Below are 72089 nucleotides of genomic sequence, written 5' to 3' on the forward strand. Positions count from 1 at the left end.
TAGAGCATTAAAAGGCGGAATGTCTGCTCGACGGTGCCTGTCCCTGTTCTAAAACCCGCTTGAAAATCAGACAATATCTGATTTTCATCCACCCACTCCAGAATCCTGCCCAACACCACTTTCCCCGCTACCTTTTGCGTTGAGTCCAGCAAACTGATGGGGCGGTAATTGGCTGGGTCTTCCCTGCTTCATTTCTTGAAAATGGGGACTACTTCAGCGCCCCTCCAAGAATCTGGGAAAGACCCCCCCAACATAACCTCATTAAGAAGTGCAGCAATTAATCGGCTCCAGAATGGGGGATTATTTTTTATCAGGTCACCCGGGATCCCGTCAGGGCCTGCCGCTTTGTTGGAAACAATACACCTGATTGCTTTCTCTACTTCCAAGGTGGTGAATGGGACTACATTTGGTGGGAGATCTGTGGAGCTGGGCCATGGGAGCGGGTCTGATTGTAGAGGCCCTGTGTGAGCCGAATACAATTTCGAAAAGTGGGCAAACCAGGCAGCGCCAGGGATATTACAAGTCAGTTGTTGATCAATGGGCTTGTCTCTTGATCTTAGCAAGTCCCAGAACCCCTTAGCATCTTTCCTTGTGCTCGCCTCCGTTAGGTCACGCCAAAAGTTGAGATCGTAAGTCCGCTTGGCCTCAATCACAGATTTCCTATAAAGTTTCCTTGCAGACTTGATGGTAGCTTGGTCTTTTCCTTTTACTGCAGCAACAAGATCGCCCTTAGCAATTCGACATTTAGCTGTGAACCACTTTTCGCTTGTTCTCGGGGCTCCCTTTGAAGCGGTTCTTGAGCTGGGTTTGGGGATGATGAACAGCCCACTTAGTGCCGTTACAGTCTCTGTAAATAACAATAGGAACATCTTGCTATCGCCATTTGTGGTATCAAGCCTGGATTCCGCTTCCGATAAGATGGTTTCAGCTTGTGTCATCCTTGCCTCATCTGCTGAGGCTCTTGCCCATTTAAGACGTCTGCCACAGTTTGAGGGAAGAATCTCATATGAAGCTTTCCATATCTGATTGACGGTTTCTTGAGACCCAGTTTGCCAGGGTACAGAAATGGTTAGAAAGAGAGGGTTGTGGTCGCTATCACATGACTCTATAACTTCCATGTCGTGGTGGTATGGCCAGAAGTTATAGTTGAGCATAACAAAGTCAATTCTGGATTAGTGGCCCGTCCTATTATATGTATGGGCACCCATGGGATCTGATTTAGAACGCCCATTCGTTGCTCTCAAGTTAAACTCCATGCAAAGGGCATTTATATCAATCGCCCTTTGTGACCATTTAGGGATCGGCTCGAGATTCAAGATAGGGATACCCCTTCTGTTATCCTCATCATTGGTATCCAGAATATCTTCTTTGGCTAAAGGCTCAAAGCAGCAATTAAAATCGCCTGCCAGCAGGACGAGAGAGTCGGCATCGCAGGCGGCCAGGTTGTTACTTAAGCCTAAAGAGTTTAGAGATCCACCGTTCCTGTTGCCCCTTAGGTAGAGATTAAAAAGTTCTAGTTTCCTTCCCCCTTTGCAATGCAGTGTTAGCCATTGAAGGTCAGATGTTTTGGTAGTCCTTTGAGAAACCCTGAGGTCTAGTGCAATGTTGATCCAGATAAGAAGACCGCCGGACGGGCGTCCTTTAGAACCTTGATGATGTACAGCCGGGACATAGAAGGTCGAAAACCCCACTCTATGTCTAGGTTCCTGGCACCATGTTTCCTGTAGCAAGCAAATGTCATAAGGTGCCAGGAAGTTGTTCCATTCCGGGTTATCAAAATTACGTTCGAGGCCAGCCACATTCCAGCTTAAGATCTTCAGTGAAGATTCACCAGATGCAGAGTTTTTAGGAGAATGAATGAGTAAGGGAGGGTTATCCACAGCCGGAACAGTTGGTCTTTTAAGAATCTCAATCTGGTGGAGTGCTAGGGTGGCAGCTCTATCAGGCACGTCGATCTCCGTTGAATTTGATTGTATAGGAGGAGGGGGGAACAGACAAAGGCTATCTGACCTCGTTTCCACTCTTTTGCAATCTAAAATAGCCATTTTAGTCGGTTCCATGATACGGGGCAGGCGAGTCAGAAGCCCGCCTTGGCTAGTTGGAGGACCATGGGTTGGGATTCCGACTATGTCTGTAACCTGTGGAGGCGATGCTTTTTCTAGTTGTGGGCGTGCGGGGAACATAAAAAGTCAATCGACCTCCTCCAGGCCTCCAAATCTATTGTACGTTGAAAGGCCATTCCAATGTAGAAGAGTATTCTTTTGCCTCGTGGGATGGGTGTTCCATGGGTGTTGCTGCACCAAGGACCAGTTATCCACTTGGGTATGCGCTTGGCGTGGAGGATAAAAATAGGATAGCGGCCTTGGTACGACTAGAGATTCTTCGGTAGTTGGCCAGGAACAGATATGGTGTGCCGTATGTGGGTCTTCAAAAGTTACAACTACACAGTCCCCTTGCATAGATTTCTTTGTTGGGCCCACCCAGGGTATTCTACGGACCATCATAACTCGGCTTCTTTTGCCATTGGGAATCGGTCTGTTGACGTTAAGCCAGTGCATAGTTTTATTCTTCAATGACCAGTGGTTTTCGTGTTGGTCAGTGCCGATCACAGGGACGCCTGTCAACACGACCACATAGTCATTGGCCTCTGGGGGAAGGTCTATATAGCCTCCTCTAAAATTTTCTTTTGGACGAGGACCCTGAGTTTCGGCAGGATGGGGTCTAGTGGGTACTACCAAGTTTGGATTTGCTTTTTGAGGCTTAGAGTTCCGTGTGGGAATCTGGGGTTTGATGGCCTGAGGTTTAGCGGTTATGGAAACTTGGTCCACAGCCACAGTCCTCGGCTTAGGAACAGGCCTTGCAGCAACAGGTACTGATGGGGGGTGCTGCTCAGCTTGCAAAACAGGAGCTGGCGAATGTGGGTCAGATAAGGACAAGCCCTGATTTTCAAGACTTCTCAGCCCAAGAGTGGCCAGGGCAATAATGCTCTTCTCCATCTCGAGTAGATTGTTTTCTATCCTAGACAATCTTAAGTCGAGTGGTGAGAGAAGTTTTTTTAAAGTTTCCCAGACTTGGTCTATGAATTCCTTATCATTCCTTCCCTGGTCCTGAGCCTGCACCCCCTCATCTTCTGGACTGTTATTAACTAGACCCTCTACCATACTTTGGCATACTGGCTGTGTGCTCGAGGAACCCTCAGGTAAAACATTACATGCCTGAGCATTAGTCATTGTAAGATGGTGGGAGACTGCCACTTTTGCCTTTTTACGAGAATAGGCTGAGCGTGATTGGCGTTTTCTTTTGGGTTGTGCACCACTAACATGGCAAGTAACTGGGACTTGGGGAAGGGGATTTAGGGTAGGGATCTGGGCATGAGTAGGTGTGGGGAGACTTAACTCTTCCGTAATGCGTGGTTGCTCTAAGGGCAGAGTGAGGGTGGAAGTAATCGGGGGCTGGTGTAAATCAGCCTGAGTGGTAATACTATTTGGCGGACGGGGCGTGCTGGAGTGACGGCAGAGGCTATATGGCCTAGGGATGACTTTTTCGAGAGAGCAATTACCTCGGACAGCCTTCGTGCAGCTACTAATTCTAAGGATACCCGGGTTTGAAGCTTAGATATTTCTTCATCGATGGCTATATTTGTGCGGGTGATGAAGTCGTCCATAGGGCCACAGATTTGTGAACCACCTTTGGAGGCTTTGCTACGTGTCATCCTAGTGCTCATGGTGCTTACGATGGAATAAGGGTAGTCACTCAGCTTACTAATTAAGGAGCTTCAGTTTGGGCTAGCCTATCCCAGCACAATAATACAACAACAAGCAGGTTAGGTGTAATAGGGGAGCAATAAGGGGGGTGGGCCAGGGCCGTCCTCTGCCGTCCTCGAACGGCCTCAAACGGCCCGCTCTTTGCCCGGTCTTCGCCCCGGTGTTTGCCCCGTGCGCGTCCCGCTTGCGCGTTCGGATGACTGCTTATCAGTGTCTTTGCAGGTGGAGGGGGCGGGAAGAGGACCAGCTGCGGCCAATCAGCGCCGCTGGGCACGCTGGTCCTCGCAGTCCCGCCTCGCTGCTGAAAGTTCCTCTGTGGTTACCCTTGGGTTTCGTTGGTACTCAAAAGCATGTCCTGGAGCCGGGGATGGATCCCCCTCAAGAGTCTCAGGCCTTCGAGCGGCGCCCGCGGAGCGGGAGCCGCGAGGCGTGGTGGCAGAGTGGCCGGAAAGGTCGCTGGCGAACAAGCAGGTAAACGGAAGCAGCGCTCCCACAGGGTCGGCTTTGGTGTCCTAAACAGCGCTCACACTGCGCTGTTTTTGCAGGTGGAGGGGGAGGGAAGAGGACCAGCTGCGGCCAATCAGCGCCGCTGGGCACGCTGGTCCTCGCAGTCCCGCCTCGCTGCTGAAAGTCCCTCTGTGGTTACCCTTGGGTTTCGTTGGTGCTCAAAAGCACGTCCTGGAGCCGGGGCTGGATCCCCCTCAAGAGTCTCAGGCCTTCGAGCGGCGCCCGCGGAGCGGGAGCCGCGAGGCGTGGTGGCAGAGTGGCCGGAAAGGTCGCTGGCGAACAAGCAGGTAAACGGAAGCAGCGCTCCCACAGGGTCGGCTTTGGTGTCCCAAACAGCGCTCACACTGCGCTGTTTTTGCAGGTGGAGGGGGCGGGAAGAGGACCAGCTGCGGCCAATCAGCGCCGCTGGGCACGCTGGTCCTCGCAGTCCCGCCTCGCTGCTGAAAGTCCCTCTGTGGTTACCCTTGGGTTTCGTTGGTGCTCAAAAGCACGTCCTGGAGCCGGGGCTGGATCCCCCTCAAGAGTCTCAGGCCTTCGAGCGGCGCCCGCGGAGCGGGAGCCGCGAGGCGTGGTGGCAGAGTGGCCGGAAAGGTCGCTGGCGAACAAGCAGGTAAACGGAAGCAGCGCTCCCACAGGGTCGGCTTTGGTGTCCCAAACAGCGCTCACACTGCGCTGTTTTTGCAGGTGGAGGGGGCGGGAAGAGGACCAGCTGCGGCCAATCAGCGCCGCTGGGCACGCTGGTCCTCGCAGTCCCGCCTCGCTGCTGAAAGTCCCTCTGTGGTTACCCTTGGGTTTCGTTGGTGCTCAAAAGCACGTCCTGGAGCCGGGGCTGGATCCCCCTCAAGAGTCTTAGGCCTTCGAGCGGCGCCCGCGGAGCGGGAGCCGCGAGGCTTGGTGGCAGAGTGGCCGGAAAGGTCGCTGGCGAACAAGCAGGTAAACGGAAGCAGCGCTCCCACAGGGTCGGCTTTGGTGTCCCAAACAGCGCTCACACTGCGCTGTTTTTGCAGGTGGAGGGGGCGGGAAGAGGACCAGCTGCGGCCAATCAGCGCCGCTGGGCACGCTGGTCCTCGCAGTCCCGCCTCGCTGCTGAAAGTCCCTCTGTGGTTACCCTTGGGTTTCGTTGGTGCTCAAAAGCCCGTCCTGGAGCCGGGGCTGGATCCCCCTCAAGAGTCTCAGGCCTTCGAGCGGCGCCCGCGGAGCGGGAGCCGCGAGGCGTGGTGGCAGAGTGGCCGGAAAGGTCGCTGGCGAACATGCAGGTAAACGGAAGCAGCGCTCCCACAGGGTCGGCTTTGGCGATTCTGTAGTATGCAAGCCTTGTTATGATTAATAGACACATAGGCAAGCGTCTCTGGGACACCCGCGTGTAGTGTGAAAGTGCAATATTAATGACAAAACAGGTTGGTTAATGCTATTACAAGATAAACGAGGTTCTTGAATGTGAGCAAGTCGCTTTACGCGCGAATCCTTGCTCCATCACATCCATCCATCTACTCATCCACTCATGAATCCATCCATTGACCCTATCACTCATCCATCCATCATTTTACTCCTTCACACATCTATTCATCCTTTTGTCCATCTACCCTCCATTTCACTCATCTCATCCATCCTTACATCCATCCTTTCACTCATACGTCCATTCATTCACCCTTGCACTTATCAATCCAGCCATAATTTCACTCATCCACCCACCCATCCATCATCCACCCACCCATCATCCACCCACTCATCCACCCACCCATCCACCGACCCACCCATCCACTCATCCATCCTTTCACCCACCCATCCACTCATCCATCCTTTCACCCACCTACCATCCACCCACCCACTCATCCATCCATCCTTTCACCCACCCACTCATCATCCATCCATCTTTCACCCACCCACTCATCATCCATCCTTTCACGCACCCACTCTCCATCCATCCATCCTTTCACCCACCCAATCATCCATCCTTCTCCTCATCACCCACCCATCCTTCCCCTCATCATCCATCCATCCTTCCCCTCATCATCCATCCATCCATCCTTACACCCACCCACCCACTCATCATCCATCCATCCCTCATCCACCCACCCATCTCTGACCCACCCATCCACTCATCCATCCTTTCACCCACCCATCCACTCATCCATCCTTTCACCCACCTACCATCCACCCACCCACTCATCCATCCATCCTTTCACCCACCCACTCATCATCCATCCTTTCACGCACCCACTCTCCATCCATCCATCCTTCCCCTCATCACCCACCCATCTTTCCCCTCATCACCCACCCATCCTTCCCCTCATCATCCATCCATCCTTCTCATCATCCATCCATCCATTCTTCCACCCACCCACCCACTCATCATCCATCCTTCCTTCCCTTCATTATCCATCCATCCTTCCCCTCATCATCCATCCATCCTTTCACCCACCCCCTCATCATCCATCCCCTCGTCATCCATCCATCCTTCCCCCATCCATCCAACCTTTCCCCCACCCCCTCATCACCCATCCATCCATCCTTCCCCTCATCATCCTTCCATCCTTTGTAAATGTAAATAAATGTAATTTGATACTTGTATAGCGCACTACTCACCCACCCACCGATCCATCCATCCTTCCCCTCCAACCATCCATCCGTCCCCTCATCCATCCTTCATTTCATCCATCATCCATCCTTCCCCTCATCCATCCATCCTTCCCCTCATCCATACATCCTTCCCCTCATCCATCCATCCTTCATTTCATCCATCAGCCATCCTTCCCCTCATCCATCCATCCTTCCCCTCATCCATCCATCCTTCCCCTCATCCATCCTTCATTTCACCCATCATCCATCCTTCCCCTCATCCATCCATCCTTCCCCTCCATCCTTTCCCTCATCCATCTTTCCCCTCATCCATCATTCAGCTACCCTTCCACCCATACATCCAGCTATTTACATTTTCTCTCATCCATCCTTCCCCTCACTCATCAATCCATCCATCCTCTCATATTATCCATGTATTCAATCGTTCATTCATCCATTCACCCTTTCACTAATTCATCCAGCCATCCACCCATCCCTTCACTTACTTACTCGCACACCTTTCCATATTAATTTTGAGCTGAGCCCTTTTGAGAAGAGGCCCATAAAGAACTTCACCCTCGCTGCAGGAGCCATTCCAGGACTTGGACAGAAGCCACCCAGGGCAGAGATATGATCCACCACAGGGGGGAGAGGAGCCATCACAGGCGGGGGTGGGTGGGGGTGAGACAGGAGTCACCACAGGGGGGCAACAGGAGCCATCACAGGCGGGGAGAGGGGGGACAGGAGCCATCACAAGAGGGGGAACAGGATCCACCAGGGTGGGCATGTAGTATTCTAGAATCATCGTGGGCTCCTCGCCCCCTCCTGCACACGACAACGAGAAGACAGGCTCTCTGTCCAAAATGGCATCCCCCACTGTGATGTACAGTACTTACAGGAGACACTCTAAGAGAACTGATTGAACTGATTGTCCTCCATACTTTGTTAGTCAGTGTGGGTACCATTTTGCCATTTCTTTATTTTATTATATTATAGACTGCATGCTTGAAGAACTGAGGTTTGCTTACAATTTAGTGACAACACGTGCTGCCTCGGTGTAATCTGGCCAAGTCTAGGATGTTTGGGGTCCTGGGTAGAAATGGAATGTGTGAGGCCCCTCTAAATTGCAGAGACATGACATTCAGGGCTGTTTGCATCTGAATGGATGCCCCTGCTCCTGAACATGCAGCCCCTCCTCTTAGACACCTTCGAGCATTTCTTAACAGCTCATCAAGGGCTGAAGGTGTGAGGGTTACCACCCCGCTGTGCCTCTCCAATGCTGCGGGTATCGGAGCTTTGGAACAGCCTCGGAGTCCAGAAGGGGAGTGGGGGCAAGCTGTGCCGGCTTTAGGGTGGAGCGACCGGTATAGGTTAAAATGACGGACAAATGGCGTCCGTTAAAGAATCCTTCACGGACAACGGACAGACGGCCGAAATCACGGACTGTCCGTGAAATTTACGGACGGTTGGTCACCCTAGACTTGGGGCCCAAAAGCGATGAAGGCCTGCAGCGGGTAGAGGGAGAGGGTGGGACCCGACTCACCAAGTTAGCAGATCGGGCAAGCGTCCACGGTTCGTCTCCCAGCAGCCCAGCCTTCGGTCTTAGTCAGCTGGATTTAGGAGGCGTCACAATAAAATTGGGCACAATAAAGTTCTTGATACTGTTCTCAACAGACTGAATGAAAGATCATGAAAGTTGCGAAAAATAAATGTAAATTCTGACAGGAAGAGGTAGAATATCTAGGTCATATCTTGAGCAGAAATGGCATAAGGCCAAAACTTGATTTAGTCAGAGCCATTTCTGATGAACCTAGGCCTAAAGACAAAGATTCCGTTAGATCCTTTTTAGGACTAAGTGAATATTACTTACGTTTATCGAGGCAGTTGTTGCATCTAACTCATTGTGGGCCCTCGCGGACACTGTAATTGTTGGGATTTTTTGTGTCCCTGTGAGGACCCCGTCCCACCTGCACTGACACCGAGCGGTCAGCTGATGCCTCACAGGTGGAGCCCTTCACTGCCCATGGCCTGTCAGAGCACGCCTTGGTGAACTAAAGAAAGAAACCTTTGTTGGAACGACTTCTGATCTCAAAGCTCTCCTCCTTCAAAGACACTTCCAAATGTAATTCACGCCCTCTCTGCTATCTGAAGGAAGACCCTCCATTATAGAGAATCCTTTTTTCCATGACTATGGAAGTGCCTTCCCAGTGTGTTCTGCCAGTTATTGCAGTATTACCCTTCTACCTGTGTCTGATACTCTTTTGTAACTTGCACACGTCACTTTTCTCTTGTAACACACTGTTTGCTACCTCTTACATTTTGTTTGCTTTCGATACCTGCACAAGTGCCACCTTTGCCTACGTAACATTTGTTCTTGTGTTTGAGTGTCTGCTATATATTGCAGTACTACACCTCTACTTGTACTTGGTACGCCTTTGTAACCTGCACGCGTGCCACTTTTTCCTCCTGTAATGCACCGTTTGCTACCTCTTGTATTTTGTTTGCCCACAATTGTCATTTTTGCCTCAATCAATCACAGTATTTACAAAGCGCACTACTCACCCGTGAGGGTCTCAAGGCGCTGAGGGAGAGGGGGCTGCTGCTATTGCTCGAAGAGCCAGGACTTGAGGAGCCTCCTGAAGGTGAGCAGGTCCTGGGTCTGCCGTAGTCGGGTTGGGAGGGTGTTCAGCTCTTGGCAGCGAGTAAGGAGAAGGATCTGCCTCCGGAAGTGGTCCGTTGGATTCGAGGGACGGCGATGAGGGCGAGATTGGCAGAGCGGACCTGGCGGGCGGGGGTGTAGAAGTTGAGTCTGCTGTTCAGGTAGGCTGGTCCAGAGTTGTGGAGTGCTTTGTGTGCGGGGGTGAGGAGCTTGAAGGTGATCCTCTTGTTGACGGGGAGCCCGTGCAGATCTCTTAGGTGGGTGGTGATTTGGCTGTGATGTGGGATGTTGAGGATCAGTCGGGCCGAGGCATTCTGGATGTGCTGTAGTCGCTGTAGGTTTTTGGTTGGAATTACAGCATAGAGTGCGTTGCCGTAGTCCAGCCGGCTGCTGACGAGGGCTTGGGTCACCGTTCTCCTGGTTTCGACCGGTATCCACGTGTAGATACTGCGAAGCATGCGGAGGGTGTTGAAGCAGGAGGAGGAGACGGCATTGACCTGCTTGTACATGGAGAGGGAGGAGTCGAGGATGAATCCCAAGTTGCGTGCGTGGTCTGTGGGTGTCAGTGCTGTTCCCAGTGATTTTGGCCACCATCAGTTGTCTCAGGCAGACGGGGTAGGGCCGAGGATGAGGACTTCCGTCTTGCCCAAATTCAGCTTCAGGTGGCTGTTCCTCATTCACTCGGCGACGGCCTTCATACCCTCGGGGAGGCTAGTAGTGGGCAGCTGCCACGTTTAGGTTTGCGCCAAGTGCGCCCTGTGACCGTCGCTGCATTGGCAGCGCACCCTGACTTTTTGGACATAGGGCATTTGAGCCCCTTATAGATGGTCAGTTGGCCCAGGGGACTCTTAGGTTTGTAGGGAGCAAGGCCCTAGTGTACTTTTTATAGGCGCTAGGAAATGTAATGTTTGTAGTGTGATTTATGCACCTTTATTTAGGCTTATAGATGTGCTTTTATGCTTACTAGGTTTTACCTACTATCTTATGTTTTCTACTGTTGTCTAGGTTCGATTTATTCCCTACTGCAGGTTATGTTACTAAGTTTAAGTTTACTTACTTATGCAAGTAATGCTTAGGAGTTGTGGTCTACTAGATTTAGGCTTATGAGGTTGGTGCAGAATAGAGTTCTCGCCTTATGTGCTACTGTGCCTGTTCTTTGATGTAATTATGTACGCGAGAAGCTTGTATGCTCGATGGGGCTGCAGAACGGGAGGGCTCCCTGATTATTGCAGAATGACTCTGGAGACGCCATGCCAGACCTGCCACTCACCCCCTCTGACGACATGCGGACACTGGCCCTGCCCTCCTGCCGTTTCACGGCATAGATTACACCCCTATGCTTTGAGAATTTTGGGGACCGACTGAACTTAACACCAAGGTCTCAACCCCTCTGGCTGACCTCAAGTTGGCAGCCTCAGTCGGTCTCTCCACGATGCTCTAATGCTCCCGGACAATAGAACAATCCCCCTCTACGCTCCCTTCTTCTCGCCCTCTTCCCCTTTAATGTTTTTCTGTTGAGACCTAGCCATTTGACCGATGCCCGGTGGAACTACCTGATAGCTGAAGAGGAGATGGACCGAGGATTCCCCCTCGGCCATCACCTACCTAGCCGGACCTTGGACAAACTTTCCCTTCGTCTCTTTGCTGTATCTATACACTACCCCATTTGCCCTCACCCCCTTTCCATTCCTCACCCCATTTTCCTTTTCTTCTATGCTCCTAAAAATTGTTTCTGGTATCTTTTGTAACTATTTTACCCTCGTCTCTACATCCTGTCTTCCTCCTACCCCTTTACCCTATCTCCTTACCCTCCCTGCTCCATTCACCTTGTTCCCCTATGTTCTTTAAATGCTTTTATTGATACTTATGTAACTTTTAACCGATGTAATTTGCAACATTATTGTCCCTCATGTAAAGCGCTCTGATTCCATCGGGTCTAGCCAGTGCTATATAATAACTTGTTAATTGAATATGTTCCCATTTAGTACTCTTTCTCCCTTTGTCTACCTCCCTAGCTCCTAGCTCCTATCCTCTCTCCCCTGAATCTCTCACCTTACCTGCTAGTCTGCCTAGCCCCCTGTCCTTTGTGGTTCCTTGACTAAGCACTCCTTCTATCCTTGTTGGGGAAAGATCCAATATTTAAACTCTGGAGTCTCAGCGTACCCGCTGAGAGAGTCCACTGCATCAAGGGAGCCACTCACAGCTGAGGTATGGTATGACACCCCTTGCCAAAGCACTCCCTCTCCCCTTTTTTTGGGAAGGATCTAGTATGTAGGCCTGGAGTCTCAGAGACCCCTCTGAGAGAGTCCACTGCGTAAAGGGAGCCTCCCGCAACAGAGATAGGGAAGTGATACCACTTCTCCTGGGATCACAGCTTACTGGACTTTGGACGTTGCTTTGACTCGTCTACCGGCTTGTGTCCCCGTCGCCCTTCCCCTCCTCTTTCCTTGAGATGTCCTTTACCCTTCCCTCCTCTTTCCCGCCTTCATTACCTATCTACTTCCCCAGCTCCTTCCCCCTCCCCTGAATCTTTCCCCTTGCTTGCTTTTCCCCTTTCGTATTTGTGCTTATTGTTTATCTTGACCTTACAAGTAACTATGTTGCCATGCTCTAATAACTGGTAACATTTGTAACGATGTAACCTGTAACTACTATCTGATGCTCATTTAAAGCGCTCTGATACCTCCGGGACTAGCCAGCGCTATATAAAACCTTTAAAATAAATGTAGTAAAATCATTGCGTGCTTTGTTACGAAAGGGTGAGAAATATGTTTGGGCTAATAAACAGGAATCCGCATTTGCTAAGTTAAACTGTCTATATCAAATGCTCCTACATTAAAACCATATGATTCTGAAGGTACAAACATCATTACAGTTGATGCAAGCTCAGTTAGACTTGAAGCAATTTTTACTCAGAAGGTGAAAGGTTCTGTACATACTGTAGCTTTCATTTAAAGGCGCCTCCACGATTTTGAGTTTCATTACAGCACAATAGAGAGAGAAACATTAGCTTGCGTATGGGCTGTGGGGCAAACCTTTTGAATTTATGCCTGATCACAAGCCTCTCACCTACATGATGGATGGTTGTGGTAGAGGTAATGGTAAGGCCTCTTCTAGGTTGGTGAGAGTACTATCGAAATTGCAGGAATACAACTTTATCATAAAGCGCATATCTGGCAAAGATAATGTTCATGCAGATTGTTTATCAAGGCTCCCTTTAGAGTCATATAAGCCCGAACCGGAAGAACCGGAAGAAGACACGGAATGTGTGGTAGCGACTGTTGATATTTTTAAAGATACAGATCAATAGTATTGTGAGACAAAATGGAAAAAAGTATCCAGTACTGATCCTATCATACTTAAAGTTAAAGAATTTGTCATGGGAAATTGAGCCCCCTGTGAGAAATCTGTCATCAGAACTTAAAACGTACTTCCAGGTTTCAAATGAACTCAGTATCGTAAATGATTTTCTTTTCCGTGTTGGTTGAAAATTGTGCAGTTTGCTTGACATCTGACAAGCACTGGAAACCCTTGGGGCATATTAGCAAGAACCTCGTAAACATTTCGCCGTTTTAGCGGCAGGAAACTGCTGCTAAAACGGCGATAATGGGCTTGCTAATATGGGTTAAAGTACTCCAATAGAAGCCCAGGCAAGATGTGCAAGACTTCTAGCCTGTGCCTCTATTGGAATTCTATAACCCATATTAGCAAGCCCATTATCGTCGTTTTAGCTGCAGTTTCCTGCCGCTAAAACGGCCATAATTGAAACGAGGTTCTTGCTAATATTCCCCAGGGTTGTTTATATGCAATTGGTATCAATACCAACTAGTTCTTGGAACAAAGTCCCAATAGATTTTGCAGGTCCATTCACTATCTTAGAAAATGACTGTAGATTTTTATATGTAGTGAGTGATTACTATAGTAAATGGATTTACTTTGAGTGTGTTGCTGCAATAGACACTAAAACTGTCAATGAATTTTTAAAGAATTGCTTTTTCATAGAAGAACTACCTCACATGTTGGTTTCTGATAATGGTAAACAACTTACCACCGAACAAATGGTTTCTTTTCTAACTCGTAATAGTATCAAACAAGAGAAAACTCCTCTGTATTCACCCAAATCCAAAGGACAAGTTGAGAGGATCAACAGATTCCTGAAGGAAGGTGTTCAGCTTGCCATTGCTTCAAAGTTACCAGTCAAATACTTTTTACAGGAGACGGTAAACAGTTACAACAACACTACCAATAGTGTAACTTCACTTACACCTTTCTTCCTCATGAGAGGCAGGAGAGGGGACACTGTACTCACCCCCAAGTTTGTACCAGAGAAGGAAGGGAAATCCAGCTTTGTTGAACTCAACGATAATCATCTTAGTACCGAAAAGAATTCAAGAGCATCAATTAAAGTCTAAGCTTTACCATGACATAATTCATAGAGCTATAGTCAAGGAGATAAGCAAAGGAGATTGGGTAGTTAAGAAACCGTCCAAGGTGAAAAAAGGAGAGTCTAAGTAGTCTGGTCCTGTCGATGTCGTTGAAGTTTCTCATGGTTCTGTTCTAGTAGATAAACTAGGATTGAAAAATAATAGTGATATTATTAAACTCATACCTGGTCAAAGGTAACTCATTGGAAATGACAAAAAGAAAGGTTCATTTTCAGAGGATGACTATTTGTGGTTTGGCCTTGAGCTTAAGGAAAATGCAGAGCTAGAGTCACTTGTTAACTCTCATAATTTGAACTTTACATCATGTAATTCTTCAAGTTACAATGATACCTGTATACATAGTCATATTGTTGCAGATTCTGAGAATGTAATGACAAGTAGCCAAAATGTTGATAGCCCAAGTTTAACAAATGTTCCCACTACAGATCAGTCTTCCGGAGTTTGTAATGAATCTACTGAAAATATGTATAATGATTCTTGCACTAGATCTGGTAGGTTTTCTCGTTTTCCTAACATGTACAGAGATTATGGGGCCCATTAGGATCTCTGGCGGATTGCCACCGCCAGCCTGGTGGGGGCAATCCGCCCGACATACTTCCCTGTATTCCTCCCGCCATATTAGAATGGTGGGGGGGACCACGGAAGAGCAAAAAACAGCCCTCAACTTTTCCGCCCCGGTCGCCTTGCGGCCGGGGCGGAAAATGTTTAATATGGTGGCGGTGTCTATTAGACACCGCCAGCCATATTACAATAGGCTTAGGGAGATGCCTTTACGTGGCGGCTATGCCGCCACAGAAAGGCATGCGTCTTCACTCTGGGGGCCCCCTGCGGGCCCCCAGAGTGAAGGAGGGGTGGGTTATGCTCATGGGGAGGTACCTGCGGTGCCCCCCTTTATTTGCATAAACAAAGCGGCAGGCACCGCGCGGTGCCTGCCGCTTTGCTCATGCAAACGCTGAAATGCATTTCTAGCATTGTGACGGGCGGTGCTGAGAGCACCGCCCGCCACAATGCTAGAAATGCAGAATGTGCCTGCCACTGTGGTGGGCACATCCTGATAGCCCCCACGGGACCCCTGCCCTTCTGGCGGGCGGTTCCAAACACCGGTAGGATGACGGGCGGACAAAGTCCGCCCGTCATCCTAATGGACCCCTACGTGTTGTACTAGCTCACTTGTTGTTTAAAAAAAGGAGATGTTGTACTCCCCCTCGGTAAAAATAACGTTATCCCATTGTATAGTTAGCTTGCACCCCTTCCATCTTAATTGCTTTTGACATTGTGACGTCGTATGGAATCCTAGTTGTGTATATAATGTACGTCATTGAATGCTGCGCAATTCCTCAGTCTTTGGATTCCCCTGTTAGCCACGCTTCTTGCTGGCTGCTTGTGGGCCTATTTATATTAAAGAACCAATACAGATTTCAACGTTCCGCCTCATGACTTAATTCCTTCGCCGTTACTTCAACCATCTTCGTCAATAAATTTATCCTGAAGATTACTATTGCGCTATTCTCTTCCCCTGACTCGCTTAAGTCTGTAGCCTTTGCACGGCAGTCAACACGCAACATAGGGTGTGACTAACAGATCTTGCAGACACCTTGCTCACAGTGTTCCTAGTGATACTCTCGGCTACAACCCTGCCAGTCATTAAGGAAAGCCGTTTTTATTTTGAGCCATACTACTGACGAGCTCCAACCAACTGAGGGCATCTGCGCCCTATCCCTTTATTTCTTGGCTGCCCGACCTGTTTGCCTGCCGTGGAGGATTTCACTTTTGTTCCTTCAATGCTCAAAAAAAACACAGCCCATAGGTCCAATTCTCTGAGGGAATCTGCAACCTACCCCTTGTTTATGATTGTCCATCATAAGATGCTTTTCATGAAAGGACTGTTCCTTCGTTCCCTTTTTGCACAGATATTATTGGTACACAGTCAAAATATCTACTCCTAATTGTCGACCTACACAAATATCGTGTTGCAAATATCGAAGGTACAGAATTTCGATGTCAAGAATATCCTTGGACAGAATATTGACCCTAAGGTAAGTAATATCGAATTTATTTATATCAATGTAAGTAATATCGAAGTTAGTAATATCGATAGCAAATATATCGATGTAACTAATTTTGATGTTACTAATATCGATATTTGTATTATTTTTATGTTTTTAATTATGTATGTGTAATATGTTTTTGTTAAGTATTTTAATTATTTTAAATTATATGTGTATTATTTTTATATATTAATAATGTTCTTTTTAAGTAAATTTTATGTTTTAGTACCGGAGCGGGTTGTGGGTTTATAGGGGAATAGGGTGGGAAGTAATTTAAATATACTAAATTATTTAATAATTTATAGGAATTATAAATTATTTTTTATTAATTTTATTTCTATTTCTGTAGTGGGTTGTGGGTTTATAGTGGAATTGGGTGGTAAGTAATTTAATTGTAATTAATTATTGATTTATATTCTTTTGTTATGGATAAATAATTTATTTTAAAATAATTATTAATTGACAATTATTTATGTTAATTGATCATTTATTTTTTAATTGGTCATTAATGTTTTTAATTTTTAACGAATTTTTTAAATTGGTAATTCATGTTTGTAATTGGGAAATATTTTTTTAAATTGGTAATTCATTTTTAATAGGTAAATAATTGTGTTCATTGGAATTAATATTTTTAATTGTTAATTATTTCTTATTAATTGGAAAATATTTGTAATTAATTGGTAATCGACGTTTTATAAAAAAGTATAATTTGGTATATTGTTTAATAGTTTTTAATTGTGAATTAATTTTAAATCACATTTGTATGTAATAAAATGTATTTAATTCTTTAATATTTATTATTTGGTGAGTAATATTTAATAATTAATCTTTATGTGTATTTGTTGATAATTTATTTTTAATTAATTATTCAAATGTAATTGCTTTTAATAATTATTAATTGTTTGTAAATGATGTAGATTTATTTAAAAATGTAATTATATATTTTTTCAAACATAAAAATTATTTATAAGTATATTAAATTTCAATTCTACGCTATCAAACGCTTTCCCTATTGTTGCACTCTCTGGAGTGGGAATAGTAATTTTTCCCCCTACGCTATCCAACACTTTCCCTACTGTTGCACCCTCTGGAGTTGGAATAGTAATTTTAACCCTACACTATCCAGCGCTTTCCCTACTGTTACACCCTCTGGAGTTGGAATAGTTATTTTTATCCCTACGCTATCCAACGCTTTCCCTACTTTTGCACCCTTTGGAGTTGGAATAGTAATTTTTACCCACCCGCTATCCAATGCTTTCCCAACTGTTGCACCCTCTGGAGCTGGAGGAGTAATTTTTACCCTTACGCTATCCAACGATTTCCCTACTTTTGCACTCTCTGGAGTAGGAATAGTAATTTTTACCGGATGCTATTTAATGCTTTCCCTACTGTTTAATTTTCTGGAGTGGGAACAGTAATTTTACATTCTACGCTATCCAATGTTTTCATTAATGTAGTTTTTTTGGGACTTTAAATTGTATTTTTATTTATTTATGTATTTAATATTTTTTGTATTATTTTAGATAATGTTGTATTTAATTAACTTTTAAAACACAGAAAGTATATTTAATTTTTTTATGTATTAAATGTAATTAAATATTTTTATTTATGTTATTATTTTATGTGTGTAGATGTATTCGTAATTTATGGTATTTGTTATTAATTTATAATTAATTAAAATAATTAATAAATATTGTTATTAACTATGTATTATATATTGTATTTTTATTTTTAATTAAAGTGTTATTATTAAATATGTATTATTTATTAATTTTAAACATTATAAAATATGTCTATATATGATTAATTTATTTATAAGTATTATTTACTTTATTAAACTTATTTTTTTTTACAGAAAAAAAACGATATTTTTAATTACGATATTTTTAACATCGATATTTTAGTTTCGATATTTTTGTACTTACCATGTTGTAGATAGGGTGTTGATATACTTGCCTTCGATATTCCAGCATCTATGTTGCTGTAGGTCGATATTCTGTCCGTCGATAATCAGTACTAACTTATTCACCGATACTTGGTATAAGTGTAAATAGGCCCATAAAAGAATCATGCATACCTTAGGTCAGTAACAACGATGATAAAAAATCAAAATGCTCTCATTCCTTTCTTCTTGTTTTTATCATCCCTTTGCAGCTCCTGTGCAGTATATTAAACTGAATGACCCTTTTCCCTTCTTTCTGTTCATAGCCCTTTTCCCTTTGTATCCCCTCTTCCCAGATCTCAGCATTTAATATGTTTGTTTGAAGAATGATGCACGATCAAAATACACCTAAAGGAAACTGTTTTAAATCTACTGAATTATTACTATATTGTGACTATAACTATACTGTGAAACTATGTAATATTTTACTTCTAATTCACATACAGTACTAAGCTCTCTGTCAGATACTAATGCCAATGGGCAATCCTATAAAGCTATGACTTATGTACAACTTTCACAACCGGTGCTTCCTAAACGCTGGGTCAGAGACACCAAGAACCTGGACCACAAGGAATTTGAGGTTCGTTGCAAATCTGACCTCCCTCCCCCCTCGCATATCACATCCGTCAGTGACCTCAACGATCACTGCTCTGCAACTATGTCGACCTTTCTGGAGGACTTAGCCCCGTCAAAACTAAAAAGAACTCAAGTCAAAGATAGAACCCATGGTTCACTGGGTCCCTCAACAATGAGAGGCAATCCCTCCGACAATACAAAAGAATCTGGAGACAGCACCCCTCTGCTGCTCATCTAAAACTTCTCCGCCAAGCCAGAAATACTTACAACAGAAATGTCCTCAACTCAAAAAAAGAATTCTTCAGATCGGAACTAGGGAACGGCCAGAACAGACCCCGCAAACTCTTTGAACTGATCAAACACCAGTCCAACAAACTGGCCAAAACATCGAAAGAAAACCCCAAGTCTCTAATTTCATCCGAAGAATTCTCCCCGTTTTTTGCGAACAAAATTAAAACCTTGGGCAACAAACTGAGTTCCACCTCACACTCTCTACCGCCCCCCTGACCTGCCTCCTCCACCCACACTGCCTCAGCAGACCTCACCAGAGAATCAAACACACTGGACAAACTTCACTCTCTACGATGAAGACTCTGTCACCAAAATCCTTCCCACCTTAAACCCGAACAACCACTTCAACAACCCGCTCCCCTCTAACTGTGTAGGTGATGCCACCCAATCCATGTATTCCTAGCTGGACTGCGATAATTAATGCCTCTCTCCGACAGACATCAATCCCTGACTCCCTGAAAGCGGGCCAAGTCCTCCCTATTCTGAAAAAGCTATCGCTGGATCCAGCCTCCCCAGACAATTTCAGACCTATTTCCAACATTCCTCTATTAGCCAAAGTGCTGGAGAAATGTGTGCAACTGCAGCTAAGTCATCACATCAACAACTTCCACCTACTCGATGACTGCCAATTTGGATTCCGACCTGTACACAGCACTGAAACCACCATGCTCCACATCATTGATGATGCCCTCCAAGCCCTTGACCAAGGCAAAACCTGTCTCCTAATCCTCCTAGATCTATCCTCGGCCTTCGACACGGTCAACCATGGGAAGCTACTCGAACGCCTCAAATTTAGAATGGGATTAGATGGCCCTGTTCTTGAATGCTTTAGATCCTTCCTCCAAAACCGATCTCAGAGATTCCACATTAACGGTAACCTGTCTGCTCCCTCTTCGGTCAAGGTTGGAGTCCCTCAAGGATCAACGCTGTCCCCCACCCTCTTCAACCTTTATTTAGAACCCCTTGCCGAAGTCCTTTGCACCGAAAATATCTCCTATCATATGTACGCCGATGACACTCAGATCTACATCAAAATCTCATCTCTCGAGGAGATTCTCTCCCTGAATGAGGCACTGAAGGTGACCGTCCAATGGCTCTCTTCCAACCAACTCAAACTAAACTCAAAGAAAACAGAATTTCTTCTAATTTCCCCTCCTAAAACCGACCCTGAGATCCAGACATGGATTAAAACATCACAGCCTTAAATTGTTTACCGACCATTGTGGACTCTGCCTAATCCCTGGGAATAACCTTGGATTACAACTTGAACATGCGAGTCCACATCAACTCAATAGCCAAATCTGCCAGATTCCACCTGAGCTACCTATGGAAACTGAAACCCTTCCTTGACGCTCCCGACCTAAAACTGTCAGTCCAAGCACTAGTCATTTCTAGACCGGAATATGGCTGTTCCACCCACTCTCGTTTACCCAAGATCTCCCTAGCACCTTTAAAAGCCTGCCTCAATATAGCCGCCAGACTACTTACCGGCACTAGGAAATTTGATCACATTTCTCCACATCTGAAAGCACTGAACTGGCTTCCTCTCGAGGCCAGAATACAACTTAAGCTAGCATGCATCACACACAAGGCCCTACACTCAAACTCCCCTGCATATCTTGCACAGAAACTTGTGGTATCCGGAGGAATCAGAAACTCACGGTCTGCCAGTGACCTCCTACTCAAGCCTGCACACTTTCGGAAGAAAAAACCTATAATCGGGCCTTTGCTGGGGCTGCACTAAGAATTTGGAACTCCTTCCCACCCGCCATCAGAATAAATCCCTCTCTTGCACGTTTCAAAAAGGAGGCCAAATCCTTCCTTGTGGGTAAATTCCTCGGCTAAACCCATTCCCCCAACCACCACAGAGACTATTGCCTTCCTCCATCGACCTTTCGGCCAACCAAGAACCCTGGGGCCGGCCCTTAGCAACTGTAATATTAACTGTACTTTGTATACTTCCATCCCTCTTGTACTCAGTACCCCCCCCCTCCCTAATTTATGGTATACTCTTGTGATCCCATGCCTCTTGTACAACTCTATGACCCTGTAAAGCGATCTGATACCCTAACGGGTCAAGTTCGCGCTCTATAAGCACATAAATAAATAATATAAATAAATCAATGGCACCAGCATGTATCAAAATGTCATCCTAGAATTTCTCAACACCTGTGACACCTTTGAGAATAAATTTCATAGGTTTCTGGAACACACTAGCCAATGAGGCTATACCAAATTGAAGCCTGATGAATCTCTATGCTCCCAAAGGGGTTATGAAAGTAGTGTACTCTTTAGAATCATCGGCCAGATTGACTCGGTGGCAGGCCGACTTGAGGTCTATTAACGAAAAATACTTCGAGCCAGAAGTAGCCGCTGAAAATTCCTGAATTTTAGGTAAGGGGTGGCACTCAATCAATATATTTTTATTTAAGGACCTCAAGTCGGCACATAGACGAATCTCGCCATTCTTTTTTTTTATAATCACCACCGCAGAAACCCATTCGGCAGAATCTGTCTGTTCTATGACTTGTTCCTCCACCAACTTATTTAGTAATATTTGTAAGTCATTTCAAACAGATAGCGGGACAGCCCCTACCTTGTGCTTGACTGGGACAGCATTCTTCTTCAATCTGATTGAATGCTCAAAGCCTTTCACACAACCGATACGGTCTTCAAATAAAGATTCATACTTAATGAGAACTAAACCTAAACTATCAAAAGAAGACATTGTAGAACAAGAAGAAACCTGAATTGAAGCAACATTAATATCACTTAGAACAATAGGATCATCAGCGCCAGGTTTTAAGATAATCCCCAAACGTGCCAAATCTTTCCATCCAAGAATGTCTCGGCCACGTTCTGCAACGTAAATTTTTGTAGAGATTGACCATCCCTTAATATTCAACACAACATGGGAATATCCTAACATGTGAATATCAATTTCACCAAAGGGTTTTGGGTTGACATCAATAGCTAACAAGTCTATATGTGACCAATTCTGGTTATATTTGACATCAGCAATGATTGCCATTATTTTCAGCTCAATTGTACCAATATATGCCATTCCTAAATGTCCTTTGATATCACATCTTTTCTCAACAGTTAAAACAATGTTGGAGCACATCTCCTCATCAAAATCATCTACATTGTTAACTTTGACTTTATGAAAGCGTTGTGGCTTAAAATTCTTGCAAACTCCCTCAAAATGCCCAATTTTTAAACATTTCGTTCATTTCTTACCAATCGCTGGGCATCCTGAGAAATCTGCTTTATGATTCTTCGAGCCACACCTGTAACAAACAATATTTTTAGGATCTACAAAATTACTTGGTTTGCTACTCAACTCACTATGTAATTTCCTTTTATCTTGTACAGAATAAACATTAGCTTTGGGAGTTCTTTCATGGGAAAGCTGGTTAGAACTTTCAAGTGAGCGTTCTATTCTTTTTGCTATATCTATAACCTCTTGCAGCGTAGGATTTCTACATGGCAGTAATCTTTCTTAAATTTTTTTTTCATAGCAATAAAAGATAAATTGGTCATGAATATACATATCAACCATATCATGGAACTCGCATTTAGTTGCGACTCTAAGGGTAGCAATATATTCCTCAATTGTCTCAGATTCCATTTGCTTTTCATAGAAAAGTGGTGTCTACCAGTCATAATGTTTGGTTCTTCCCCACACTGCTTAACCAAACGTTTAATAGCCTCCTGATACTCATCCATGGGTATGAATTGCCATGGGGGTACCTCATATTCTGGTAAACTGTCAAATGTCTCCTGTCCTGCTACACCAAGCAAACCTAACATGATGGCTTTATTTCTTTCTGGATCATATTTTTTGCCATCGATGGCTGCCAGATAATTCTCAAAAGAACGTAGCTAGTTCTTCCAGTTCATGGATGGTTTGCCAGGTTCAGATAAAAATGCATTTGGCGCAGTGATATTGGAGTTCTGCGACATTGTGTCTTCCGTTGAACAGTCTTCCTCTTTTTTAATTTGGAAAAGAATTTTGAAAATTCTCCTCTTGAAATTTAACAAATAGAACACCAGAGGAATAACTTCTAGTTATTTTGTGTTACTTATTGTTATGTGTGAAGGTACTGCATGCCAAAAGGTTAATATGAGAATTTATCGAAGTTCGAGAAAAGAGAAGGGCACAAGTCCTAAATAAAGAAGTGGGGGGACGCTCACAGACAGGAAGTGACGTCTCGACCGGAAGTGACGTCACGAAAGGCAAAAACCTACAAGTGGGGGGCGCTCAAATACGTGAAGTGACGTCACGACCGGAAGTGACGTCACGAAAAGGAAAAAAAAACTGTTAGAATAGGTATGTGTTTAATAGTTGGTGTAGCGCTTTTGCGCAGGGGGGACGGCGTCCATCCATTGGTTGAAGATCTCGGCGTCTATTGGGTACCCTGGCAACGGGAGCTGTTTGTTTTTCACGAGTACGGTTCAGTTTCAGCAAAAGCATCGTGAAAAGTGTGTACTGTACAGGCCCTTAGTAAGGAGTTTTGTTTGGTCAGTCGGCACATAATTTGCCTATTGGGCTGATTGTATACACCCCATAACACACGTTTAATTATCTAGGAACCAGCTGTTTTTCTCGTTACACGGAAGCAAATTAAGATTTCTACCGACAATACACGACACATTCTTAGTTTGAAGCGTCCTTCACCCTTCATCACTCCTCAGACGTCTGCTGCCTCCTGTGCCAATGGAGCTGCCTGGGCCCCTGCATGGCCACTGATGCCCGCTGCCGCCTGCCTATCTGGGCGTCACTGGGGCAGGGGGTGAGATGGGCAACAGCAACAACACCTCGGAGCCGGGATTCCTGAACTACACCCTCTGGGACCAGCCGGACAATGCCACTCACACCTCCGACTTCTGGAAGAACATCGACCAGGTAAGCTGCTCGCCTCGCGCCGGCTCCAGGAGGGAGGCACGTGCGCCCCGGGAGCCGTCCGGGAAGCGCTAGCTGCTTGCATGCTTGGATTTTCATGTTTTCCAGAAAGGGCGTTTCTTCTTTTTAATTACACGCCCACCGTTTGCTCACTACAGGGCATCAAACTAAATGCATCTTCTTACCAATTACACACATTGATATTTACAAATTCAAATGTTCAAGTGTCGCGAGGTGTTTTTACATTTAGAAACCTGCTGCTTGCGTTGACCGGCGTGGTGTCCTGCGGCAGTCCGAGAAACTTCCGATTTCAAAATGGTGGACGGCGTTTTGATTGAGCAGGGTGGACGGCGTCCACCCTGGAAAACCCTCGAAAATAAGTGGGGGGATGCCGTCCACCCGTGTGGTACCCCGACTCGTGCCCTGGAAAAGAGACCAAAAAAATGTTAATTGCTCTCCTTATAGTGCACTTTAGATCGTACTTCCCGTTAAATATAGAAAACTATTGAAAAGGAAGCCAAGTTGTACCTTTTAATGACGAAGCGTAACGACACACGATCACCGAGTGAAACTGACAAGCCTATTTCCTCACTTAAATTGAAACACCTGATTACAAAATGGAGTCATGCACGTCACATAGCATGCATTGAGTCCATATACTCTACTGCAGATGACGTCAGACAGTCAGTTGCAGAAGGAATGTTTATGGCTGTTAAACGAATCGTCAGCTGTCAACTGTCAACTCCCAACCACTTTTCAAAGGCGGTAAGCTAAAACACAGAAACTTAGATATAAAATCAGACGTCCTTGCAAGCCTTGAATACGATCTAGTCTTTTGACAGATGTTTATCACAGTCTGTAAGCCAAAACACAGAAACTTAACGTATGACACGTTCAAATGTTTAGATAATGCACATTTGAATTTTTCAAAAGAAAACGTAGTAACTTGCCTGGAATATAGAATTAGAAGTCCTCAAAAGTCTTGAACATTCTTCTTTAACCATCCCTTGACAGCTGTGGCCCGCAGAAATCACCGTAACCGCCAAATTGAAGTAACGGCAAAGGAATAAAGTCATGAGACGGAACGTTGAAATCTGTATTAGTTCTTTATTATAAATAGGCCCACAGGCAGCCAGCAAGAAGCGTGGCTAACAGGGGAATCTAAAGGCTGAGGAATGGTGCAGCATTCAATAACGTATGTTATATACACAACTAGGATTCCATATGACGTCACACTCAGGGTCGGATTTGGGATCACAATTTGGCCCGGGCACTGACGAAAAAAGTGGCCCACATTCAAGGGGCGTGCCCTTTCATGAAACGCCATTTGGTTACACACGTCAATGTCCTTGAATATTAGATGTAAATACATTAGGAATTTGGATAAGTATGGTAGTGTACTGTCTAGCTGAAAGAGGGCATCAAAGATCAGAAATTGGATTATAAATTCAAATCTGTTCCGAACAGGGGCCCAAAAATATGTTAGGCCCAGGGCCCCCAAAATCCTTAAGATGTTTGGCACAGAAATGAATTAAAGTGAGAGGATACTGTTCTTGCACAGGACACAGGGCAAAGGTGACAATGGCACATGCTGAGCAACTAAAAAAACAGCAAGGCCCCTTTGTCACAAAATTATTCGAGCCCTCCAGGGAAGGAGCACCTAATAAGCAGCGAAGCCCCTGCTATTACTAACCTACTCAGCCCTCCCCAGACCTTCAGCTCAGGAGCACATGAATAGCAGTAAGGCCCCTGCAATTAGTAAATTAATCAGCCCTCCCCAGCCCTCCAGGCCTCAGGGCAATGTCCTGGCAGGGGAGCACAAAACACAGCTGCTGGGTCATCCATGGTAGCCAGGGGGAGGCTGAGATAAAATTGGTGCAAGTTGCAAAGATCACATGGCCCCAACAGCGAGACCCATTCTTCCTCGCCCACTATGCCCTCGGCCGTTTTTCTCTGGACCCCGACCCGCCATCTTGTCTATTCCCTCGTCTTGTACCCTTCTCCCTCGTTTCCCTCTAGAGGATCCGCAAATGTTTCTTCCCTTTTCTGTTTTGCCTTTTCTCCATACCCTTTTATCTCTCCCACCCTCCCTTGGTGCTGTGACTGCATCCTACCTCCGACCCCACTTAATGGAACTCTGCCTGAGAAAATCTACTATGTGTGTATATATATGTATATAGAGATAACTCTAATCACTAGTATATGAAGTAGACCTTTGTACTATCTACCATTCCTATGTGACTCTTAGAGTATATCCATTTGTTTCTCTTCCTTGAGTGACTTTACTACTTGTACATTTGCAATTTTTCTTTCTGTTTGTATCTCTTCCTGTGTGACTTTACATCTTGTACATTTGCAGTTTTTTCTGCTTGTATCTTTTATGTAACGCATGTAATCCTAAATCCTTATGTTTCGCAACTGATTCTTATGTAAAGCGCTCTGACACCTTCTGGTAAAGTTCGCACTATATAAAATCGCATTAAATAAAAAAAAAAAACTAACACTGTTTATGTGCTGCGTGGGCCCCAGGGGGGCCGAGGTGAAAATGGCTCAAAGGCCTGAGCAACACCTGGCCCCCAGGGAGGACGATTTTTGCAAACAATCACCCCCTGCCCAGCCACCCTCAGCGTGATTGCTTTGCAGGGCAAGGGGTGAAGGAGAGGCCACAGCAGATAATCACTTCACAGTGAAGCTGCATTCATTTCTCTGTCTCCGTGCCCTCTGTGGGCCGTTTTTTTTCTCCCCTTTCCTAGTCCACAGAGAGCACGGAGACAGAGACAGAGAAATTAATGCAGCTTCACTGTGCGGCTGGGAAAGGGGAGAAAAAAAAAAAACGGCCCACAGAGGGCACGGAGATACCGGCCCTTCGGCCGATGCCCGAATGCCCGCATTGCCAATCCGCCCCTGGTCAAACTGTCAAAAGCAGTTAAGAGGGAAGGGGTGCAAGCTGACTATACAATGGGACAACATTATTGTTCCTTAGGGGGAGTACAACAGTGGTACTTCAGGTCTAAAGGACTGGGTCTTGTGCCATAAGTAACGGCGGTGCAAGCAACCATCAACTTTCTTATGTTAAGTGGCGGAACAGCTATCCCGGGTCAATCCCTCATTACGAACGTTACGGCGATCTAGTGATGTTTGTATTTGGTGCCATATCTAAATAGGCAAGTAAATGAGCTTGTTAAGATAAGCTTGTCCTCGGCGATAATTGCCATCTTTGAGAGATTATCTATGTATTAATTTTGTGATTGATTTTTGTGCAATTATTTCTTTTAGACCCTATTTGTGATCGTGGATGGAAAATCCATGACATCAGTTATTCATGTTATTCATGTTTGCCACCTCATTGGTGGGGTGTATTGGTAGTACTATGCATAGGAATATAAAGGGACTCCGTTAAAGATCCGTTAAAGATCAAAGACATATCACAACGGCGCGTTTTCATAAGGTCCGAATTCTCGATGGACTATTCCCTTAAAAGCATGATTTGTGTTACTCAGAGTGCCAGCACTAATAAATGAGCTTTCCGGTGGAGAATACAACATTTTCCAGCATTCGCGATAAGAACTTTATATTCTATTAAGGACACGAAGGCGAGGATTATGCATCTCAATTTCTTTACTACTCAACAGCAGCCAATTAAAACAGTAAAACAGTAAAAACACTACACATCCCATGAGGCTTTGACCCAGGCCTCCTTCATTATCCAATCAATCATAAGTAAAGCATACAAAATAACGAGGCACCATCTTGGCTTCCTCTTTCTATGCCATAAGTAGTTCAAAAAAGTAAAAAAATACAACGCAATAGTCCTGGCTCTCAACGGAGAGTAACAAACAGCAGTTTAGGCTCCCAATGAGAGCAACTTTCGACAGGTCCCAAACGAGACAACCATTCTCCAAACATGAAGAGGTCTTTGATACAAAGAAGTGTAGAATTAACTCTGTTTGGATTCTGCTCCTGAAACAGGAACAAGTTTGAAAAATACAGAACTAAAAGAGGTTTGATATCTCAGGGTGGGAAATAACATACTTATGCATCATTAAACAACATGACAGTTGTAAATCTTACCTGTCCCAGCGGTGATAAAATCCTTGCCTCTGTGTCCTTAATACAATCTAAAATTCTTATTATGAATGCTGGAATTTTTTTTATTCTACGGCAGGACCGGAGGCTCAGATTATGCTGATTCAAAGCAGACCAACAACAACAGAAGAAACATGAACAATAGGCTTATAATAAAACACTTTAAACACAGAATCAGATGACCAATCTGCAGCTTTTAAAATATCTTCAAGCCATCACCCATCTAACCCAACGTGCCAGAGCGGCTGCCGAGACAGGGAAAATGGTTTCTGGATAGCTAAGAGTAATGGTCTTAGAGGATCAGACCTATTAGACAAAGTACATTCCTCACATGCATTCAAACATTTTAAAACACATAACTTTTCATTATGAGAAAAAGCAGGATACTGAACTGAACAAGACATTGTTTTAGTCCTCCTAGAGATGAGAAAAGACACACTTAAGGGAGAAAAAACCCTTCCTGCCAAATCTGAAGCAAGAATATCAGACACTCTACGGCAGGAAATAAGACACAAAAGCATCAAAGGTTTTGCAGACAATTGCTTTAATGACAAATTCTTATTATCTGGCCAAACTTCTAAGAAATAAAGAACCTTATAAACAGCCCACACGGTGGTATATCTGGGTCTTGGAGGATGGTTACCTTTGAGTAACTTGCACACTAAAGGATGTACCCCCACTGGCTTTCCATCAATACGAGTATGGCTTGCAGACAAGGCCGATCTTAAGTTATTCACGGCGGATCTGTAACACGGACCTGAGTCAACACATTTTTCAGATAAAAAATTAAGAATCTCCTTCAAATCAGATCCCACAGGATCTACCTGCTGTTGAAGGCACCAACCCAACCATAGTTTCCAGGATGCAGAATATCACTTGCGGGTGAATGGAGCCCAAGCTTGTTGTATAAACTCGGCAGCCGCCGATGAAAGGCCCTCAATTTGTTTGTATCTCTAAGAGCGTTCACACCATGAGGCATAACTGATTCTGAAGGACCAGGGGATGAAGAGATCCCACTGGGTCCTGGAGTAACTTCGGGAATACTAGCAGAAGGAACCGCAGGTCAACAGATAATTCCAGAAGTGTCAGAAACCACGATGGAGTCTTCCATAACGGTGTGACTAATACTAAAGACGTCTTTTGCCGACAGACTTGAGCCGCCACTCTGGAAATTAAGGTGAAGGGGAAAAAGCATAGTTCTTCTGAGACCCCCAGTGTTGGAGAAACACATCAGTTCCCAAGGCCATCGGATCTGACCTCCAGCTATAAAAGCGGGAAAGCTGAGCATTGAGGAGAGAGGCAAAGAGGTCTATCATGCAAGGACGTCGAATATTCATGAGCTCTAACAAAAGGGGGGAGTGGAGTTTCCAGTCGCTGAAGTCCCTCAGAAACCTGGAATTCCAGTTTGCTACCTGAATGTAAGTGCCAGGAATGTACTCTGCTGCAATGCTGATCTTTTGGGCAAGGCAAAATTGCCAAAATTATTTTGCAACGTTGGCCAGGAGTCGAGATCTCATCCCTCCTAGGCGATTTATGTATCGCACCACTGAGACATTGTCCATTCTGAGGAGGGTGCAACAATTTCTCTTCAGAGTGGAGATTGATTTTATTGCAAATGAGCTGGCCAGCAACTCTAGATAGTTGATGTGTAACTTTAATTCGTCTGCGGACCATTGTCTGCCTGTAGAACAGTCTCCACATCTTGCTCCGCAACCCCAATGGCTGGCGTCCGACTCTATGACAATGTCAGGAGAGGATTTCGAAAATGGCCTTGCCATTCCACCCTTCCATGTGGTCTAACCACCAAGTAAGTTTGTCTCGCGTGTCCGGAGAAAGAGGAATTAAATGATCGTATAAGTACCTGTTCTGAAGATATTGAATCTTGAGATGTTGCAATGCCCTGTAGTGCAGAGGTCCTAGAAAAATCACTTGAATCAAGGAAGCCAGAAGGCCCACAATCCTCGCTAGGGACCACAAAGAGACCTGTTATTTCCACAGAGTTGTGCGCATCTCTCTCTTTATGAATTTGATCTTTGTTATTGGAAGGAGCAATTGCACGTTCACTGAATCTATTTGGAACCCTAGAAAGTCCATCTTTTGTGAAAGACCCATCATGGACTTTTTTAGGTTTATCACAAATCTCACTTCTTGCAACAGGGAGGTGATAGGGTGTAGGTGAGTTAGCAACAGCGCTTGGTCTTGAGCAAGAAGAAGCATGTCATCTAGATATATGATCACGTAAACTCACATCTCTCGCAGGCAGCAGACCACAGGTTTCAACAATTTGGTAAACACCCAAGGGGCCGATGGCAGGCCGAGAGGGAGGGAAAGATACCGGAACCATTGCCCTTTCCATTGGAACTGGAGAAATTTCTGATGGGAAGGGCAAATGGGAACCGTTAGGTAGGCATCGTTTAAATCCAATCGGACCATCCAACCCTGTTCCAATAAAAGATCTCATAGAAGATGGATACCCTCCATCTTGAAGTGTCTGTACTCTGCAAAGGGATTGAACTCGCTGAGATTTAGAACTAGTCATTGTCCGCCTCCCTTCTTTTGCACCAAGAAGATGTTGCAGCAAAACCCCTCTAGAATGAATGGTCCCACAGCAATAGTCTGCTTTGCCAAAAGCTCTTGAACTTCTGAAACGATGAAAGCTTGTTCTTGTAGGGGAAAAAGGAGAGGGAAAGGAGGGGGGGAGTTGAAGGGGGCATATATTTACTCTATCTGATAACCCTGTACAGTCTTTGTGATTCAAGCATCTGCGGTGAGCTTTATCCAATCGTTCACAAAATGCATAAGTCTGCCCCCTAGAGGGATCATCGGAATTATTGGAAGAATTACCCGATGACTGGGTTTCTGAGTTTCAGAAGCCCCTTTTGATGCCTCTGTTGTAGCAGCCACGGAAGCCCCGGGACCTGGTTGGATAGAAGCCTCCCTGCTCCGGTTCCTGTGTATATCCTCGTCGACGAGGGACGAATCCACGCTGGGGACTTGGATTGCCGTAGCGGCCGGCCGAGCGTTCCCTGCCACGACCAGCCATGACTCAGAGGGGATGGAACACCGTCTTGAGGGAGAATTGCGACTTGTCCAAAGATGCAAATGTATTGACAAACTTTGCAATGTCCTTGACAAAGCAATCACCAAAGAGCTGACCTACTGCCGGTTGGTCTGGTTTGGCAGAAGCCAGTTCCACCAATTGTGCGTTGATCCGCAAAAGAACTGACTTTCGTCTTTCTGAGGACAGGGCACAGTTGGCATTGCCGAGGAGGCTTATCGCCCTTTGAGTCCACCCAGCCAGGACCTCTAGAGGAATAGCAGCCCCAGTGTCCTGTGCCGGCGTTTAGGTCTATCTTCGAAAACCACTTCGACCCGTTTACATCAGCGACGATGTCATCCATGGTAGGGGTCAGATGCCTCTCCCTTCTTATCGCGGTGTTTGGTAGCCGCATGTCGATGCACAGGCGGATTTCGCCTGGTTGCTTGGGCTTCTCTACAATAACCATTGGTGATACCCAGGGGGTGGGCCCCGTGACCTTCTCTATGACGCCCAAGGTTTCTAGTTTTTCAAGTTCCTTCTCCACCAGTGGGCGTAGGTGAAAAGGTATCCGACGGTGGCGCAAGGCGGTGGGAGTGACCGATCTATCGATATGCAGCTTGATGGGCTCACATTTAATGCAGCCCAGGCCTCTGAATAGTTCAGGGAATCGTCCCAACAGTTCATGTACTTGATGCGCTCTGATACGATTTGCAAAAGCTATAAGTTTCAAATCTTCTGCTGTGTGACTACTTATCAGAGTGTTGGCCTCTCGGTTGATGATGTGAACCGTTGTCATTACCTGTGACTCATCGGCCTGGATTGGTATAGTAATTTTTCCTTTGAGGGATAGTGGTGTGTCCGCTCCGTAGGCAAATATCCTTGTCTTGGACGGCATTACCTCAGGGCGTAGTTTGTTGAACTGTTGCAGGCTCATCACATTGACGGTGGCGCCGGTATCGATTATGGCCTTGACCTCATTTCCCGCCATCTGCATGATGCACGTTGGCTGTGGCCGCCATCGTTGTTTAAGCTCTCGTAAGCCTCCTCATCCTCCGACTCCGAGTCGTGGTACACCGTGGGTAGGTGTTTTTCTGCCCTTGCTGGCGGTGGGTCGTTCAGCGACAGTTGAGGACGGCTTTTGTGGGCGTTCGTGACTTCCTGAATGTCTGTGACGTGTTTCTTTTGCGGCATACCGATGCGAAGTGGTTTGAGATTCCACAGTTTGCGCATGTCTTTCCTTGGGCCGAGCAGTCCTTGGCCGCGTGGGGCTCGTGCCCACAATATCCACACCGTGCTCGGGGCGGATCCCTCCGATATTCTTTTTGCGGTGGTCCACGTGGTTGAGACCGCACTGCATCTGCCCATTCCACTTTGATGGTTTCTGTCTTGACCTGTGGCTTGTGTAACCCTTGTTCCATGGCGGTTGCTCTGACGCTTGAAAGTTCAGGAGATCTGGCGAGGATTAAGATGTCTTCCAGCGATATTCCTAGTTTGCGCAGAATCGACCCGCTCAGCGCTTTATCTCGACATCCTTGAATGATCTGCCTTCTTATGGCTTTTGGTTGGTCTTCGTCGGTGGAGCTAGCTAGCTCCCTGATGCGGGCATGGAATTGGTCCATCGTCTCACCTTCCCTCTGACGCGCTTGTCCCAATTTGAAGACCTCGAAGTCTACATTCAGTTGGGGGTCAAAATGGCCGTTTAGAGCAGTGACCGCTGCGTCATAGTCATCTGCCGCCCCCGTATTGGGCAGGTGTTTGAACAGTCTGAATATTTCATCGCCAGCATAGTGCAGCAAAAGCGACCGTTTCACTGCTTTGTCTGTCTCTCTTGTGACTATAAAGTAATTTTCCAGTCTTTCAAGCCATATCTCCACCTTGGGGAGACTGTGGACGGGTCTTCCGCTTCGCTGAACGCAGTAGCATCCCTGTTGCGGCGTGTTGAAACAGGATATTGATGGTTGGCGCAGGCGCGTCTTCGTCCGTCATAGTGACGGTGCGCCTGGGTGGTGTCTTTGTGTCCCTCCTGACTGTTTTCCCCTCCTGCAATAGCTCTGTGGCGCCACGTGGCAGCTGTGCAGCTCACCTCAGTTCCGTCTCGGTATCTGCAGGCCTCGGCAACGCTGCGTGGCAGCCGCGCGGCTGGCTCTGTTCCTTCGTGTGTGTCGTCGGTCTCAGGTGGTGCGTGGACGTTGTGAGCTGGTCTGGAGGTTTCCCCACCTCGGGTCACTGTCTGTGGTCCCTCCAGGGTGTAGTGGGCCCACACCCAGCGAAATCCACGACTCACGCGCAATGCGTGAGCAATGGCAGGGTGCAGCGCCGGTCCACGACTCACGCAAGATGCGTGAGGATCGGCAAGGAGTCGCAAAGAGCGTTCGCGCACTTTGGCGCCGCGTCCCTCGCAGAGCTCCAGGGATGGTGCCACGGCCCAGGCATGGAGGCAAGGACAAACACGCAGGCCCCAGGGTGGAAGGGTGCACCACACAGTCGACACGCGGTAGGCACCGCGGAACGGAGCAGGACGCTCCGAAGAGGCACAAGGTGTGTGGGCGAGGGTTGGGCCCCCTCCGCTCGTCGCCAATGTTGTGTTCTGCTTTTCGGGGCCACCTCTGGCCTAACTGGGCTCACACTCTTGTGCGGGGGCAGGGCGCGCAGCAACAGAAGCACTCACACCGACACTGGTGTCATAGTTGGAAGTGACCTGCACGAGCGCCCGTCCTCCTTTTATTTGACGCCGCGGATGTAGGGGTGCGTGTGCGTGCGTAAGCAAGACCGCTAACATCATTCCCCTCAGCAGGATGAAACAGCATGTAAGCAGCGAGGAGCGGTGCAGTGTCCTCTTCCTCCTCTCTTGCTCTGGATGCGGCATTCAGTGGGAGCAATCGCAAAATCCTGGCTCTGGGAATCATACTCAAAACACAACTTCATTAAGAAGTTATGTTTTGAGTATGATTCCCAAAGAGGCCGTCATATGCTATAATGATTCCCATGATCAGAGTTCTGACATGCTGTTGGAAATAACACAGGTGGCGCCACCAGGAATGTTTTTGGAGCTGCCATATTGGGAAATTGCAATCAGGATTGGAGGAAAGAAAACCTAATATCTCAGATATTGCTCCGTGCTTCAACCTCAATGAAAATATCACTTGCGAATAGCCTTTTAGAACGGCATAATGAGGGCAAAACCCTGGTGTTTTTTTGTTTATTAGTACATTAAAATGTAACTAGAACAATTCTAGCTCGTTGCTGTTCTCTCTACCATCTCAGAAACACAAAATCATTAATATACTTTGAGTTCTTGAAACTAAGCAAGCATCCAACCATGGGGCGGCCTGCTTTTGTACCAAGAAAAAGAGCTGCAGAAGTTACAGCATCTAATTGTTTTTGACATTTCTGGCATTCCAAAGAAAAAACAAAGTCTGTTCATGCCATGGCAACAAGCACAAATGTGTGAATTACTGTCAGGCGATATCGGCTCACTTCACACGGTCTCCTGGTGAAGAGCCAATAACACATGCCCACATACCAGGGTAATCAGTGTTGCCCTTTTGGGCTATTTCCTGCACACATGGGTGCCATTTTTTCTCATTTGTGCAGGAAAAAGCAACACTGGAGGCTCACTAATTGGGCTTTATTTGATCCTGTCACTTACAACTAAATGCCCTGATTCACTAGTCTTTTCCGGTCTGGTTCCTCCAAACTTAGAGATAGCCTCATCACGGACACAACCCAATGTACTAGCGGGAAGACAACATGTATATTACATGCTTTTCACTCTCTTTGTGTTCCTATTTCTAAATGTATCTTCTTAGTGTTTTTGTCCTCTATTGATATTACTTACCTATGTCTTCCCTAGATCTTCTTGACTGAAGAACCATTTTCTCCCCCAAGTCTCCTCTTTCACCCGCTTCTGATCAGAATTTGTTGCTTAAGGGCTATAACGGCTATAACTGCTTCCACCCCTTTGGTAAAAAAATCTGTTACTTCTAAAGGAAATTACTGCTTCCTTTCTAATCTTACCCCATTAGGGAAACCAATCACTAATTGTGCACCCCATATGGCCCATGCATTGGCCTTTTGAAAAAATACCCTGCCTAAAATCCCTTTTTAAAATAAATACACCCATGATTAAATTCCGGGTGCTTAATACGAGTGGGATTCTATGGCAGGACCGGAGGCTCAGATTATGCTTCTCAATTTCTTTACTACTCAACAGCAGCCAATGAAAAAACAGTAAAGTAGTAAAAACACTACACATCCCTTGAGGCTTTGAACCACGCCTCCTTCACTAACCAATCAATCATGAGTAAAGCATACAAAATAACGAGGCACCTTCTTGGATTCTTCTTTCTTTGCTGCTCCGCAGTCGAGATAAGAGCCGCATTATTTTTCTCATGCATGGCCTATGTTTATTGGCTTAATGATTATTATGTGATATTTTTATTGGTTTGCCTATATTATCTATAGTCTGTATTTGCTTAAATAAATCTCTTACTGATAGCCATACCGCTCCACTCTGCGTTCTGCGCACACAACCTGGCTTGTTGTTCTTTCCCCGCGTGTTGCACAGAAATAGTGTGCCATATTCCAAGTGTTTTCCTTTCTTTATTGTCTACTCTCTTCGCAAGAACTTTGCACATCTCTGTCCCTCGCGCTGGTATTTGGCCCCCTGTCGTAATTTGACGGTGATCGGGTTAGCGTTAAGCTTTGCTACACGTACTTTTCCCTTATCTTGACTATAGTTGTCGGACGCCATTTTGTATGTATCGGCGGCCATTTTAGAGAATGCGTTGCTTCGTGGTCAGCATGCCCTTTTGTCCTTCCTCTGTACCACTGACCACTCGAGTTTGCCCAGCAACAGGCTATTTTTAGTAATGGTCAAGCTCACACATGCGCAGTTCAGATTGACCAGTCATCCCTTAGGAATGTTCCGCCAAACTGACCAGTGGTGTTATAGCTCCTCCCATGAGTTGGCTGTGTTCCAAAAATGACCATATATGTACCTAAAACTCTGTAAATGTGTACCGCCTACCTTTTTATTACTGTAAAACTGTATAAAAGAAGGATTTGCACCGATGTTCGGTGTGATACTTCTTGCATTACCGAAGGGTGCTGTAGGAATGTACCACCACCCCATGGGGTCTTAATAAACTTGTCTTTTACATTTTCTAGTTTCCGTGCCAACAGTTCTTATGGTGTAGTGGGTATTCTGCGAAGTATGTAGGCCTGGAGAACCCAATACCACAAATTGGCGACCACGAAGGGACTCATCGGCGACTCGGATGCCCGAAGGTGAGGTCGTGACGAAGGATTGGAAACTCGCCATGGACGCGTACACTGCCTCTGAGTGACCCGAGTCTTGGCACCCACGGTGTTTTCTTCCTTTCCTTCTGATCTGACCTTCCAGGTGGCGCCGGTCCTCGACTGAGATCCTACTCGTTCGACTTGTCGTACAGTGCCGATTTGGCTGATTCGATCACAGACCTTGGCAGTTGGAACCTGGATATCTGAGATTTTGGTAAGCTTGTGATTGGTAAGGTAGTCTGCGGACGCTTACTGTGGTTCTATGAATATGTTTTGAGTTAGCTAACATTTGATCCTATGATTTGAACTATATGTGCAGTGCACTTCACATAGGCAGGCATGTAGAGATATTTCTCTAATTTTGTTTGTGTTTGAGCGGCACATTTGTGTGAAGTATAGTAAGTGCCATTTTTGTGGTATCGCGTTTCCGTGATACTTTTTGAACATGCCTGTTTTAAGCACACTCCGAGGAATGTGCTGTTTTGGAAATGGTACCACTTATCGATTAAATGAATCCCAGCCGGCTCCCCCAGAGGGGACTCCCAATAGAGAGATGTATATAAAATTCGGCCTTCCCCCTATATTGTACAGTACATTATGGAATAAATACACTAAATCTGATCCTGAGTTGCAATGGCCACTACATGGGTCGTTTGATTTACGAAAGGTTCAGTTTGTGGAGCAATGTTTGTTTCAGCACAGGTCTAGACAAAATATGTTTGATTGTGTACAAATGTGGGAGAAAGCAGTGCGTGAACGAATGAAGCGTGAGATTGCCTTGGTGGAAAAAGAGCAGCGCAAGGCTGCTCGAGATAAGGCTTTACAGCTGGAGGAGAAGGAGTTACAGGAGAAGAAAGAGAGGGAGGCACGGGAACGTAATTTGCAAACGAGCAGTCAATTTCCTATTCGGCGTCCGCTTTATCCTGTCCTTACTAATGAAATTGATGATTTTTCATTACTAGATCGGTGCCCGCCTCCGTATGTTTCGCCTACGGCTCCGGACGTGGACTCGGACGACGATGATCGAGGGAGTAAGAATAAAAGGTTAACTGCTAGTGAAGCTGTGGAGTTGCGCAGTTTTGCTCGCAAGCTTAATTTGAATAAAATAACTATGTCAGAGATTAACATTGAAAGAAATAAGTGGTCAGAGCGAGAGCAGTTGTATTTTTTAAGTGCTTTCGGGGATGAAGTTGTAGAACGATTTAGGAAATATTCAGATGATCTAGAGCCTAAGGATATATCAGTTCATCATAGAATATGCGTAAAGGTTTATTTGTTATTGCAGATGCGGATGGTTTTTTCCAACGGTTGGTCCAGCTACGGGATGAGGCGTCCAGATTGCGGGAAGCACAAAAAGCAGCAGACGTGCCTGCGCCGGTGTCGACGGAGTCATCCATACAGTGTTCTGTGTTTGGAACAGATAAGAGTTCTAAAGTTCATGTTATGCCTATGCGTGAAGCCGCACCTTTGTATGTTCCCCCTAAAGGGCAAGGTACCAGTGATGATAAATTGTCCGGGGATGCAAAAGGGTATTTTATATATAATTGGGTGTACACGCCTTGGACTAGAGCAGATGTTATGGCATTGAAAAATGCTTTACCTGATCCACGTAAAAATCCAGCAGCTTTTTATGAAGGAGTGGAGGGGGCTATTTCTTCCTGTGTTATGACACTAGTTGATATCGATCTTTTCTTTGGCTTAATACTGCCCCATGATATGTGGAGAGCAATTCGTAAGTTTGATGACCAAACGATTTTAGGAGCGGATTGGAAAGCGATAGCCCAAGCTGATTTAGACAGGGAGCCTGCATGTAAGCCTTGCCAGTTAATCCTAGATCTCCCAAAAGCTATTTTGAATAAATTAAAAACGCTTGTTCCCCCTAAAAAGATTGATTGGACTATGTTAGCCTCTTGCAAACAGAAACAGGATGAGTCGGTATCTGACTTCTTTTCACGTTTCGAGGAAGCGTTTCATGATTACAGTGGGCAATTATTAACGGATGATACGGGTAGGCATTTGTTTGTCGATAAGTATGTGGCTAATCTCCTGCCGGAGATTGCAAAGCGATTGAAAACTAGTGAAAGTTCCTGGACCACGGCGACCCCTGCGTCTTTGTTAACTATGGCTCAGTATTATGAGCGGCAGGAATTAGAGGCTAAAGAAAGTATTGATAAGAAAGCGAAGGAGTTGAAGACGAAGGTGATGTTGGCTCAGGTTCGCGCTACGCAGCCAAGAGGGAATGACAGAGGCAGGCGAGGAGGGTATGGTACGTCTTATGGTCGTACTGACATTGCTGAGGACCAATGTGCATACTGTAAAGAGTTTGGGCATTGGGCTGAAGATTGTCCGGTGCTTCGTGAGCAACGTAGCCAGCGTGGTCGAGGAGGTGAAAGGACACGGAATAGTTATTCGGGAGCGAGAGGTGGAGCCAGTGATCGTGGTAGGTTTGAGGCGAGAGGTCGTGGTCAGGATGATCGTAATACTTTTGATCGACGGAATTAGTACCAGATATCGGAGGGTGAGAACGTGGAGTCTCAGGATTATGTACACGCATAGGATTGCGTAGGATGGGGTGTGGAATCGGTTGAAGTGCCAGTAGATCAAAGAGGTCCATATGTATCAGTGGGCGTTTTGGGTTCTACTGATCAGTTTTTGGTTGATACAGGAGCTACTCGCAGTGCTCTGTCTAAAAACTTGGTTCCAAGGGCTCCCCTGTCTGGCGAAACGATTACATGTATAAGGTTCGATGGCACACCCTCTCCAAGCCCACTGTCACAACCTCTTACATTTTGCATTGACAGATTCTTTGGTCTGTGCCCATTCTTATTGTCGCCTCATACCCCAGACAATATTATGGGCATAGATTTGCTTAAATATTTTCGAGCAACAATACGCTGCGCTCCTGAAGGAGTGCGGGTTATTTTGAATGACAATTATCCGGATGTAGGAAGACTATGTACCATGCAGGAAATTGAAGCATTAGCCTCTCTCCCACACAAGTTATGGGCTACATCAGACACGGATGTGGGACAGATGCACATTCCGCCTATTCGAATAACTGTTAAGGAGGGAGTGTCTTTGCCACGTGTACCCCAGTACAAGATATCTAGAGAAGGTGAAATTGCCCTGACGCACATTGTTCAGGATTTGATTATTGCAGGAGTAGTGGAGGAAGTTCCCTACAATGTCTGTAACAGCCCGATTCTTCTAAAGAAAGACACTGATGACAAAGTCTATCGATTTATTATTGATTTGAGAGAAATAAACAAAATTGTAGTGCCCCAGTACCCGGTGGTGTCTGATATCACCACCTTACTTACTTTGGTTCCCCCTAGTGCCACCACGTTTTCTGTAATTGACCTTAAAAATGCCTTCTTTTCCATTCCCATCTATCCCGATAGCAGATATCAATCAATCAATCAATCAATCAAAGATATTTGTAGAGCGCTCTACTTACCCGGAGGGTCTCAAGGCGCTAGGGGGGTGGGGGGTGCTGCTACTGCTTGAATAGCCAGGTCTTCAGCTTCTTCCTGAAGGAGAGGTGGTCTTGGGTCAGGCGCAGGTCGGGAGGGAGGGAGTTCCAGGTCTTGGCGGCCAGGTAGGAGAAGGCCTTTCCTCCTGTTGTCGTTCTTCGGATGCGGGGGACGGCGGCGAGGGCGTGACTGGCTGATCGGAGGTGGCGTTTGGAAGCGTAGAAGTTGATGCGGTTGTTGAGGTAGCTCGGGCCTTGATCGTGTAGGGCTTTGTGTGCGTGGGTGAGGAGACGGAAGGTGATTCTTTTGTTGACGGGGAGCCAATGCAGGTCTCTCAGGTGTCCGGAGATGTGGCTGTGTCGTGGGATGTCGAGGATAAGTCTGGCTGAGGTGTTCTGGATCCGCTGGAGTCTCTTCTGGAGCTTGGCGGTGGTTCCGGCGTAGAGGACATTGCCGTAGTCCAGTCAGCTGGTGACGAGGGCCTGGGTGACCGTCTTCCTGGTCTCGGTGGGGATCCACCGGAAGATCTTCCGTAGTATGCGCAGGATGTTGAAGCACGATAAGGAGACGGGGTTGACCTGTCTGGTCATGGAGAGGGAGGAGTCCAGGATGAGGCCCAGGTTGCGTGCGTGGTCTGTCGGTTTGGGTGCGGAGCCCAGGGCGGGGGGCCACCAGGAGTCGTCCCAGGTGGAGGGCGAGGAGCCCAGGATGAGGACTTCCGTCTTGTCTGAGTTCAGTTTCAGGCGGCTGGTCGACATCCACTCGGCTACGTCTTTCATCCCTTCGTGAAGGTTGGCTCTGGCGATGGCGGGGTCGTTGGTCAGGGAGAGGATCAGCTGGGTGTCGTCGGCGTAGGAGATGATGTTGAGGTTGTGTTGGCGTGCGATGGCCGCGAGGGGGCTCATGTAGACGTTAAAGAGGGTGGGGCTCAGCGAGGATCCTTGAGGGACGCTGCAGATGACTTCGGTGGCCTCTGACTTGTACGGTGGTAGGCGGACTCTCTGTGTTCTTCCGTCGAGGAAGGAGATGATCCATTCCAGTGCCTTCTCCTGGATTCCGACGTTGCTGAGGCGCTGCACTATGGTGTGGTGTCAGACAGTGTCTAATGCCGCAGAGAGGTCTAGGAGGATGAGGGCCGCTGTTTCTCCGTTGTCCATCAGGGCTCGGATGTCATCGGTGGCAGCGATGAGGGCGGTCTCGATGCTGTGGTTGGCTCGGAAGCCAGACTGTGAGGGGTCGAGGGATCCATTCGTCTCGAGGAAGGCGGCCAGTTGTTTGTTGATGGTCTTCTCGATGACTTTGGCAGGAAACGGGAGGAGCGAGATGGGGCGGTAATTATTGAGTCCGGTGGGGTCCGCTGTTGGTTTCTTTAGTAGAGCGCTGAGTTCGGCGTGCTTCCAGCTTTCCGGGAAGGTGGCGGTGTCGAAGGATGTGTTGATGATGTCCCGCAGGTGGGGTGCGATGACAGCGTCGGCCTTGTTGAAGATGTGGTGAGGGCAGGGGTCGGTCGGAAATCCGGAGTGGATGGAGTTCATCATGCGGACGGTGTCTTCGGTGCTGATCGGAGTCCAGGCGCGGAGGGTGGTGGTGGGGGGCGTAGGTGCGGTTGTGGCGTGCGTCGGTCGGGCGCTGAAGCTGTTGTGTATGTCCGCGATCTTGTTGTGGAAGTAGGAGGCGAGGGAGTTGCAGAGGTCTTGCGAAGGGGTGATGTTGTTGTTTCCGGCGTTGGGGTTGGAGAGCTCTTTCACGATGTTGAAGAGTTCCTTGCTGTTGTGTGCGTTGTCCAGCCGGTCCTTGAATGCAGTTTTCTTGGTGGCGCGGATCAGTTGGTGGTGCTTCCGGGTGGCAAGCTTGTGGGTGGTCATGTTGTCCGGTGTTGGTTCCCTTTTCCAGACTTTCTCGAGGGCTCGGCAGTTCTTCTTGGAGCTCTTGCGTTCGTCGGTGAACCATGGGGCCTTCTTGCTGCCGGGTCTGCTGGGCGGGGTCCTCAGTGGGGCGAGTTCGTCCGCGCAGTTGCTGATCCACTTCGTGAGGCTGTCGGCGGCCTGGCTGGGGTTTGCTGAGCTGGCGGGAGGGTGCTGGCTCAGGGATGTGGCGAGTTGGTCGGCTGTGATCTTGTACCAGTTTCTTCGGGCCACCTGTTGCTGGTGGTGGTGGATCGTCGTTCTTCTGAAAATGAAGTGGACGCAGCTGTGGTCCGTCCAGTGGAGTCCTGTGGCATGGCTGAAGGCGATGTCTTTGCTGGATGAGCAGACGGCGTCGAGTGTGTATCCGGCGAGGTGGGTGGGGGTGGACACCAGCTGCTTGAGTCCGAGGTTGGCGAGGTTGTCGAGCAGGGTGATGGTGTTGCGGTCGTTGTTGTTCTCCAGGTGGAAGTTGATGTCCCCCAGGAGGATGTAGTCAGCAGAGGGGAGGGCATGCGGGCTGACGAAGTCGGCGATGTCCTCGCTGAATTGTGTGCGTGGTCCCGGGGGTCGGTAGATCAGGGTGCCTCTGAGGGTGGTCTTCGGGTCGGTGTGGATCTGGAAGTGTAGGTGTTCGGCGGTAGTCAGGGTGTCGTCGGTGTTGGTAGTGATGTGGATGGTGTCCCTGTGGATGATGGCGATGCCTCCTCCCGTCTGGTTGGCGGTGCGGTCCCTCCGGGTGATCTTGTAGCCCTCTGGGATGGCGATGGCGATGTCGGGCGCTGAGGAGTCATTCATCCAGGTTTCCGTGAGGAAGGCAACGTCAGGAGCTGTGGTGTCGAGGAGGTTCCAGAGTTCGATGGCGTGTCTGTGGACGGAGCGGGTGTTGAGCAGGATGCACTTGAGGTGGTTGCTGATGGTGTTCGGCTTGGCGGGTGCTGGTGCGAGGCAGGTCCGGATGCAGGTGAACTTGCAGGCGTGGCAGCTGAAGGGTCCGTGGGTGCGTCTCGGGGTGGCTCGGTAGCATCCCGGGACTCGGCCGGTGTTGAGTGCGTTGAGGGTGGCGGCGTTGTACGTCCGGCGGGTGGGCTGGGGTCCAGGGGTCCAGGGGTCCTGGCGCTGGGCGCGGTCCAGGCACGGACGGGCGCAGACGGGCTTACCTTTGGCGCACCTTCGGCGCTCAATCGGCGCTCCCGCTGCGCGCGTCCACTGCGCGGTGGCTCTGGGGGCGTCATAAGTGAGGAGCCGGGAGGGCGGGTCAGCTGGGTGGCGGGAGCGGGGCGGCCAATGGGCAGGAGGGGGGGCGGAGCGCCAGAGGGCAGTGGCGGGAAGAAGGCGGCAAGAGCACCCCGGAGGGGGGGGGGCAGCCGAAGCGGGGGAGAGGGAAACGGAAGGAAGGGTGACCAGGCGGCGGGCGGGGGAGGCAACAGGCACACAGCATGGGTACAGAAAAATACGGGGAAGCAATAGGCGACAGGGGGACCAGGCACGCAGTGGAAGGCAGGCAGGCAGCGGTGAAGACGGAGGTAGCAGGAAGAGCGCAGCCGTCAGCAGGGCAGCCGGCAGAAGGGCAGCGTGCTGGCAGTAGCAGGCAGGAGCGTCGTAGGTGGGGCGACCTCGCCTGGGCAGGCTCGAGCGGTCACGATATCTATTTGGCTTTAGGTTAAATAATAAATCGTATAGATTTTGTCGTGTTCCTCAAGGCTATACAGAAAGTCCTAGCATCTATAGCCAGGCTTTAAAAAGACAGCTTGATTCCTTTGATTTGCAGTCCGGAGTAGCTCTTATCCAGTATGTTGATGATATCTTACTGGCTGCAGACACATATGCACAGTGTGAGGAGAGCACTCTTGCTTTGCTCTCTTTTCTTGCTCAGAACAATCATAAAGTTTCTAGGAAAAAGTTACAATATTGTAGACCAAAGGTGACCTACCTCGGTCATCTTTTGTCTAAGGAGGGACGTGCATTAACATCTGATCGAATTCAAGCAATATTAGATACACCAGTCCCCCCGCACTCAAAGAGATGTGCGTGCCTTTATAGGTTTAACGTCCTTCTGTAGACAGTGGATAATGGGGTTTTCACACATTATAAAACCTTTGTTAGCGTTATTGTCCAAAACTACACCAATGCCTCTTGAATGGACAGATGAATGTCAGACTGCTTTTGAACAATTGAGACAAGCCCTTTGTTCTGCACCAGTGTTAGGTAGACCAGATTACACAAAGTTGTTCACGTTGTATGTGCACGAGAAAGATGGGTGTGAATTGTCGGTGTTAGTGCAGACACACGGGGATAAGCAGAGGCCCTGTGCATACTTTTCGGCAATACTTGATCCTGTGGCACGAGGTTTACCCGGGTGTTTCCGAGCAGTTGCAGCAACAGCAGTAGCTATACGGCAGAGTGAGGGAATAGTTTTGTCACACAAACTGTTGGTGTTAGTTCCCCATGCGGTAGACGCTTTGCTAAATCAAACGAAAACACAATATCTCACGAGTGCACGTTTAACAGGAAATGAGCTCACACTGTTGGCGCCACACATCACACTAAAGAGATGTGGTACCCTGAACCCTGCCACTTTATTGCCGTATCCGGTTGCTGAGGGCCAGGAGGAAGAACACCATGATTGTGTTTTCCTGACTGAAGAACAAACAAAGGGTCGTGTCGACTTACAGGATACGCCACTTCCAGATGTGGATGGGGAACTGTGGGTTGATGGATCGTGTTTAAGGCTGCCAGATGGCACAACTTCTGCAGCATATGCGATCACGACACTTAAGACAGTGGTAGAAACAGCAACAATACCACAGAAATCGGCCCAAGCAGCAGAGTTAATAGCTTTGACAAGAGCCTGTGAATTGAGTGCTGGCCTATGTGTGAACATCTACACAGACAGCTGGTACGCCTTCGGAGTAGCGCATGACTTTGGCCTACTCTGGAGAGAGCGTGGATTTTTGACTTCGCATCATGCACGGAGAACTAGTGCGTGATCTTTTGAATGCGTTATTGTCCAAAGAAAGTGGCAATAATCAAATACAGTGCACATAAAAAGGTCACTGACAAAGTGGGACAAGGAAACGCTTTTGCAGACAGTATAGCAAGACAAACGGCTATGTTACGAAATGACTCGCCAATGTATGTGGTGAAATCACAGGCTGAGCGATGGCATGATGCTAGAGAGGAGATATTAGACATTCAGAAGTCAGCGTCTGAAGCCGAGCTTGCAACCTGGGCAGCTGAGGGAGTGCTGGATGACGAGGGTTGTTGGCGAAGCAAAGATATGGAAAGATGGAAATTGCCTGCAGCTTACTTGCAGGCGATGGTCCAAATGACACATGGATTGGCACATGTTGGAGCTCTTGCAATTACTCGATTGCTAACGCGAGTCTGGGAGCATCCTGAGATTGCCAATACGGCCAAGAGAGTAGTGCAGACCTGTCTGATATGTTTACAGCACAATCCTGCCAGGAGGGTTTGTTCCACCTACTGCACCGTTTGAAGTACTGCAAATGGATTACATCCAGCTTGAGCGTTGTAATAACCTTATGTATGTCCTAGTGGTGGTGTGTGCTTTCAGTAAATGGATTGAGGCCTTCCCTACGAAGGATAATACAGCGTTGACAACAGCTAAGGTTTTGTTCAAGGAGTACTTCCCTCGATACGGCGTTTGTAAATTTTTGTGGAGCGATAATGGTCCTCATTTTGTTGGGAAAATTGTGGAATACGTGATGAAGGGATTGGGAATCCAGCAGAAATTTCATGCTGTGTTCCATCCTCAGTCAGCAGGTCTTGTTGAACAATATAATGCTACTCTGAAATTAAAGCTAGCAAAGATTGTAGCATCCACATCTTTGAAATGGCCAGATGCCCTGCCATTGGCATTACTATCTATCAGATCAGTGCCCCATTCCCGAACTGGCCTCAGACCTTATGAAGTGGTGTTTGGAAGGCCTATGAACATATGGGGAGTTCCTAAGCCTCGATTGTTACATGATGTGCCTTGTATAATGATGAACGTTTATTTGGCACGATTAACAAATGATTTACTTTCCATTCACCAACAGGTTCGAGAAGCGCTCCCCGACAATTCCATTGGAGAGGCTCACAATCTTCGTCCTGGGGATCATGTTAGGATCCGTTCTTTCGAGAGAACAAGCAGCCTGGAACCGAGGTGGCGTGGCCCCGAGCAGGTATTACTCGCAACTCGAACGGCTGTGCGAGTTACCAACAGGAAGCGGTGGGTGCACTCTACTCACTGCCGCCGTGTCTCTCCGGATCTGGTGAGCCCAACTGTGCTGTCTGATTATCGAGACATCTTGGACGAGGAGAAGAGCCCAGCTGTTACGTCTGCCGAATCGGAGGGAGCCTTCCCGGACTACACTGTTTCTGGAAGAGAAAGATACAACTTACGACCACGATAAGCAGTTTTTTTTTTGTGCGAGACTGGTTGAGTTACCGCTCTGGGGTTTGTGAAAACGGAAGCCGGGAATATCAAGGGGGGGATCTGTTCTGCCAAGTGTAGCGACAACCGTCTTGAATCTCGGAGAAGAAACCAACGGCTACCTCGGAGCTCAGCACTCATATTTTTATTTTTTAGTTGTGTTTTTGAGACACTTTGAACTTTGAACTATGGCATCTTCTGCAGTGCGAGATAAGAGAATTCTTGGTGCAGTACTATTTGTTTTGACAATTGTTGTGATAGCTGTGATAGCTTGGGTAGTAGAACTTGTGGTACCAGCACGGGAACATTTGTTACCAACTACTCCGATTCCATCTGAACATTTCCATTTTACTCTGCCTTATCATGAAGAGCGACACCGACAAACTTACTTGAACAATAGTTTTATTCAGATTCTGCATCACACCCACAATATGACTAACACTTCGAACTGCTGGGTATGTGGGATGTTGCCTGGACATAAAAAGAAAGGAGGCACACCGCTTATCCCACTCCCGTTTTCCCATAATGGCTCTTGTCATGCTTGGTATACACTCCTATTCACTTTGAGATGGCCAACGAAAGGGGGGCTGCTCTTTCGACTCAATAAGATATGCTACAATGATCGAGATGGCTATCCGAGAGCTGAAGGAACTAAGTTTGAATGGGAGGAGTATCGCCCCGACAATGTGTCGGCACCACGAGTTTATAACAACCAACGGAGTGTCAATATGTCTAGTTCACATGTAATTACTGTTTTAGATACTAAAGCTGATCTCTGTGTTCGTAATAAATGTACAATCCCAGTTGGCAGAAGTGAATGTAACTCCACTCTTACCTTTGACACTCCAAATGGCATTTCATTTGTGGCCTCCCGAAATACGTATTTTATATGTGGAAATAAAGGCTATCATCGTCTCCCTATAGGATGGTTAGGAACATGTTATATATCTTTTGTATTACCCCCTGTGTTTATTGCCCCACCTATGTACCATAATAACTATATCCTTTATCATGACTTTATATTGAATAGAGTAAAGAGAGCATTAGTTCTTGAAGATATAGACCAAACGGACACTGCGTTGCAACAATATGTCGATTTTAATTTAGGTCTGTTTTCTTTTGTTGGAGCTGCTCTGAATAGTCGAAAAATACGACGGTTAACTCGTGTTGTAGAAGCTGTTGCCAATGATACTGCTTTTGCGTTAGGAAATTTAACTGAGGAGCTTCAGATAACTAGAATTGTAACGCTCCAGAACAGGATGGTGTTAGATGTAGTATTAGCTGACCGTGGAGGAGCATGCTGTATTATCGGAAGTAGTTGTTGCGTATATGTGCCAGATAACTCACCTTCTGTTTATGATGCCATATCCAAATTACATAAAATTGCTGCTGAGATACATCCTGATAATGGTACATGGACATTTTCAGGGTGGTTTTGGTCAATACTTAGTACCTGGGGTTGGAAATTGCTGACGATTCTATGTGTAATAATTGGGATATTATTCTTTTTATGTCTTTGTATCCAGTGTGGCCCTGTATTATGCTCCATGTGCCTTTCTGCTTGTATTCCATCCAGACGAGCCTTTGCTAAACATGAACAAATGATTCATAAAGAAGTAGCACAAATTATGTCTATTGATATTGAAGATGAGTACCCCGACTATGTCCACTATGAGGTAGCTTCAGCTAAACGCTAAAAGGGTCGTCTGTCGTAATTTGACGGTGATCGGGTTAGCGTTAAGCTTTGCTACACGTACTTTTCCCTTATCTTGACTATAGTTGTCGGACGCCATTTTGTATGTATCGGCGGCCATTTTAGAGAATGCGTTGCCTCGTGGTCAGCATACCCTTTTGTCCTTCCTCTGTACCACTGACCACTCGAGTTTGCCCAGCAACAGGCTATTTTTAGTAATGGTCAAGCTCACACATGCGCAGTTCAGATTGACCAGTCAACCCTTAGGAATGTTCCGCCAAACTGACCAGTGGTGTTATAGCTCCTCCCATGAGTTGGCTGTGTTCCAAAAATGACCATATATGTACCTAAAACTCTGTAAATGTGTACCGCCTACCTTTTTATTACTGTAAAACTGTATAAAAGAAGGATTTGCACCGATGTTCGGTGTGATACTTCTTGCATTACCGAAGGGGGCTGTAGGAATGTACCACCACCCCATGGGGTCTTAATAAACTTGTCTTTTACATTTTCTAGTTTCCGTGCCAACAGTTCTTATGGTGTAGTGGGTATTCTGCGGAGTATGTAGGCCTGGAGAACCCAATACCACACCCCCATCAGGGAGCGGGGCGCAAGCCGGAGCCAGATCGGGATGCCTGAGTGCATCTCGGGAGCCTGCACGTGTCTATGCACACATTGCAGCTCCCTCGAACAAGCTGGAAGACGTCTTGTCCCAGGCTAGCCCTCGAGGGAATAATCAGCCCAGGACAAGGCGTCTGCGGAGCCGGGACTGAGCTTCAATTAACACTTTCAGTGGGTTTTTCTTCACCCATTCAGCAGAGTTTAACCACTGATTAACTTTCTTTGCAAAAAACACATTTTTGGGAACCCTTGTCTGAATAGGCAGGAAGGGTTCACATACCCTCCATTAGTCCTATCTACAAGGGTCCTTGTTGGTACCTGTGTGGTCCACACTGCCCCAGCTTTTGCTCCTGACCGACACCCTACCTCAATTATGAGCTAGGATCATAAAATTGAGCTTCCCTGTGGGGAAATTAGCTGCATATATAACTATTATATATTTTTACAGAATATCGGACTGTGAAGTCTTTGAGGAGGAGTTAGCTGCTTATGGTCCTGCAGAGGTCAAAGATTTCTACTATGATGAGTCAATGGAATCTCTCATAGATAAACGACTGGATACAAAATTGGACAAGGTTTTCTCCTCCGCCTTACTGACCATTTCTCTCCGTCTTGATCATCTAGTGGGTATCACCCCCACCCCCCTGGCCACTAAAGTTACTTCCCCACTCCCTCCTCTGGAACCTGCAGGTCTTCCTTGGCCCTCTTTTCAGGTTTACTCTACAGACTGAAGACTAGGGAACATGATTATGGCACTAGCCGAGTGGCCCCTTCTCCTGATCTAGCACCCTCTGTCCCTATTCCTCTTACTGATACGGATACAGCTACAGATTCTTCTCAAGAATCTCGTCCTTGCAAATGCACCAAGAGGCGCAAACACCCCTCCTCTTCGTTCAACCTTCCCTGTTCACCTTTGGCCCCTCCACCATTGTCCACCCCAGGTCCTCAGATTGGGCTCCTGCCCCAGCAGTGGCTGAATATATGCAGATTCATCTGCGCAAGAGCTGTGACAAAGAAGTTCAGCCTGTCTCAAATCTGAATGTCCCCATCCTGATATGGCTAATAAAACTGCTTTAACCCCCGAAATTGATTCCTCCATGACCACCTTTCTAAAGAAGTACAAGAAAGATCCCCAAAAGGGCTTTGATCAAGCCCTCAGAGCTTGCCAAGACAAGCTGCTAGATATTTAAGGCCCGTTGGCAAAAATTCTTGAGTTAGCTTGTCACCAGTTGCCCCTGTCGGAGGAAAGTCGATTCATCACCACCTTTAGTACCCACCTGGGGCTCCGACGCTACAAACGGTTGAACATCGGCATTTCATCAGCGGCGGAGGTGTTCCAGAACACCATCCGGGAACTCCTCTCTGGACTGCCGGGAGTCATAAATGTCAGCGATGACATCCTGATACATTCCGCTACCGCGTCAGAACACCACAAGCACCTGCGGGATGTCCTAAAGCCACTGAGCACCCACGGAGCGAGACTCCACAAAGAGAAGTGTCAGTTTTTTCAGCCTTCCATAGAATTCTTTGGTTATGTCTTTAACCAGGAGGGCATCCAGATTGATCCGAGGAAGTCTAAGGCCATCAAGGACGCTCTAGCGCCGAAGTCCCCGACGGAAGTGAGAAGTTTTCTCGGTATGGCCACTTACTGTGGCCGATTCATACCGGGCCTGGCCACCCGGAGTGAGCTGCTGCGAGCGCTGACTAAGACAGATGCCACATTGCAGTGGGGCTCGAGAGAAGACGAAGCATTCCAGGGAATCAAGGATGCACTCCTGGAGAAGGCCACCCTCTCCTACTTCGACCCCACGAAACGTACGGAGGTGATCGTTGATGCCAGCCCGGTGGGCCTCGGTGCCGTCCTCACCTGAGAACATGAACCCGGCCAGTGGACGGCCTTAGCTTTTGCCAGTAAGGCTTTAACTCCGACTGAGACCAGGTATGCCCAGATCGAGAGGGAGGCTCTCTCTATTAAGTGGGCCTGCAGCCATTTCCACCTATACCTACAAGGCCATCCGTTTGTAATGGTCACTGACCACCAACCACTAGTATCCCGCTTCAAGGGAACTGCCCCACACCCGCCACCTCGCATTGAATGATGGGTGATTCAACTACAATCGTACGAGATGGAAGTCACCTACCGCCCAGGGGCTAAAAATCCCGCGGACTACCTGTCGCGCCACACCTCACAACAAGAACCTGAACAAGCGGACGACGACTGTGAGGAATACGCTCGGTGGGTGGCCCTCACCTCATGCCCGAACAGCATGACAACGGAAGACATAAAGGAAGCAGCAGCCACTGACAATGTCTACCTGAGATCGCTTCTGGCAGTCCAAGATGATTCGTGGGCTGATTACCTACGCCCACCCACTTCCTGGTCCGCGGAAGACAAAGAATCACTCAAAAAAATCTGGCAAATACGGCATGAGCTGAGTGCCATGGACGACGGAGTGTTACTAAGAGGGTCACGGCTGGTAATACCCCAAAGCCTGAGACACCGGGCGGTACAACTCGCCCATGGAGGGCACCAAGGCAAGACAAAGATGAAAACGTGCATGAGGGAGAAAGCATGGTTTCCAGATCTGGAGAGCAGGGTGGAGGAATATGTGAGAAACTGCATGGCCTGCCAGTTGATGAGCGACCCTGAGAGACCCGTGCCAATAATTACGGAAGAAGCCTGCACGTCTCCCTGGACCAAGGTTAGCATAGACTTTGGAAGCTTCCCAGGAGAAGGACATACACTAGTAGCGATCGACTCCTACTCCAAGTACCCGTTAGTGGAGAGGGTTGTCTCCACTGCGATCGCACACGTAGGGCCGGCGCTGGAAAAGATATTCTCCATGTTTCCGCCTTTCCAAGGGGCTGAATTTGCCACATTCCTCAAGACAAGAGGAATTCAACACCGTCGTATCACACCTCAGTGGCCCCAGGCAAACGGAGACGTGGAGAGGTTTATGCGGACCCTTAATAAAGTATTCCGAATAGCATTAGTGGAACAAGCCAATCCCGAACAAAGACTGCACGAATTCCTGCGGGAGTATTGGGGCACTCCCCACTGCGCCACACAAAGGAGCCCATGGACCCTCATGTTCCAAGGACCACGGAGAGACCTCCTCCCCACTGGACATCACCCCCGGTCGACACAGAAGAAACCCAGGCACGGAGATGACAAGGAAATCAGCGCATCAGCATGCACAGGAGAGCCAATCCAAGAAACTTAAACCCGGGTACCCGAGTGATCATCCAGAACAGACGCCCCGGGGGGAAGTTCCAAACCCGCTATGAACCGGGCACTTGGACAGTAACATCGACAAAAGGCACCATGGTCACGGCCCAAAAAGGAGAAGAGGAAGTATCACGCAACACCTCTTGGTTCAAGGCCCTCCAGCCAGAGTCCAGACAAAGATCGGAGACAGCGGAAGAGGAAAGCCAGTCACACGGGACAGCGACTCCCAGGGAAGACAACACTACCCCCTCAGAAAGCCAAGAGGAAGGGCCTGAATCCGCAGTAGTGTCCCAAACACCGACGGCTGCAACCAGAGAAATTCATCAGAACACTGAAGGTGGCAGGGGCAACGCCCGGAGATACAATCTGAGGCCCAACCCACCACCGAGCCAGAAATTTAAAGATTATGCCTGCCTGCTGAGACCCTGAATCTGTCAACAAGGGACACGCAAGTACCCAGGCATCTTGTTTAAAATGTTATAAGACTAAGACTGATTTCTCCTGTTAGAAAAAAATTATATAGTTGGATAGGGATGTAATGATGTTAGCGGTCTAGCTTACGCACGCACACGCACCCCTACATCCGCAGGCCAGGCGTGGCCTGCGGCGTCAAATAAAAGGAGGACGGGCGCTCGTGCACGTCACTTCTGACTATGACACCAGTGTCGGTGTAAGTGCTTCTGCTGCTGCGCGCCCTGCCCCCATGCAAGAGTGTGAGCCCAGCTAGGCCAGAGGTGGCCCCGAAAAGCAGAACACAACACTGAGTCCTCTAAGCTTCAAGGCTTCAAAGCCGACCTCGGCAGAGGCCCCACGCGGCCCCCCGTGGCCCCCCGCGGCTCCTGCAGCTTGAGGCTCGCAGGCTCCTGGAACTTGTTTGGCCGAACCACCTGGCAGCCTTTGTTGCCTTTGTTGCCTGTGTTGCCTGTGCATGGAGCAGGGGTACAGTGTGCTGCTGGGAGCGTGGTAGTGGTGAAGAGACGCGCCATTGATTTACCGTTGGCCGTGAAGGGAACGGCTTTTTGCTCTTCATTCCTGCTCGTTTCTGCCATGAGGGGAATGGCCTTGGAGCTTTCCTGCCCGCATTGTAGTTCAGCGCTGTGAGGGGTATGGCAAACTACATATCCCAGAATCCCCTACCGGTGCAGGAGAAGGTCATCATCTGAGGGCGCCAAAGGCCCTCATAAGCACTGAGGCTCACCCGCAGCTCGACACGAAGCCCGGGACAAGGGTGGGACCGTCGTAGACCATCAAAGGCTGGAGGAGGCCAGGCTGGGCCACCTCTCTAACCCCTGTATTGAACTTGTACTGGGCATTTAAAAAGGTGCCGTAATTGCAATGCTGGGGAAAGGTTGACAAATTGCATTATCGTTGATTTAGGACTGTATCACCTGGGGCTATAAGTTAAGTAACTATATTGAGGATCGAGTATTGCCCATCCCTCATAAATAATTACAACATGGCCAGAAGACGAGCCACAAAACCCTTAATGGAAAAAACGTGCACCACTATAGATTCTTACCTACTAAAAGCAGTTAGTGCCTTATCTGAGGAAATTGATCGCACTGAGAGGCGTCTATCCAGGGGGTCTAGTTTTGTGTGCGGAGACCAGGTTAGTGAAGAGTGTATTTTGGCCAGTGAAGACAGACAGAGTATTTCTATGCTAGGTGTTAGTGTAACCAACAACAATGACTTCCACTCTCATATTTCCAAAACACCCACTCTATCTATACTGGCCAACTGTCCTCACTCTTCCCCCTCCCCCTTAAAAAAATCAAAGGGATATAAAAAGAAAACAACAGGTCAGGGAAATACAAAGGCTAAAAAGGGCAAAAGAATCACACGGGGGGGGGGTTCAGCAACCACAAGTAATAAACAAGGTTTAGATGTTGACCATGGTACATTAACCTTAGAAGCCATTTCTGATAAGCTAATTGAAATGCCTAGGCCATTTCAGGATAGGCCAGATAACTTAGACAAGGAAGTCAACAAGCTGAGTGGAGCCCTTGAAAAAATTAATGCAAGGACACAACAAGGCAGATCAAGGGCAGATGTAAATAGTGAGGTAAATAGTGATGTTATCACATTGGACACTAATAGTAATTGTACTTCATCTGTACCTAAAACTAATAATCACCATACGGAGAGATCATCTACAGAAAAACTAGGCCCCAGGGAAAAACCAAAGGAATGCTCCATGTTAAGCAGCGTAATGCCAACTACTAACCCCAACCCTGGCTTGAACCAAAGGGAGAAATTAACCCCAGGGGTTAGTAAACATCCAGCAAAAGATGTTACCAAACTAGGCTATCTAGACCCAATTTTTTCCACTACAAACAAGACACCTACATCTATCAATTTAACACCTGAATGTTGCGGTCCTTGTTATTGTGCCTAAATTATGGAAAGACCAGATGGAAAACCACGAAATGCTCAAGATTAAAACTATACATTGGCTAACTAACAATTGTGGCTTTCCAATGGCTGGGGTAAACCAGGTTTTGCTAACTCAAAGGGTGGGATGGATCGGTCCCCCAAAGAAAAGTTTTGAGGGAGACTGCATAATTATTAATTTCAGAACCCCTGGGTGGGCACGGAATACCTTTGCGAGCACCCCTTCTCCGTCACATTGGGAGTATAATACGACCCTCCTGCCTTTAGGATATTTCTATAGACATGTGATAACAACCAATAATTATGACAGTCATAACCACAGCCCTAATTTTTATAAAATGCTACCATCACTAATACCACCACCCTGCATCACTGTTTCAACATACAATAGATTTCAAGCACCAAGCTCCTCTGAGGAAGACGATTGATTTACGATAATCCATGGAACGTCTTGGAAACATAACCCAAAAGGGACTTTGTACAAGGATGCTGACAGATTAGCTGTAGACTACCCCCCCACCAATCACAGGTTAAGCCATCCTCTTCTTTAATGCCGCAAGATTAAAGGGTGGGATGGATCGGTCCCCCAAAGAAAAGTTTTGAGGGAGACTGCATAATTATTAATTTCAGAACCCCTGGGTGGGCACGGAATACCTTTGCGAGCACCCCTTCTCCGTCACATTGGGAGTATAATACGACCCTCCTGCCTTTAGGATATTTCTATAAACATGTGATGACAACCAATAATTATGACAGTCATAACCACAGCCCTAATTTTTATAAAATGCTACCATCACTAATACCACCACCCTGCATCACTGTTTCAACATACAATAGATTTCAAGCACCAAGCTCCTCTGAGGAAGACGATTGATTTACGATAATCCATGGAACGTCTTGGAAACATAACCCAAAAGGGACTTTGTACAAGGATGCTGACAGATTAGCTGTAGACTACCCCCCCACCAATCACAGGTTAAGCCATCCTCTTCTTTAATACCGCAAGATTGTAGGAAACCCTATGCAGAATTAGCCATGACTACTATAAGAGAAATAAAAGACATACCCCAGGGGGGCAACAGAAATTCCGATAATAACAACTGGGGAAACAACTGATATATCCTCTATGGAGACCCCAGATACCCCCCTTATGCAAGTTTGTTATGTTATGTTATGTTATGTTATGTTATTTATTATTTGTTAAGCGCACATACGCCCAAGGGCTTCTTGGCGCTGGTGAGAGAGTCAAACATAACAATACATAAAAGAAATACAATCACTGTTTACAATAAGCCTGGGAAAAAAGAAAAGTTTTAAATGCCTTCCTAAAGGCAAGGAGGTCCTTACTATGTCGCAGAGTCAAAGGAAGGGAATTCCACAATGAAGCGGCTAAAAATTGAAAACTGCTGCCTCCCTGACGTTTCTTTTTGAAACGAGGGACCTCAAGTAGGTCTTTGTGGATTGATCTCAAACTGCGCAAGGGTTTGTATTTGCGCAGTAGTAATCTAAGGAACATGGGACCTTTACCCTCCAGAGCCTTGAACACAATACAGCCCACCTTGAATGTGGGTCTCTGTTCCACAGGCAGCCAGTGCAAAGTCTCTAGTCCATGTCTAATTGATTCCCACTTAGGGACTTTGCAGATAAGTCTCGCAGCTTGATTTTGCAAGTATTGCAATCTTTTAAGTTGGCCAATAGGCGCCCCCAGATAGAGGCCATTTGAGAAATCAATGTGAGATAGGACTAGAGCACTAACTGTCTGAATTAAGGCCAGACCTGTAAGGAGATGTGCTATTTTCTTGATCTTCCTCAGTTGAAAAAACCCCGAGGAGACCACAGTTCCGACTTGACTTACCAAGGTAAGATCCTCACTAAGAGTCACTCCCAAACTTTTTACTGTACGGGATTTTTTTGGTTGGTTAAGTTTGTAAACGGTAATTTAAATGAAGGCTACACTCTTGTAACGTGGAATATCGCAGGCCTTAGAAAGAAACAAGACACGCCATTCTGGAGGGATTTTATTACCTCAGATTATGATATAATTTGCTTGCAGGAAACCTGGTGTAGAGAACCGATCTTTGTAGAGGGCTATACCTTGCATTGGCTAAATGCTGCCAATTCTGTGGCAGGCAGAGCAAAGGGTGGGCTCCTGATTCTTGTCTCCTATAAACTGAAATCATGTAAAATCAAAAGTTGTACAGCAGTAGATATCTATAGCCAGGTGTTGAGGCTTCACTTTTATAAGGGCAAAGACTTGGTTTTAGTCAACTACTATAATAACATGTTTGATAACAGACGGGGGTCTGTAGTTTACACATTGGAAAAAGAAATTGAAAGGGTGTTGGCATCGACTAGTAAGGTAACCATTACCCTTTGGGTCAGTGACTTTAACATTCAGGCATGTCCGCTGGCTCAAACTAAGATATGCGGATTCAGGAAGGGCCATAACGTCGATGATAATGACGACTTTATGCATTTTCCCCATTGCGAATATGGTACAGCCATAAATACACTAATAGCAAAATTCGATCTTGAATTATTAAGCTGTACTGTGACCAGGGGAAATATTAAATGCCCAACCTTTACTGGTAGGAATGCCGCCACCAACATTGATCATATACTGATCTCATGTAACAGTGATTATTCAAACGTATGGATTACAGAACAGGCCGTAAGTGACTACACCAGTATTTTTTTATCCCTGCTATGCTGGGGGAATAAATCACCTAACAATGATGATCGTATTTCCAACATTACCCCCATGAGACCAAACGGCATGAGGATAAAATGGGCTGATGTTGACCCGCAAAAGATACAAAGGGATGTGGTAACAAAATGCAGAAGGGAAATAGATTATTGACTCGGTAACGAGGCTAATTCAAATTTATTGATCTCTAGTTTTTTAAAGAACAATAATATACTAGAAGGTCTACTAGCCAAGAGCCATAGAGCAAAAAAACAGGAGCAGGCTGGATGGTTCGACCATAACTGTACTCAAGCTCTACACAGTTTGAAACGGTCCCCTTGGTACTAAACCCCAAAATACAGCATATATCCAAGATTTACGTCTCAATTATAAGTTATCTATTAAGGCTCGAAAAAGAAAACTTCAAGCTGAGGCATGGGACCAACTTAGCATAGCAACATCCACTAATAATAGCAAATTGTTTTGGGAGACAATAAATTGCCCTTTTTTAAAGGATGACTGTGTACCATGATAGAATTCACTTTTCGATGCCCCAACCATCCCCTTTCTCTTATGTAAGTTAGCATCATATGGCTAACTAATGGAGTGCGTATACATACTCATGTTGCATTATTTTCGTTTGCTATCTTATTATCCAAATGTACGTGTGATGATATTAGTTCCTTAGCTTAGCTTGTGTGCCGCCATTTTGTGTATCCCTCTGTGTCCGCGAGCCTCACTCGCTCATCTGCCCCTCCCGCAGGAATAGAGAATTTCACTAAGACAGCAGTTTTCGTTTCTCAGCTTACTGTGGCCGAAACTAACAAGTCTCTTTATCAGTAATGTTCTCATGCCCCAGAGACGCTGAAGCCTAGCTCCATGGCCTTGAGTAAAGATAGCGATGTATCCTCTGCAGGTGCAGATGCCTGCTGTATGATGGCATTGTTCACTGGTCTGGGTTTCAGTAATTTTCCAGAAGGGGCGTACCCTAATGAACTGTGTTGCATTATAATGTATTGCTGTGATGCAGAGAGTCAGTCCTCTCGTTCGCACTCTTAGGAGTGAGGTTGGACAGGGCCCTCTCATATGAGTGTTGTTTGGCCTAATAAAGACTATTGTTTATTCTTCTCCACTGTCCGGCTGACTTCCTACAGAGTTACTATAGGTGAGTGCGGTAAGTCACTCGGGTGGATTTGAGCCACGCTTATCAGATGGCGCCCGAATAGGGACCCCGCGATAAGGATCTTTCTCACCCGTAAGTGGGTAGCAGAAGACCGGGGACCCGCTGGTCGGCACGGTGGGCCCGGGTACCCATCTGATGCCGAGCTTGGTTCTCGCAGCGCTGCCCCACCCTGCTGATCGGGAGAGGTCCGGGTTCGGATCTTACGCCGGGGTCCAGAAGGGGGAACTCGAAGCTGACCGTGTTGGTCCTGGCAGCCGGTGGTGGAGAACGGTAGAGGTCGGTGCCGCCTACGGAAGGTGAGTGGTCCACCTGTGATTGTTTCAGGAACTGGAGTGTTCCGGGAGACTAGGGTGTCTCCAGTGGTTTGAGGAGCCGGTGTGCTCCTGGGGCTAGTGTGCTCCGGGGAACTCAGAGTGCGAGCAGGCGCTCTGACAGACTTGACGAGGTTGGGGGAATATCTAGATATATTGTTGGTAGTGATCCGACCGGGTGGTACTGTGGTGAAGGCGTGGCTCATTGCGGGTGGACTCCGGTACTTACCCTGAACTCCTAGAGTGGTGGTTCAGTGGAGGTGAGTCCTGGGTCTCCCATGGTAAAGTGCGCAGTGATCCGTAGTGCCGCACGGGGAGCGGATTTGTTCCCCATCCTCAGAACAGTTAGCGTACTGTTCGGTCTGCGGTAGGGTCCAGGTTCCACAGGACTTGGTCGACGGGCCTTGTCCCATTTGATAACACGTGTTTGGAGGTATTGTATATGTGTGTGTGGTTTCCCAACGCATAATTATATGTGTGTACGAATGAGCTCGAGCTAGTGATTCAAGGTAACGAAGTTTGTGGAGAAGTGTTTCTTTCACACCAAGGCAGAGATGCCGTGTTTCAGTAAGTTACGATGTTTTGGATGCTGTTGTCGCCCCTCAGATACTAGGCTGGCCGAGAGCCAACCTGCACCCCCTGAGGGCACTCCAAGCTTTGATATGTATATCAGGCATTGATTGCCCCCGATTTTGTTTGGCACTTTATGGCACCGGTACACCGCTGACAATGTGGATTTACAATGGCCTTTGACAGGTTCTTTCGAAGAAGCTAAATTGGATTATTTGCAGGACAAATTGTTTGCTAGGCGTAGCCGTCAAAGCATGTTTGATTCTTTAAGAGTGTGGCAGAAAGAAGCCAGGAAACGTAAGTTGAGAGAAGAGAAAGAGGCTTTTAAAAAGTCCGCGCAGACTATGGCACAGAAAGCGAGAGAACATACTAAGAATGAGAATGAGCAGCGTTTGGAGCGCGCAGATAGGCTTTGCAGGTTGAAAGAAAATAAAAGTTATGTAGTGCGAGAGGATGACCAAGATGAGATGGAGGACATTTTGAGTACCCGACCCCCTCCTCCTTATGCCCCGCAGTCATTGTACCCCTCCCTGCCAGCTCCGGCCTCCACTAGTGGGGCTCCGGATCTATCGGCAAGTGCCCCACACCAATATGGCGCAGCGATTTCTGCTTCCCCGACTCCGACACCCCTCGTTTCCTTGCTCCAGACCACTTCGCCTACACCCTCCCAATTCTCTTTAGCACTCCCTACTGTTTCAGCTAGCACCACTCCCAGTCAGGAGATGTTAACGCCGAGTCGAGGCGCAGGTAGCGGACTGTTCTCACAGGTACGGAAGTTGCTTGCGCGTTCTACCGTTGGTTTAGATGAGAAGAGTATGGTGGCTAATCAGGCATGCCAGTGGGCTAGGAATAATATTTATTCGTTTGAAGATATTTGGTCCACAATGAAAGATTTTGAGCCCTTGATGCAACAGCACGCTTTGTGGCATATGTCAAATGTATTGATACCGCTATGGGAACAGGGGTATGGAGGTGTGGCTCCGGCGACTTTGCGAGATATACAGAACGGAGCCTTCAGAACGAATACTGGAGTGAAGGAGGTGATGCGTAGCTTACGCGCTTTATTACAGTACAGAAATGAATTGCCCTCTGCAGGTACGCCCCATTTTCCAGGTATACATCCAATGCGTGAGGTGCATCCTATCTTTCATCCCGAGATTCCCGAGATGGTAGATCCAGTCACGAACGCTGTCACCAGAAATAGGGTAGATGCACATTTTCAGGAGCAATGGGTGTATACACCATGGAAGAGAAGTGAGGTGTTAGCCTTAAAGGCCCAGTTGCCAGATTCTAGGAAGAACCCTACTGCATACTACAAAGAGTTAACGGAAGCCGCGTCTTCCACTGTCATGACTTTGGCTGATGTTGAATTGTTTTTTGGGCTTTTGGTCCCAGTTGATGTGTGGCGGCAAGTGAAAGGAACAGATCATTCTGAAGAGTTGGGGGGTACGTGGCAGGAGTTGCAGGATTGGGATAAAGAACGTAAGCCAGGAGAAAAGCCGAAAGCTGAAATTTTGGCCTTACCGGGGCGCATAATAAAATACATGCACTCTCTCATTCCCCCGAAGAAGGTCGACTGGGATAAGTTGACGGCTTGTAAGCAGAAAAAGGATGAGGCAGTCTCGGACTTCTTCACGAGGTTTGAAGAGACGTTTATGGATTTCAGTGGGCAGGATGTGTCACAGGATGGGGGATTGCGACTCTTTGTTAATAGGTTTGTAATGAACTTATTGCCCGAGATTTCAGCAAGATTGCAAGCGTCAGAGAGTACATGGACAACGTCCTCTCCTTCTGGTATCCTCAGTATGGCGCAGTATTATGAACACAGAGAAAATGAGAGTAAGGACAAGCAGGAAAAGAAGGCTAAGGATTTGAAGACTAGGGTTTTGTTACAGCAAGTGTCGAGGGGTCGAGGAAGAGGTGCAACACCAGGACGTGGTGGTGGCAGCTATGGGAGAGGTGAAAGTAGAGAACGATTGGGACCGAATCAATGTGCGAAGTTTAAGCAAGAGGGGCATTGGTGGAGGGATTGCCCACTGTTTCAGTCAAATGCCGGTTCAGGGCGAGGACGAGGAAGAGGTAGTGGTGACTTCGGGAGACAGAACGCACGGTCAGCCGGAGGCGGGAGGCCGGGAGGTAATTACTTCGATAATGGTGCAGACAGGCAAAAGTTGCAGAGGGGCGGTGGTCAGTACTATCATGATGATTACTCCGTAGACGATTTGACAGGGTTCTCCCATAACTAGGACAGCGTAGGACAGAGCGAGGGACCAGTGCCTGTGGAAGTTGATCAAAGGCGACCCTATGTCGAGGCAGACTTATTGGGGTCTCAGCAAAAATTTCTAGTGGATACGGGTGCAACAAAAAGTTTAGTAGCTCATTCTCGGGTCCCCGGGGCGGCTCTGTCTGGCAAGAATAATATCTCTGTGGGTTTTTCAGGTACCCCGGTGATTAGCCCCATTTCTAAACCCCTTACGTTGACGATTGGTCCTTTCACTGTTGATTCACCATTCCTATTGACATCGAATTGTGGAGAAAATTTACTGGGCTTGGACCTACTAAAGAGGTTACACGCCACCATCTATTGTTCCCCGGACGGCGTGTACATCACGTTAGGTCCGACTGTTGCTCGCCCACTACAATGTTTTTCTAAAGATGACCCATTAACACCTGAATTTGAAGGGATACCCGACAGTTTGTGGGCCGTCAATGATACCGATGTAGGAAAAATTGATATTGCTCCGGTAACAATAAGGGTGAAGGTGGGAGCGAAACTCCCCAGGGTTCCGCAGTACAGGATTCCTAGGGAGGGAGAAAAAGCACTGTTACAGATAATACAAGATTTGATTCGGTCTGGTGTAGTGGAGGAAACAGATTCGAACATATGTAACAGCCCTATACTACCGATCCTTAAGAGACGGTCGCCCGAAGCTACAGATAATACTCCTGATGTATATAGCTTTGTGATTGATCTGCGCCACGTCAATAGAGTAGTGGAGCCACAATACCCGGTGGTTTCAGACATCACTACGATATTGACAATGATCCCCCCCTCTGCTAAATATTTCTCTGTTCTGGATCTGAAAAACGCTTTCTTCAGTATTTCAGTACATGAAGACAGCCGTTATCTATTCGGATTCTCATTGGCTGGCCGAAGCTTCAGGTTTAAGAGAATTCCCGAAGGGTACACTGAAAGTCAGAGCATATATAGTCAGGCACTGAAAGCGCAATTGGATGAACTGGAACTTCCACCTGGCAACGTCATGTTGCAGTACGTGGACGATATCCTGATAGCATCAGACGACGAGCAGGGTTGTCGAGATGCTACTATTAAAATATTACACCATTTGGCAAAAAGGGGGCATAAGGTGTCCCTTCCAAAGTTTCAATACTGTCGAACGGAGGTCACCTACCTCGGTCACCTCCTTTCGAAAGCGGGTAGGAGATTGACGCCAGAGCGCATAAAAGCGATCACTAATATGAAGGTACCTAACACGCAGCGAGAAGTGCGCGCATTTCTGGGCATAACATCGTATTGTCGCCAGTGGATACCTAATTATGCGCTACTAACAAAACCCCTATTGTATCTGACTACCAAAGAAGTGCGCGAACCCCTACCCTGGACCCCTGCATGTCAGGAAGCGTTTGAGTCACTAAAATCCGCTTTATGTTCTGCGCCCGTTCTGGGAACACCTGATTACCAGAAGCCTTTTGTTCTGTACGTGCATGAGGCGGAAGGTTGCACGTTGTCTGTCTTAACACAATGTTTAGGAGGGAAACAGAGACCCTGCGCTTACTTCTCTGCAATGCTTGACAATGTGGCAAGAGCGCTGCCGAGTTGTCTGAGAGCCACGGTGGCTGCTGCGGTCTCTATAAGACAATCGGCAGGGCTGGTATTGGGTTCAGACCTCACAGTAATGGTACCACACGCTGTGGACATTTTACTAAACAGAACACAGACGCAGCATTTAACTAGTGCTCGTCTTACTGGTTATGAGATGACCCTCTTTGCACCTCATGTGACAATAAAAAGGTGTACTACATTGAATCCTGCCACATTGTTACCCATCCCCACAGATACGAAGGACGATGACATACATGACTGTCTTTTTAGGACGGAAGAAGAGACAAAGGGGAGGGTGGATCTGACAGACAAGCCCTTAGACGAACCGGACGGGGAGTTGTATGTGGATGGGTCTTGTTTCAAATTGGCAGATGGTACATCGACAGCAGCGTATGCAATAACGACATTACAGACGGTAGTGGAGACCTCTAGGATACCTTACAATTCGGCCCAAGCTGCCGAGATCATAGCCTTACTGAGAGCATGTGAATTGAGTGAAGGGCTGGACGTGAACATTTATACTGACAGCCAATACGCCTTTGGCGTGGCTCATAATTATGGGCGACTGTGGGCAGAACGGGGATTTTTGACTTCACATGGACAACGCATACAGCATGGTCCACTGATATTACGACTGTTAGCAGCACTGACGTTACCCAAGAGATTGGCTGTGATAAAGTGTAGCGCACACAAGACAATAGTGGATGATGTGGGACGAGGCAATGCCTTTGCAGACGAAACAGCAAAAGAGACTGCTCGGACAAAATTACCACGGATGTTTGTGGCAGGACCAGCTAGATGGGTCCCAGATGTTAACATGTTTGCAGATACTGTGCAGAGTGTAAAAAATATACAAGAGAAAGCGACTGCAGACGAATTGAGGACATGGAAGGATGGTGAGGGGCGATTGGATGCGGATGAATGTTGGACAGATGTGACCGATAAGAAACGATGGTTACTACCGAATGCATATGTTCTTCCAGTGGTGACGATGGCCCATGGGCCTGCACATATTAGTGCAAAAGGCATATGCAAACTGTTGGACCCAGTGTGGAGCAATAAAAATATCTCCAAAGTGGCGACTCACTTGGTCCGACAGTGCATGGTGTGTTTGAGGCACAATCCTGGAAAGGGTACCCCTGTCCCAGTGGGAAATTTTGCACCTCCCTCTTTCCCTTTTGAGGTGATTCAGATGGATTATATTGAAATGGAAAGGGTCAACAATCTTAAATACGTCCTTGTGGTTGTATGTGCTTTCAGCAGATGGGTGGAGGCTTTTCCAACAAAAGATTGCTCGGCCATTTCTACTGCAAAAGTGTTAATAAAGGAGTACTTTTCTCGCTTTGGATTACCTAGGGTGATCTGGAGTGATAACGGTACGTCCTTTAATGCGGAATTAGTAAAGCAAATATGTAAAGGCTTACAGATTTCCCAAAAGTTCCACTCGGCCCAACATCCTCAGGCCGCAGGACTAGTGGAGCGGTTTAACGGAATGCTCAAATTAAAAATGGCCAAAATACAGGAGAGTACAGGTCTCCGTTGGCCAGATGACCTTCCTTTAGCCTTGCTTTCCACAAGAGTAACAGTCAATTAAAAAACGGGCATCTCCCCCCACGAAGTGATATTTGGCCGTCCGGCCAATGTCTGGGGAGTGCCCAGGCCTAAGTGCTTTTCCGAAATTCAGTATCCTTTGTTGACAGACTACTTGTATGCTTTGACTAAAGATCTTCGTTCTATTAATCAGCAGGTAGCAGACACCCTGAAGCCGTTGCCGGAGGGGCCTGGACACTCCATCAACCCAGGGGACTGGGTTGTCGTCAGAAGATATCAACGGAAGTCTTGTCTGGAGCCTAGGTGGTCGGAGCCGCGACAGGTGCTCCTCACCACCCGTACAGCGCTGCGAGTGGAAGGCAGGAAGGCGTGGACGCACGCCTCGCACGTGAAGAGAGTCCCGCTGCCGTTACCCTACGATCAATGGATCAAAGACGGCATTGCTGATGAGGAACATGAGCAAATACCCAGATATTCTCGGATGCTTCACTGATGGGAGAGGAGCAAAGTGGTAAAGAGAATTTAAAGCCACGTGCAGAAAAAAGTGTTTCAGTGAGCTCTGCTACTCCCGTTGCTACTAGTGAAGAGACATCAGAGAATTCAGCACCTGCCATAGATACACCTGTTTTGTTCACTGACCCCGAAGTGCGAGGGAGCACTCGCTATAATCTGCGGCCCGAAGAAAATAAAAAAAAAAGGTGACAAGTGTGATGGACTAAACACTGGAAGAAGGGCTTAGTGAACATTTTAGTAACGAAGATTTAGTGGTAGGGATGGACTTGTAAGAGCCCTGGTGTTTAGCCGAAGATTGTGATCCTATGAGACTATAGAGTGGTGCAGGGCCCAGATTAAGTGCTCCTCTGTTTCAATTGCTGTGCGTTGAGCGACGTGGGAATAAGGTATGGACGGTAAAAGCCTGCCTGTGAGGATTTGAAGGACACAGGGAGAAGATCCCTTCTTGTAGGGTTGAAGAACCCCTCTGGCCGGTTTTGTGGACTGTCTGGGACTATTTTTTATTAGAAGTGTTTTTTTGTTTTTCTTTTTTTTCATTTTTGATATATTTTCGAACAATTTTAAAATGTATCCTTTTGGTCGTCCCATCCCTGATGAGGAGCAGCCCTTTGCGGCTCCTCCGAGACCCGGGCCTGATTCCCCCTGGTTGGCCCTTTCCCGAAAAGGCAAAATAGTGCTCCTCATTATAGTACTAATAGCCTTTATAGTGACCCTTGGTATATTGTTCTTTTTGGATAAAGTCTATCCTGTCCATGTGTTTGCACCCACACCTACTGCTGTCCCTGAACATAACATGATTACTGTGGTTTATGGTGAGCGAATGCTTAGGAGAGGATACAAAGAAAATGTTTTTATAAAGACTTTGCACCATGCTCATATCACTTCCAACATCACTGACTGTTGGGTCTGTGGCCTCTTACCTTCTGCTGCCTACAAGAAAGATAGATTTCTAGCACTTCCTTTGACACCTGTGAATAGTTGTGTGGGGTGGTATACTCTAATAGGTCTTGTCAAGTACTTTCAGCAGCCAGATTTTCTGACACCTCGACTGCAGAATAGGGGACCGACAATGACAATGCGAGTCGGTCCTCTACCCCCCTCTTCCCTTGGACGGATATATACTGACGGACGTTTTGATCAGACATTTATAGAGACGTGTGAGAAGAAGTTGGGCCGGTTTTTAATTCCGAATGACACTGACAAAGTTAGGGAAAGTTTTCTGCACCTGAATTCCTCCTTGTCTTACAGACACCCACCAAAGTGAAATGACAGTGTTAAGTCTTTGATACCTCTGGCTGTAGTGGGTCCGTCACCATTTTTCTGTATAGAGGGAAGGGGCCCTATCAAGGTTGGTAATAGTTCTTGTAATGTGACGGCATTGATACGTTTGCCTCTCAGCCCCTCTTTGGTTACACCGCCCAGCATCTATTTTGTGTGCGGAGATAATGGATACTTATGGTTGCCCGAGGGTTGGGGTGGGGTGTGTTACTTAGCCTATATGATTCCTCCTGTATATGTGGCACATTCTGATTATCACAAGACTCATCGTAGATTTCCCATTCCACAAGAGCAGCGTAAAAGGAGGGACCTTCAGGTAGATGACGTTGACCAGACGGACACCTCTCTACAGCAATGGACTGATTTCTCTAAGGGTCTCCTGCCTTTCTGGGGTCCGATATTTAATAGTAGAGCCATTCGACGACTGTCCAGGGTGATGGAAAAGGTAGTCCTCACTGAGGCTGACATTGCGACTAACATGTCCGTTGAGATTCAGGCTATGAGATTATTCACGATTCAGAACAGGATGGTGCTTGACGTCATCCTAGCAGATAGGGGCGGGGCCTGATGCGTCATCGGGACGTCTTGTTGTGTGTATATTCCAGACTCAGCCCCGACTGTTAACTTGGCAGTACAGAAACTCCATAGATTAGCGACTGAACTCCATCAGGACAATGGGACTTGGTCCTTGCAAGGGTGGCTCTGGGGTGCTTTCTCCTCCTGGGGTTGGAAAATATTGATAGGTTTGGTTGGTGTGGTGAGCGTAATACTGACATGTTGCCTCTGTGTATATTGCCTCCCTCCATGTTGCTCAATGTGTGCCACAAACTTGCGACCCCAAAAGAAGGTGTTGGGTCAATATACTGCTTCAATAATTACCGATATTCCTGACGCAAATTGGTTGATGTTTATTGCAGATGATGTTTTTGAATAAAAAAATGATGCTCTGCCCTTAGAATGGATGTGTCGGCGCTACCTTTTGGCAAATAAATGTGGCCGCAGTTAGCCAATGATGCTAAAAGGAGGGGCTGATAGAATTCACTTTTCGATGCCCCAACCATCCCCTTTCTCTTATGTAAGTTAGCATCATATGGCTAACTAATGGAGTGCGTATACATACTCATGTTGCATTATTTTCGTTTGCTATCTTATTATCCGAATGTACGTGTGATGATATTAGTTCCTTAGCTTAGCTTGTGTGCCGCCATTTTGTGTATCCCTCTGTGTCCGCGAGCCTCACTCGCTCATCTGCCCCTCCCGCAGGAATAGAGAATTTCACTAAGACAGCAGTTTCGTTTCTCAGCTTACTGTGGCCGAAACTAACAAGTCTCTTTATCAGTAATGTTCTCATGCCCCAGAGACGCTGAAGCCTAGCTCCATGGCCTTGAGTAAAGATAGCGATGTATCCTCTGCAGGTGCAGATGCCTGCTGCATGATGGCATTGTTCACTGGTCTGGGTTTCAGTAATTTTCCAGAAGGGGCGTACCCTAATGAACTGTGTTGCATTATAATGTATTGCTGTGATGCAGAGAGTCAGTCCTCTCGTTCGCACTCCTAGGAGTGAGGTCGGACAGGGCCCTCTCATATGAGTGTTGTTTGGCCTAATAAAGACTATTGTTTACAGAGTTACTATAGGTGAGTGCGGTAAGTCACTCGGGTGGATTTGAGCCACGCTTATCAACCAGAATTAACTTTGCATGTAAATTGCAATGCTTGGATCGAACATTTCACAAATATTTTTAATCCAGATAGGGATGTTTTAGATTTATCGCTAATTAATGATTCTATGTGGCCCACACTTCCTTTGTTAATAAATGTTGAAGAGGTGCGCGAAGGGCTGGTCAGCTGCAAGGGGGGCAAAGCACCAGGCCCCGACGGGGGGCCGATTGACCTGTACAAAAATTAAATGAATTTATGGGCCCTGATTCTAGCTAGGATTTTTAATGCTGCTATCGTGGGTCAATTTCCGTTGTCTTGGGGCAAATCACTAATTATCCCACTTTTTAAAAAAGGCTGAAAATCGGAAGCATGTAATTATCGTCCAATATCATTGTTGGATTCGTCTATCAAGGTTATGAGCAGGATTTTGCTGAAAAGGCTTGAAACTTTGGATTCAGACAATAACATTCTTTCACAGGCTCAATATGGGTTCAGAAAAGGTTTAGGAACCCTGGAACAGTGTGTCAATCTTGATCTTCTCATTAGTAAATATACATTAGCTAAAGGAGCAATATGTTTTTATGTTTCGCCGACTTGAGTAGTGCTTTTGATCTTGTGGACCACTGAACTCTGTGGTCTACATTACTTGACTCTGGTGCCCCAAAGGAGATTGTATATTTTTTAGCAAGAGTTTATGAGAGGTTATCAAGTAGAGTACGCTATGGGCCCACAGGTGAATGCACCCCTTTTTTTAACGTAAAACGAGGCATCCAACAGGGTTGCGTCCTGGCTCCACTATTGTTTTCACTATTTATTAATCAAGTTGATGCAACATTAAGACAGATACCTGCGGATGCTCTATTGATAGACGGAAATGGTGTACCTATTTTATTATATGCAGATGATGCCGTTTTATTGTCACGTACTCCGATTGGCCTCCAGCGGCTCATCAATAATTTTACACTGTTTAATAATGGGAGAAAATTTTAATTAACAAATTCAAGACATTTGTTATGACATGTGGGAAAAACATCAAACCAGCCAGGACTTTTTATCTAGAGAATTCTAAAATGCAATTGGTCAAATCGTGGGTATAACATTTGCAGGTAACGGGAAATGGACATGCAAACATGAAAATGTGCGTTATAAAATGGGCAGGAATACTAATAGTATCTTTAGATTTTCTGCAAAATTGGGGGACCGCCGAGTAAAAGATATGGTGGCTATCTATAATGCTAGGTGTGTGTCTTCCGCACTTTATATGGCAGGAGTCTGGGGCCACTGCCACGAAAAGTCTCTTCAGCAAGATGAAAATATCTTCCTTAAAAGCTTGCTGAGTGTGCCAACATCGGCTTCCACGGAACTAGTACAGCAGGAAGTGGGAATCAAATATATTTCGGACCTAGCTTCCCTACGCCCCCTGCTATTGTGGTGATCTATTTGGTCCAAAGAAGAAACATTATTCATGCAATTAATTGTTCAAGATTGTTTGAAGTTGGATCACTGTTTTCGCATTCCCTGGCTAAGTTTTATCCACCATTGGTATAGTCTTTTGTTTAATTGCATTTGCAAAGAATGAGTTAAAAACAACCTTCCTAGCACGTAAAAGGGAGGCCCCTGGGAGAACAATTGGGGAACAACCCACCCTTGTATTTTATTAGCAATTAAACCTTAGAATTGGCTTTCAGGCATATTTGACCGAAGTGACTAGAATCTCGCGCACCGTTTTGTATTGACATGCCTAATGTCGGGGAATGTTCACCATCTTGTGGCTTTCCCAACCATGAAAAAAGTTCCAATTCTGTATGCCCATGTGATAACATATCCAACCAAAGATGCTGACACTTTTTAATGTTTTGCTAATTTTATTCTTTTCTAAGGAAGTTTTATCTGAAACCTATCTTTTTAAAATATAATGTACTATCCACTAAAAATGCTATGAAGTTAATGTTTTCTCTGGAAGGTCCAGACATATGCTTTTATGTTGCATCCTATATTTTAAAATGTATAGCTGCTAGGAAATCTATCAATTTTTGAGTATGCATATTTATATGTCCCGTTTTAAACAACCATGGTAGCACGTAAGCACTTTATGTAATTCCGGAAGACAGGTTCTGTACATGTGACTTATATTCAATAATTTATGCAATCAACTTGGGTTGCCATGTACTAGCTGCATATTGAATTTAGCATCAGTGGCACATTGCACTTTTTGCAAAATTTTGCACGAAATGCAAGCTGATTGCATATGAAATTTTATTGCGAAATTTGCACATAATGTAAAATTGCTAGCACTTGCCACTCTTTGCATAATTTGCACGAAATGTAAACTTATTGCATATGGTATTTTATTGCGAAATTTGTACATAATGTAAAATTGATAGCATTTGGCACTTTTTTGCGATTTTGCATGAATTATAAATTGCCTATGTCGTATATAAAATTACCCATGCTGTTTAGCAAATATCTGAGAGTTTTACGTGGGCTGCTAATAATAGTTCTGTATTTTAATAAGATGCTTATATGGTTGTTATTGACAAACCGAAAAAAGCTTTTGAAACAAAAACGAGTATGATTCCCAGAGCCAGAGCCAGGATTTTGCGATTGCTCCCACTGAACACCGCATACAGAGCTAGAGAGGAGGAAGAGGACGCCGCACTGCTCCTCGCTGCTTACACGCTGTTTCATCCTGCAGAGTCCTCTAAGCTTCAAGGCTTCAAAGCCGACCTCCGCAGAGGCCCCACGCGGGGAGTTGCTGACAACAGCAGACACCGCAGACACAGCAGATAAGGCAGCAATGAAGAAAACCTTTCAACAATCTACCAACAACCTACCAACCTACTAACCACAGCTGATCCGATTTGGGGGACTCAACTCACCACTGCCCGCCATCCTTCCTCCGAATCCCAGATCTTAGCTATCTTGGCTAGCTTTGCAAACTGAAAACCTGCTGCAACATATTATTACTTATCACACCTAGCCCTCTAGGAGATCAGTCAAGTCTCACTAAGCCCTACTAAGCGATTCACTTGGCAAAGTGGGCCACAAATGAAAGGGACCACTGTATACGACCCCTGAGGAGAATGCCAATAGCCACGCCTCTACCATACTAGGAGTAAATCACTAACAGAAACCCCCCACAAAATGCCAAAAACGTGAGCAAAGAGGGTCAATCAGGAACTTCTTCAAGAAAAACTGCACTCCTAGCAAAGGCAGCACCAAGGGCGGGTAAGCCCACACAGAACAGGATATACCATCTCAGGGCTACGATCCGCGCCCAGCTCCAGTGAGCAGTTTTGACAAGCTGAGTGAACAGGCCCCCACCGACGTTCTTCCATCCAAGGGAGGTCCATCCCCTGTGTGGAGTCCAGTAAGGAGCAGGGAATGGTCAACTCAGTCTGTAAGCAATGTGACTCCGTTCAGTCCAATGGATTACCTAGGGACCAATCCCCTTCCCTACTAACAGATAAGGGGCACGACCCCACAATGGGCAAGAACAATGCAATAGCACTGACTAAAGAGGATCAAGTTACTGTGACAAGGATGCAAATTCACCAGTCCAGTGACCACGGCTCAGATTTCAAGAAGGCGGAGAGCAGTGTCCCCTCAATAAGGCCAACAAGTCCATGGGAGTATCCAAATGATCTGTGCCCAGAGTCTCCAGTGGGGGGAGCTCACAGCTTCGTTCCTCCAAAATCTAGGACAAAAGATTGAAAGAACCTTAGAACTAACCCCTAATCTGCTGTGGCTGGGGCTACCAGTGCTTCCATGTACCGCCAACACAAAAACAGACCATCATATCCTAAATGACAGCTTTGATGCCGATTTGCAGAAATCACCTATGACTGCAATAAAAAGAGCCACCAATAGAGCCCTACTATGGCAGTTATCTAAGATGGAAGTCCAGATAGATCTGCTGCAATCAATTGCTGGCCGCCTAGTCAACATAAGTTCCAGGGTGGAAGACCTGGAAAAAAGGATCACCCAGTACCTGGTCTCCAAACCAGGGGAACGTCTCTGGCTGAGGTGCTAGCGGGCATAGTAGAGACAGCCAAAGGAAGCAGGGCGATGCGGATGACAATAGATAGGGCGACGATGAACAGTCATCCTAAGTCGGCAAGACAGATAGTAGGACAGATAGAAGGAGCACTATATGGCCCGAAGACGACCGCATCGGCCATACCAGTTTAGAATCAAACAATTTTTATTCAGCAGACACTCATCAGTAAACACAGCTAGACTGCCTACATCCACCGGCCGGCAGAGCGTGGGAAGACAACGTTGAAACACAGCCATAAGGTCAACAACCCGGAGGGCGACCCGGCGAGGATAGACTGTCAGCCAAGTGGTGCAACCAGTTCGGGCGGCGACGCTGCTTTTTATAAAAACAGAAAAATAAACACCAATAAAGAACCAAAGACCTACCCACCCCCAGCAACTCCCTCTTCCCCTGGACCACCCTCCCACTCCGCATCAGCCTTACCCGCACCTCCAAAAGCAACCTCAGTCCCCGGAACGTGCCACTCTCAAAGAGCAACTCCCAGGCCCTCATGAGCGCGCCCCTGCCGGTTCCAACGGGATAAGCTGTAATACCTGTAGAAATTTAGGGCATGTTACC

This window comes from Lissotriton vulgaris, chromosome 1_2, assembly GCF_964263255.1.
Source record: "Lissotriton vulgaris chromosome 1_2, aLisVul1.2, whole genome shotgun sequence".
NCBI classification, from domain to species: domain Eukaryota; kingdom Metazoa; phylum Chordata; class Amphibia; order Caudata; family Salamandridae; genus Lissotriton; species Lissotriton vulgaris.